This window comes from Gossypium hirsutum, chromosome A09 (genome assembly GCF_007990345.1).
Source record: "Gossypium hirsutum isolate 1008001.06 chromosome A09, Gossypium_hirsutum_v2.1, whole genome shotgun sequence".
Taxonomy (NCBI): domain Eukaryota; kingdom Viridiplantae; phylum Streptophyta; class Magnoliopsida; order Malvales; family Malvaceae; genus Gossypium; species Gossypium hirsutum.
The window spans coordinates 19999124-20071212 of NC_053432.1; positions in this window are offsets into that span (position 1 = coordinate 19999124).

Genomic DNA, 72089 nt, shown 5'->3' on the forward strand with positions numbered 1-72089 from the left:
GGGAAGTTGTACAAATGTGGCAAGTTCAATGATGGTGGAGAAACTCGGATTGGCCACCATTAAACATCCCCATCCGTATAAACTCCAATGGCTTAACGATGGTGGAGAATTGAAGGTAACGAAGCAAGTGTTGATTTCGTTTACAATTGGGAAGTATCAAGATGAAGTTATGTGTGACGTCGTACCAATGCATGCGGGGCATCTTCTTTTGGGGCGGCCTTGGCAATTCGACAAGCGAGCGATTCATGACGGATATACAAACCGATACTCTTTCAAACACATGGGACGAATGGTGACGTTAGCTCCATTATCACCGAAACAAGTGTATGAAGATCAACTCAAAATGAGGAGTTCGATTGAAAAATCAAAAGAAATCGAGAGAGAGCAAAAAAATGAAAAGAATAAAGAAAAGAGTGAAGAAAAGAAGAAAAACAAAAAGATGAGTGATAAAAAAAGAGAGAGTGATTCAAAAGAAAAAGAAATGAGTGATGAAAATGAAAAAAAGAATTTGTTGGTAAAAGAGAGAGAAGTTCGAAAATCGATGTTATTGAAACAACCATTATTGGTTCTTTTGTACAAGGAGAGCTTGCTTGGCACTAACGAATTTGATGATAAGTTGCCCTCTTCTATTTTGTCTGTGTTGCAGGAATTTCGAGACGTATTCCCGAAAGAAATCCCGAGTGGGTTACCACCTATTCGTGGAATCGAACACCAAATAGATCTTGTGCCGGGAGCCGCGATTCCAAACCGGCCTGCTTACCGGAGCAATCCTGAAGAGACGAAAGAATTACAAAAGCAAGTAAATGAACTCCTTGAAAAGGGCTATGTGCGCGAAAGCCTTAGTCCATGCGTCGTGCCTGTTTTGCTTGTCCCGAAAAAGGATGGAACGTGGAGGATGTGCATGGACTGCCGTGCTATAAACAAGATAACTATCAAGTATCGTCATCCTATACCACGATTGGATGATATGCTTGACGAGCTAAGTGGCGCAAGTCTGTTTTCAAAAATTGATCTTAAGAGTTGTTATCACCAAATACGGATGCGTGAGGGTGATGAATGGAAGACTGCGTTTAAAACGAAGCATGGGCTTTACGAATGGCTCGTTATGCCATTTGGCTTAATGAACGCCCCAAGCACGTTCATGAGGCTTATGAATCACGTTCTAAGACCTTTTATTGGTAGATTTTGCGTCGTATACTTCGATGATATATTAGTTTATAGTAAAAATTTAGATGATCATGTTTTACATTTGAAGGCTGTTTTGGAAGTATTGAGGAAAGAAACTTTGTATGCTAATTTAAAGAAATGTGAATTTTGCACTAACAAGGTTGTGTTTTTAGGTTTCGTTGTTAGTTCGGAGGGCCTTGAAGTCGATCAAGAGAAGGTCAAGGCGATCCAAGAATGGCCCCGTCCGACGAATGTCTCCCAAGTCCGAAGTTTCCATGGATTAGCAAGTTTTTACCGTCGATTCGTGCCAAACTTCAGCACCTTAGCCGCACCCTTGACTGGAGTTATTCGTAAGAATTCCAACTTCGTTTGGGGAGAGGAACAAGAAAAATCCTTTTTGAAAATTAAAGATTGTCTAACTCATGCACCTTTATTAGCTTTGCCTAATTTTGATAAAACCTTCGAGTTAGAATGTGATGCCTCAGGTTTAGGCATTGGAGCCGTGTTGATGCAAGATGGACGGCCTATTGCCTATTTTAGCGAGAAACTCAATGGTGCCGTCTTAAACTATCCGACTTATGACAAGGAGCTCTATTCGTTGATTCGAGCCTTAGAGACGTGGCAACACTATCTTTGGCCCAAAGAATTCGTCATACATACCGATCACGAATCCTTGAAGTACTTAAAGGGTCAACACAAGTTGAATAAGCGGCATGCTAAGTGGGTAGAATTTCTCGAATCTTTTCCATATGTTATTAAATATAAAAAAGGTAAGGAAAACGTAGTGGCTGATGCACTATCTCGAAGGTATGCGTTGTTAAATATTTTGGATGCTAAGTTAATGGGGTTTGTATTTCTTAAAGATTTATATGTCAACGATGCTGACTTTAGTGAATTCTTTAGGTTATGCGCAAAGGGAGCTTACGAGAAGTATTATCGACATGATGGGTACTTGTTCCGAGAAGGAAAGCTTTGTATACCCCAAGGTTCCGTACGAGAAGTGTTGATCGAAGAATCTCATAGTGGAGGATTAATGGGGCACTTCGGAGTTGCAAAGACGTTAGCCATGCTCAACGAACATTTCTTTTGGCCTAAGATGCGACGAGATGTCGAACGGTTTTGTAATCGATGCATTGCATGCAAACGGGCTAAGTCACGAATTAAGCCCCATGGTTTGTATAAGCCATTGCCTATTCCCGAAACCCCTTGGTCTGATATCTCAATGGATTTCGTGCTAGGTTTACCGAGGAGTAAAAATGGCCGAGATTCAATATTTGTGGTTGTAGATAGGTTCTCAAAAATGGCTCATTTTATAGCATGTCATAAAACTGATGATGCCGTGAATATTGCTAATTTATTTTTCAAAGAAGTGGTCAGGTTGCATGGCATGCCTAGGACGATTGTGTCCGACCGAGATGCGAAGTTTCTTAGCCATTTTTGGAGGACACTATGGGGGCGCCTTGGAACGAAGTTGCTGTTTTCAACCACTTGCCATCCGCAAACGGACGGCCAAACCGAAGTGGTCAATCGGATTTTGTTTACATTACTTCGAGCTATCATCCGGAAAAATTTGAAGGCTTGGGAAGAATGTTTACCACATGTGGAGTTTGCGTATAATCGAGCTATTCACTCAGCTACCAAATTTTCTCCTTTTGAAATCATTTATGGTTTCAATCCGTTAACACCATTTGATTTAATGCCATTGCCTTCTAACCAATTTGTGCATGTAGATGGAAAGCGTAAAGCTGATTTCGTCAAGCAATTGCACCAACGAGTTCGAGAAAACATTGAGGCAAGGACCAAGAACTATGAACAACATGCTAACAAAGGTCGTAAACGAGTTGGGTTCGAGCCGGGAGATTGGGTGTGGTTGCATATGCGCAAGGAAAGATTTCCTATGCAACGACGATCTAAACTACTTCCGAGAGGGGATGGACCGTTTCAAGTCCTTGAACGAATTAATGACAATTCTTATAAATTGGACTTGCCTGGTGAATATAATGTTAGCGCGACTTTTAACGTTTCTGATTTGTCTCCGTTTGATGCAGATTCCGATTTGAGGACAAATCGTTCTGAAGAGGAGGGGAATGATGTGAGCTTGCCTACGAACCAAATGGAGAACGAACAAGAAGCTATTAAGCTGCCCATTGGTCCAATAACGCGAGCTAGAGCTAAACGATTTAAAGTTGCTATTTTAGCATTGGTGGAACGGATTGAGGAAAATGAAAGCAAAGAGCTTAAAGACGAGCTGAATATTTTCAACTTCTTTGAAGTTGAAATTCGTTCTAGCTAATTAAATTGCTGCTGGATTTTAAACCATTTAAATAAGCATTTAATTAAGTCTTATTACAGCTTATTAATATGTTTTTATTTAATATAAGTGTTTAATATGTCTTAATTTAGTTACATTAAAGATGTCTTGATTTCGTTTAGTTTGTCTAAATTATTACATGTCTTAAATCTGTTCAACCGAATTTGTGTCATGCTTTATTAATATTTAAGTTGTTTCAATGTTAAATTAGGATGTTCACATTATGTATTTACTTAGTTCAGCTTAATTTGATTGAAATTAATTAAGTTCATGTGTGTTTTTAGGTACAGCCGAATTTGAAGATTCATTGGGCAGATTCATGCATGAAGATTCAATGGATGTGAAGATGCATGCATGTTGGGTTCAATGCACCAAATGATACATGCATGGACTATATTAAAGATGGTGTGCTGATTGTTGAAGTTCTCTAAGTGACCATTCGGCCAAAAGAGATGATTTTCCATTCTCCAAAGCTGCCATTTATTTCCTTCACATTGCTGGGTACATTGTGGCTATTCGGTTCATGATGTTCACACCTTATGGTCATTCAAAACCGTCCATTCACACTTCCAAATGACTGTTCAAGTTGCTAATTAATGATGGTAATTTTTCAGCAAGAGTTGCTTCATTATTGACCTTATTAAACTCCATTGGCCGAATGTAGCTGCTGCCAATTTTCCAAGTTCGTTGAAGCTCTTCCTTGGTCTATATTCAGCCGAACCTTGATTCAAGACCATTCATGGATCTTAGCTCAAAATTAGTTCAATGTTTACTTAGTTTTTAAGTATTGAACTTGACTATTCGGCTACTAGTCACTTAAGCTATAAATAGTTCTTGAATTTCTTGTAAAAGGACTTTTTGCCAAATTTCTGAATGAAATATAATTTTAGTGAGAAATTCACTCTCTTTATTCTCCAAAGCTCAAATTGACTTATCTTCAACGAGTGGCGTCAATCTGACTTTGTTCGAACTTATCACCCATTGGTGTGGCGTTCTTCATACCGTAGGTTCCTATTTTGCTAAATAGAGGGTCTCGGTTTTTATCCTATTTCCATTTCTTTCTTTGAAACCTTAAGCCCGGGTCCTTATTTGATAATAAGGGTTCGATCTTGTTTCATCGAATTACCCAGCAAACAACAACCCATCAAACTCCTTTATTCCTAAAGCCATCCAACTTCAAACACCAAGACTTGAATTTGATTCAATTCCGACACTACCTAATTTCGATCGGGAAAGATTACGACTCGTCTTTACATCCGAAACGAGCTCGTATCACCTGAGCTAAACTGAGCTCACTCCTAGCTCATATTCAGCTCACGAGCTAAACCTTAGCTCAGCTTCAGCTTAGGAGTTTAATCTCAGCTCAACTTTAGCTCACGAGCTAAAGCTTAGCTCATTTTAGTTTAACTCGATTTTTTCTTTAATGCATTAAATAAAATTTGCACATATTTATTTAAGCATTAAACTTGTCTTATATTAATATTTGTTATTAATATGTCATAGATATCACATAACTTAAATGTGTTCACATTGTGCTGAATTTATGTGTGTTCACATGATGTCTTATGAATTGTTTTATTTCTTGTAGGTACAATGCTCATGGACGGCGCAATGAATGCTTGAAGAAACATCTCTTTTGGACATCCCAAATGCATGAATGAACAACATTTAATTAGGTGCATGTATGACCAGATTTAAGGTGTTTACAAGTTCATGTATTTGTCAAATACATGAATGCACAAAATACATGAATGTTTGGGTTCAAATGCACATTCGGTTACATGAATGATGAAGATTCATGCATGAATGTATCTAGAAGATCCAATCCCTTTGGACGGCACACATGCATGCATGGAAGGAAATTAATGCAAGTTCATGTAGGGCTTGGTGCAATGTATGAAGAGGTGCATGTAGAATTGAGGTTCAATAGACGGCATTTAAGGGAGTACATGTACTGGAGACGTTCATGCAAGTAGGGGCTATTCAATGTTCATGTTTTTGAAGGTTCATGGACCGAATTTATGGAGGAACATACATTGGGACGTTTCATGCATGATCCATGCATTTTCAAGCTAACCATTCAAGTATTCAAGGTGCATTAAAGCTTCATTCGGCCAAGGGGGATGATGGAACATTAAAGGGCTGCACATTCATGGATATTCATGATTTTTCTTCTAGAATTATCTAGGTGTTTATGGCTGAATTTCTTAGCTTCTAAGCTTGTCCATTCAACTACTTTTATTTAGGCTATAAATATATGTTATTTCATTTGTAAGAGGTTAGACTTTTCACTTAATGAAACTTTGTTAAACTTTTATAGAATTTGTGAGATTTCTTTCTCTCATATTTCGTTGAGGACTTCGTTGGCTTATCTAGGAAGCCTAGTGGCGTCAACCCTATTCTTCACTATCCCGAACTTATCACTATCAAATAGTGTGGCGTTCACCCATATTCGAGGTTCCTACTTTGCTAAGTAGCGGGTCGAGGTTTATCACTTTCATCTTCCACCTTGAAAGCCTATAAGCATTTGGGTCGATATTTTCTAATATTGGTTCGTGCTTTCTTTTAAGAACCCTTTCTTCCATATCCATCATTAAACCATTATACATAGCTTCCATCCTATTTTTCCATCAACTTCATTTCAAAAGTGAATTGAACGATACTTTCTCGTAGACGATCGGGCAAACTCGCATATGACTCGACTCTTCCCGAGGCAATTCGTATCAAAATGGCTACGATGCTATACATGCCATACTTAAAATGAAATGACTAGCTATACCAAAATAATCCTCGTGATAGTGTGCCCGGACCTCCGACGTACTTTACGATCCCCAAGTTAGCTTGACAAAACTATAAAAAGAAGGAAAATAAAGGGGGTAAGCATTAAGCTTAGTAAGTTTGCATGCAAATAAATAACAACATTCATAAGAATTATCTTACTACTTGGCATGATACTACTTAATGCAACTTCATTAATTGTCATAGACATATTTTAAACTTCTTCACTTACTCACTTACTTAAATACTTACTTACTTAATCAAATTTATTAATACATTTTACTTACCTTTTTCCTTATCAAGCATACATGAACATTATATACTTACCTTCGCTCTTCTAGCATGAACTTGTCTTACCTTTTTAGTATAATTCATCTTACCTTACCTTACCTTGATATTCTCTTTAAATTTTCCCGTTGAACCACTTGGAATACTAAGGATACGCGGGTACCTTACCATTGCCATGACTTGTCATAGTCTTACGTGGTATCCTTTTGAAACTTACCTTTGCCATGTCTTGACAAGGTCTTACATCATATCCTTGCCTTATGAACTCACCAATGCCATGCCTTGGCATGGTCTTACATGGGACCTTTGCCTTATAGTAACTTATCAATGCCATGTCTTGACATGGTCTTACATGATTTCCTTGCCTTAGAAACCTTACCAATTGCCATGCCTTGGCATGGTCTTACATGGTATCCTTAAACCCTAATGTCATGACATTTGTATCCTACACATTCCTAAGGTTCTGATACGAGCACGCCCCGCGAACTTTATCGAGCAAGTCTTTCAAGCTGAGCAATGACATGTTGGCAAGCTGATCCCAGCTCGTTTCTAGCTCCACGAGCTCCGTCCAGCTCAAATCCAACTTATTCGAGATGAATCCTGATGTGATCCGGCCCGGATTAATTGAGTCATTTCACGTAATTGCCCGATCGTCGACGAGGAATAGTTGAGTTATCAAAAATAGGATGAAATAAGGCTAAAGATGCGGAAGCTTTCAAATGGTTTTAAAGGTTGGCTAAGGTGATGGTAAATTTATAAGGGTAGTAGGCTCGATTTAAGGATAAAAATAAGAAAAATGGAAGTTGATAAATGAAGGCTCGGTTTAGTAAAAAGATATTATAGTTGGGTAAAATTTAGGATAGTCGGTGGAATGGATAAATAAGCTTAAACACCAGAAACGATTCAACACTAAAAAGTGTCACCCCGATTTCTATTCGGTTCAAGGTGGGATTACGGAATTGTAGAAGGGTTGAACGCCACACCAAAGCAAGGTGATAAGTTCAAAAGAGAACGATAGACGCCACTAGCACGCTAGATAAGTCAGATCGAAACTCGTACGAATTTAGAGAGGAGAAAACTCACTCTTTGAACAAAGTTCATTCAAATGATCAAAAGTCAAAAGTCCTTTACAAATGAAATCAACAAACTATTTATACTAGTTTCTTATGCTAACCGAATAATCCATTCATGAACTTAATGATTAAGTAATGAACCTAAATTAAGACATGAACCTTCCAGAAAAATGACCAATGGTGTCCTTGTCCATGTTCGGCCGAATGGGAGATGAATGGGTAGCTTCATGTATGAGCAAACTTTGGAAGCCAATGGGATTGTCTAGGTTCGGCCATGGGATGCATGAAACTCCCAAAGGGTGTCTCTTGGCCGAATAGGTGCTTAGGAAACTCCAAGGGTCCTCCCACATGCATCGATTGTACATGGAACTTGGAAGGGGCCTTGAACCTAGCCATACATGCACTTGCATTGATTACCCCCCATTCATGCATGTGTGCCGTCCAAGGGAGATGCACCTTTCAATATGCATTAACCTTCCATGTACATGAATGTATGTCCTCCAAACATTGAACCGGTCCATGCATGTATCCTCCCGTTCAATTAACTTTCCCATGGACCTTGCATTAAATGCCATGAATGTATCTTCCAAATTCGGCTAACCTACAAAAGTAAATAACATAATTAAATAACACACAACTATTCATATAATTATAATTTAAAATAATAACTAAATAACTTAATATCACTAACTAAATTTGAACACAATAATTATAAGTCAACTTATAATAAATTCAGCTAGCTCAAAAAAATAGTCAAAACACTCAATGAGTTGAAATTGAGCTAGGGGTTTCGGCATGAGCTGTAGCAAACTTAATTATAAACTAAATTAAGACTTAGTTTATTGAAAGAAAGAAAGAAGGAGCTGAAAGTAAGCTCGGTTGAGCTCAAACGAGCTGAAACAAGCTCAAATGAGCTGAGTTGAGCTGGACGGTGCTCGAGGAGCTAGAAATGAGCTAGGATCAGCTTGCCAACAATGCACGGGTCCTTTGGATAGTTGCTTCAAGCTGATTTTGTGAGCTTTGGCCCTTGTTTCGAACCAAGGTTTTGCATTAGAAGCTAAAATAGCTTCTAGGAAATGTTTAGCATAAGCTTGAGTTATAGGTCCTTTAGGCAGCTCGTTTAGATCTTGGTTTGCACTCGAGGATGCCCCGGGCCTGCTCACATCAAATCCATCTTGCCTGAGCTAAACCGAGCTCACTCCTAGCTCACTTTCAACTCACGAGCTAAACCTTAGCTCAACTTCAGCTTAGGAGTTTAATTTCAGCTCAACTTTAGCTTACGAGCTAAAGCTTAGCTCATTTTAGTTTAACTCGGTTTTGTCTTTAATGCATTAAATAAAATTTGCACATATTTATTTAAGCATTAAACTTGTCTTATATTAATATTTGTTATTAATATGTCATAGTCATTACATAAATTGATTATGTTCACATAGCTGAATTAATGCATGACAATTAATGTGTTCACATCATGCCGAATTTATGAGTGTTCATGAGATATCTTAATGACTTGTTTATTTCATGTAGGTACATCCCTTTGGACGGTACAATGCATGGATGAAGAAACATCTCTTTTGGGCATTCCACACTCATGAATGAAGAAGTATTAAATGTTGGCGCATGTACGGCTAGATGCAAGGTTTCTACAAATTCATGCATGTGTCGAATGCATGTATGGACATTAAAGGCTAGTCCATGAATGGATCAAATGCATGGGATGATAGAATGCATGAATGGCTTAAGTGCATGTATGGTGGCTGTCTCCTAACTTTCCAAGGCACTTATTCGGCCAAGAAGTAGCTGTTCACACTTTGAATTGACCTATAAGCTACTACACATGCATGGATGGGTTCAAGAACGTCCAAAGGAAGGAATTAACTTAATAATTCAACACATTGATTGAATTAAGTGTATGCACAAAGGGGAGAACGAATTTACTAGGTTCATGCTGCCATTTATGAACCTACATGCTATTAAAGAGTTTAATTATGAGGATACATGTTCCATACAAGTGCATGAACGTCCCAAGGAGATGAATGCAACCTTTGGTGCACATACAAGTCACTTGAAGCCTTTCTTTATGATTAAGCATTCATGCACACACTTAGGGGGAAGAAAGTGTCCATTCAACTAGTTCATGAATCTGCCGAATTTATGAACTATTTTAATACATTAGTGTGAACGTTTTTATTATTGTGTGAACACCTAGATGCCAAATTTGAATGGTCATCTATGTGCCTATAAGTATTTTTTTCTTTCAATTGTAAGGAACTTTTTGCCAAATTTTTTATTGAATTTAATCTTGTGAGAATTTTCTTGTCTAAACTGATGTGATCCGGCTCGGTTGATTGAGTCGATTCACTTGATTGCCCGATCGTCAACGAGAAGTTCGTTCGAAATTGTTTTAAGATGAAGATTGTTTTCAGTTTAAGCGGAAGACTTTTAAAAGGGTTCAAAAGATAGGCTAAATTCAGATATTTTGTAGGTTCGGTTTAATAAAAAAATAAAGTTTATATTTAATAAATAGGATGGAGATGAAAAAAATGAACTTAAGTATTAAGAACGATTCAATACTATGTAAAGTATTGCCCCGAGTCTTATATTGCTTAAGGTGAATTTTGATGAAGGATAGAAGCGGACCTTGACCCGTTACCTATATGGAGGTAAGAACCAAAGGTATAGGAAGATGGTTGAACGCCACACCGATTCGGTGATAAGTTCAATGGAGTTCGGATTGACACCACTAGCAAGCTAGATAAGTCGCTTCGAGACTCGGACGAAAGAAGAGAGGAGGTAACCTCACAAGAACAAAAGTTCTATTAAGTTTAATTGATCAAATTCTGTAACCTTTTACAATAAACAAAATAAACTATTTATAGGCTCTCTAATGCCTATTAAAATTCAGCTACTAATGTGTTCACACAACAATTAAAAATGTTCACACTTCAAGCATTAAATCTCTGTTCATGGATAGTGTAAGTTCATGCATGGTTGAATAATCATGTTTCTTCCCAAAACCCGTTCATGCATGCTTAACCAATAAGAAAGCTTCCTTGTTCCATGAATGTGCATCTTCAATTCATATCCAACCCCTCTTGGACAAATGCTAGGTGCATGGGTCATGTATCTCTCTTAATTAAAGCTTTAATGATGGGCTGGTTCATGAATGGAAGCATGTACCTTCTAAATTCGTTCTCCCCTTTGTACATGCACATTATACATTCAATGTGATGAATTAAGGTAATATTTCCTCCCTTTGGACGTTCATGAATCCACCCATACATGTATAGGAGCTGATTGGTCAAATTGAGGTGTGAATGGCTTAGATGCTGCCTTGGGAATACGATCGGCCAAGCTTGTGCTTTAAATTGCTGGACACCTTTTGGCCAAATAGGTGCCTTGGGGAGCCAAATGGATAAGCCACCATTCATTGAAAGAGGCCTTACATGCACCGTCCCATACATTGAACCTATCATGCATGAACCTTGTTTAATTACTCTCCAAATTCAGCTCACCTACAAAAACACATGAACCAAAATTAAATCACATAAAATTCAGCTGAACAAACATTAATATAATTTAGACACACTAATTAAACATAAATTAAATTAGACAAATTTAATAAAGTCTTAACAAGACATATTAAATTTGGCCAAGACACATTTAAAACATGTAATAAGTCAAAACATAATTATGAGCTGTAGTAATTTAAACTAAATTAATAAATTACTTAATTTATTCAGACATTAAAATAAATGAGTTGAAATAAACTTAAGCCAAGCTCAAACGAGCTAAAGTAAGCTAAATTGAGCTCAAACGAGCTAAATTAAGCTCATGTGAGCTAAATCGAGCTGGGAAAAACTAAGATTGAGCTTGTTGAGTTGAGATTGAGCTTCATCTTGCACTTGGGGCCCTCGTGTTTAGGCCAATCATGATAGCAACGAGTGGTGCCACAACATGATGCGATTGAGATCACATCATACCCTCCCTCTTGAAGACGATTTGTCCTCAAATCGGGCCATTTTCTCAAAAAAAATTTTACATCGTCACCAGCCCCTTTGTCGATGGAATTGGCATAGTTGCTCCCAAAAACCTGGAAATCAGACATGCCTTGAGTAGGACACAATTTATGTTTATACCCTCCCTCTTTAGGAGGGAACCACTTCGAAGTGTCACCTACACAAAAATTAAATAGATTAGTGACACCATGGTTTATAAGTTCAAAAGGTCTTCTTAAGATCTTATGCAAAAATTGAACCAATGAACCAGTGCCGGGATCAAAAGTAAAAACCGTTCTTACCTTTTTCTCCAATGGACACAAACCTAAATCACAAGTCAGTCGAAAAGCATAATCTCGAAAATCAAAATTGCAAAATCCAAACCCTTTTAACAAGAACAAAGAATAATAATCTCCGGGGTCAAAAATAAAGCTTCCTCTTGCTTGGCTTGACGTTAACTTAGGAATGTATATCCCGGGTTTAAAAACGCGATTTTCATTGGTCGTTTCGCAACGCAACAAAAATTTCTTCTTCACCAAGACTTCACACATGTCAAGCAAATAGGAGTTAGGCATACATACATTCGAGCAATCAAATCCTTCATATTTCATTCGCACACGTAAACAAGAAAAGTTCACACCACAATTTAGATAATTCACATGATCATCACAAGCACACAGATTAGATGTCAACTTTTCATCACACAATCCCAAATTTTGTTTGGGCTTACCTGGACTTACTTCTTGATCAATCTTGACAATGATAGGCTCATGAGCAGAAAGATATTTCACATTACTATGTAAAACACATTTATCAACAATCAAATTATGATTTCCAATCAGATCAAGATGAAAAACTTTCTCACAAACTAAGTCTTTGCTAATCTCGTCATCAAGAATCAAGTAAGATTGAGAAGACTCAAATACAGTAGATCCCTTACATGGCTTACCTTTAAGCACTTGTGGACTAGGGTCATCTACGATCTTACCTTTCTCGACTAATCGAAATCGTTTCTCCTTAGAAAAGTATTGAAGTTGAAATTGATCGATGGGATTTCGAGAAACCTGAAACGTAGAAACAAAACAAGGAAAATTCATAGGATGGTTAGTAACAACACTCCTTTCTTTTTCACTTTCATCCTTTTCATTTCTTTCTTTTTCCAACTCATTTTCAAATCCTCTTTCTTTTACCATATCACTCATTTCTTTTGCACTCTCGTTTCTTCCTTTAATCTCACTCTCTTTTTTGGTTTCCTTTTCTTTTTCGCACTCGTTTTTATTCTCAATCTCATTTTCAATTTTCTTTTCTATCTCCCACTCATCTTCTTTTTCTTTCATTTCTTTTTCATGTTCATTTTCTCGCTCGCGCTCTTTTTCTTTTTGTCTTGTTCTTTCATTACAAAAAGATGATAACTTATAAGAACCATAACGACAAGCTTCTCGTTCGAAAGAGATGGCTGATTCATCATGCAAGTCACGATCATCTCTTTGTGAATAACCCTCCGTATTCGAGTACTTTGACACTCTTGAAACACGTTCACCTCTTCGTAAATAATCCTTCGTAGATGAATAAATTGAGGCACTTGTAGAGACATGTTTACCTTTTCATTTATCATCTCTGAAGGACTCAAACTCGGAGTTTGCTTCTCTTGGTCTCGAACGCCTTGTTGAATAAACGTCTTGATAAGAGTCTCTTGTCGAGTAGTGTCGTCAGGATGATCTTAACTCCGTCTCATGACTCGATGAAATTTGCTTTTGTTGGGCTCTTGTCTCTATTCGATCCAATCTATCATGCAATTTATCAAAGTTTGATTTCACCATTCTACGCATTTCTTGCATCAAATATTGGAATTCTGATTCGGAAAATTCTTCTTGAGACATTTTTTTTAATCACACAACAAAACTCACACTTCACTCACAAATAAAATTCACACAATATGGCTTTTACTTCTCTCGAATGGTCTCACCAATCACTCTTGCCTTTTTTTTTCCACTCGATTTTCGCCTCTCAAAGTTCTTCGCAAACTAAATCGACGAATCAATACCGTTTGGCGTCGGCTTACAAAATTGATTTGGCATGGTGGGTAATGATGTCGGAAATGGTAGGCTATCAAACAAAATAGGAATGGTTAAGTGTGGCTATATAGATATGGTCCTTCGGGCAACAAGCAATGCTTTTACAAACCCAAAATGAATTTCAATCACTCTTTTTTTTTTCAATTTCGATTTTTTTTTCTTTTTTTTTTAATTTCAAAATTTTTTTCTTCTTCTTTTTCTTCAATACAAAATACAAAAAGTAAAAATAAATTGAATACAAACTTTTTTTTGAATTTTTTTTTCGAATTTTTTTTTCAAGTTTTTTTTTATTTTTTTTACAATACCGTAATACCGATAACGTCGATCTTACTCCGATTCAGCTAGCTCTGATACCAAATGATATGATCCGGCCTGGGTTAATTGAGTTGACTCGCAAGACATCTTTAATTTAACTAAATCAAGACATATTAAACACTTAAATTAATTAAGACATATTTAAAAGCTGTAATGAAACTTATTTAAATGTTTATTTAAATGGTCTAAATTCCAGTCATCAAATTAATTAGCTAGAACGAAATTCAGCTTCAAAGAAGTTGAATATGTTCAGCTCGTTTTTAAACTCCTTGCTATCATTTTCCTCAACCCGTTCCACCATTGCTAAAATAGCATCTTTGAATCGTTTAGCTCTAGCTCGCGTTATTGGACCAATGGGCAGCTTAATGGCTTCTTGTTCGTTCTCCATTTGGTTCGTAGGCAAGCTCACATCATTCCCCTCCTCTTCAGAACGATTTGCCCTCAAATCGGAATCTGCATCAAACGGAGACAAATCAGAAACGTTAAAAGTCGCGCTAACATTATATTCACCAGGCAAGTCCAATTTATAGGAGTTATCGTTAATTCGCTCAAGGACTTGAAACGGTCCATCCCCTCTCGGAAGAAGTTTGGATCGCCTTTGCATAGGAAATCTCTCCTTGCGCATATGCAACCAAACCCAATCTCCCGGTTCGAACACAACTCGCCTACAACCTTTGTTAGCATGTTGCTCATAGTTCTTGGTCTTGGCCTCAATATTGTCTCGAACTCGTTGGTGCAATTGCTTGACGAAATCAGCTTTGCGCTTCCCATCTACATGAACAAGTTGATTAGAAGGCAATGGCAATAAATCAAGTGGAGTTAATGGATTGAAACCATAGACAATTTCAAAAGGAGAAAATTTGGTAGCTGAATGAACAGCTCGATTATACGCAAACTCCACATGTGGTAAGCATTCTTCCCAAGCCTTCACATTCTTCCAAATAATAGCCTGAAGCAATGTAGACAGAATCCGGTTGACCACTTCGGTTTGGCCGTCCGTTTGCGGATGGCAAGTGGTTGAAAACAGCAACTTCGTTCCAAGACCATAGTGTCCTCCAAAAATGGCTAAGGAATTTTGCGTCTCGGTCGGACACGATCGTTCTAGGCATGCCATGCAACCTGACCACCTCTTTGAAAAATAAGTTAGCAATATTAACGGCATCATCAGTTTTATGACATGCTATATAAAATGGGCCATTTTTGAGAACCTATCTACAACCACAAATATTGAATCTCGGCCATTCTTACTCCTAGGTAAACCTAGCACGAAATCCATGGAGATATCAGACCAAGGGGTTTCGGGAATAGGTAATGGTTTATACAAACCGTGGGGCTTAATTCGTGACTTAGCCCGTTTGCACGCAATGCATCTATTACAAAATCGTTCGACATCTCGTCACATCTTGGGCCAAAAGAAATGTTCGTGCAATTTAGCTAATGTCTTAGCAACACCAAAGTGCCCCATTAATCCTCCGCTATGGGCTTCTTCGATCAACACTTCTCGTACGGAACCTTGGGGTATACAAAGCTTTCCTTCTCGGAATAAGTACCCATCATGTCGATAGTACTTCTCGTAGGCTCCCTTTGCACATAATCTAAAGAATTCACCAAAGTCAGCATCGTTGACATATAAATCTTTAAGAAATACAAACCCCATTAACTTAGCATCCAAATATTTAGCAACGCATACCTTCGAGATAGTGCATCAGCCACTACGTTTTCCTTACCTTTCTTATATTTAATAACGTAGGGAAAAGATTCGAGAAATTCTACCCACTTAGCGTGTCGCTTATTCAACTTGTGTTGCCCCTTTAAATACTTCAAGGTGATGTGACCACGCCCCAAGCCCCATCAAGTCCTCGTCTTGATTCCCTCGAGCTTCCAAAGGGACCAATGACCGAGCTAGGTCCAAGCGATTTCATGAAGTTGTTTTAGCTTTGTTGTTCAAGTTTTGGAAGGAGAATCAGCTTGTTGAAGATGAGGAAGCTCGATCCAACTCCTTGAAGAAACCATGCACCTTAGTGCAAGCTAATTTCAGCTCCATTTTAGCTTTTTTAGCTCGTTTCAACTCTGACCAGCTCAATTGAGCTCATTTCAGCTCAATCGAGCTCAATTTAGCTACAATTCAGCTCATTTATTTTATTGGTTGAATAATTAAAGTATTTTATTAACTTAGTTTAAGTTATTACAGCTCATAATTATGTTTTGATTTATTTCATGTTTTTAAAGTTGTCTTAGCCGAATTTAATATGTTTAGCTTAAGACTTTATTTTTGTCTATTTTAAATTTATGTGTTAATTAATATATCTATTTTAATTAATTTGTTCATGTTTCATGTAGGTACAGCCGAATGTGGAGATTCATTCAAGCTAGGTGCATGAACGTCTACTTACAATGCATGATGTGGGAACACAATTAAAGATGATTCATGAATGGGCTGGTTCAATGAACGTAAGGATGATGCATGAATGATTTAATACAATGAATGGAAGAATGCATGAATGTTCACTTACATGCATCGGTTGCTGTCCATTGATCTCCTAAGTACCTATTCGGCCAAAAGGCATCTCTTGGAGTGTCCATTCACACCTTGGCCGAACCTAGACATGTCCATTGCTCTCCCATACATTCACCAAGCCTTCAAGTTCATTTCCTTAGCCATGAAGCTGCCCATTGAAGTACCATTCAGCTGAATTTGGACATAGCCTTTAAAGACACATTTCTAGATTAGTTTAATTCAATTAAAGCCGAATTTACTTAGTCTATTTGGCTATCTAATGTAATCTATAAATAGTTCTTTTCTCTTTGTAAAAAGGTTACAGAATTTGATTATTGAAAACTTGATTGTGAGGTTTCCTCCTATCCTATTTTGTACGAGTCTCGTTCTGACTTATCTAGCTCGCTAGTGGCGTCAACCCGACTTCTTGAACTTATCACCATCCTGGTGTGGCGTTCATCCACCTTTTTATACCTTTGGTTCCTACCTTTCTATAGGTAACGGGTCAAGGTCCATCTTCGACAATCCATTAAACCCACCTTAAGCAATATAAGTCCCGGGGCAATACTTCATATAGTATTGAATCGTTCTTCGCTTGAGTTCTATTTTTCCATTCCATTTTAACTATTAAATTATAAACAATATTTCTTTATTTCACCGAGCCTATCAAACATCTATCCAAACCATCTTTTGAACCCATTTTCTCAACTTTCGCTATAAAAAAATCATCTAACTCCATTTATCTACAAAATCGAACAAACTTCTCATCGACGATCGGGCAATCAAGTGAATCGACTCAATCAACTGAGCCGAATCACATCATTTGGTATCAGAGCTTGCAAAACGAGGAGCACCGACATTCGTAATAAGGCCGCAAGTAGGTTTGAAACGTGAAAAAAAAATGAAAATTTTTTTTGTTGTAATTTAATTTTTTTCCCTTGTATTTAGCTTACTATTGTATTGGAGTATCAAAAAAATCGAAATTCAAAAAAAATTCAAAAAAAGTGAAAAAAAATCGAGCAAAAAAAAGAAAGAAAAAAAGTGAGCAAAAAAATCAAGTTAAAAAAAGTGAAAAGTCTTGCGAGTTTTTATTTTTTATTTTCTCTCTTATTTGCTCCGATCATCAAGTTTCCCTTCCTACCATTATTTACCCATCCCAACGCCACACTTAGCCTTGATTTTATTTTGTTTAGCCTACCCTACACCCACATCATTCCTTTGTAACCTATTTTGAAACCGACCCTCAAGCAGCAAATTAAGTCTATCGAGACGAATTACGAAATTGTGAGACGAGGTCGAGAGGTAAAAGGCACGTGTGTTTTACATCAAAGAAAAAGCCTAGAAGAGTGTAAACACGAGTGCGAGTGAAAATCATTATTTCTTTGTGAGAGATTGGTGAGGATTTTGAATTGGTGAGGTTCATTTACTATTTATTCTATCTTTCGATTTTCAAACATTTTCTTGAATCATGTCTCAAGAAGAATTCTCTACCGATGAATTTTAATACTTGGTGAACGAGATGGGCCGAATATTGGAGGAAAAACTAAGCCCATTAAAAGACGTTTGGACCGAGTGGAGGAAAAGCCCGACGGAAGCAAACTCCACCGAGTCGAGAAATAGAGTTAAGTTCATCACGACGACATTATTCGAGAAGAGACACATATCAAGACTCCTATTCAACAAGGCTTTCGAGACCGCGAGAAGAAAACTTCGAGTCAAAAATCACTCGAGATGAGCGAGAAAGGACGAGCTATTCCTCGTATGCTTCAAAGAAGTCCTTCCCAAAGGATTGTTCTCGAAGAAATGGACGAGAAGCTTATGAAAATATTTTCTCTTTCTTTGAGCCAAATGATTATCTCTTTGATTCTTTCGTGTCATCCGCACATTGTAGTGAAAAAGAAAAAGAAATCAAAATAGTGAGTGAAAAAGAAAATGAAGAAAAGAAAATTGAAAAAGAAATTGAGATTGAGAAAAAATTGAAAAAGAAAAAGATGTTGAAGAAGAAACGAGAGAAAATGAAGATAGTGAGCGAGAACAAGAAAAGGAGAACGAAATTTTAACTAACCCCGTGATGTTTGTTTTTGTTCTGTTCCTTCTTTTCAGGTTCCGACAAATCTCTGTGACGAATATCAACTTCAATATCTTCCTAACGAGCGACGTTTTTGCATGACCAAAAAAGGTAAGGATGAGTTGAAATCAAACCACACGAGCTTGAAGGTAAGCGAGGTAAGGAAGTTTTAAAAACCGAGTCATGGCCATCAAGTTTGAAAGTTGTTGAAAATGACTTTGTTTTAAAAAATTCTCTTATTTTCATTCAATTAATTTCTATTCTTTGAATGTGGTTGATGTTGTTCGGTACGAACGACAAACTAAAGATTTGGTTTTGCATGATGTCGGGTTTTCACGAAAAGCGATTCAATTTTTCAAATATGATAATTTTGTGCATCCATTATTGTCATGTGACAAATCCATGAATTTGTGCAAGTTTGATTTGATGAATATAAAGAGATTTGAATGTTTGTTTCTATGAACACGAAAACCCTTTTGGTTTGACATGTTTGATTTACTAAAACACTTTGGCGTAAGTAATCAAACTCGTGTGTTCAAACCTGGAATTTATTATTTTAGGTTGATATGTGCGGAACTCAAGCATCCTAAATTTTATGTGACAAATTTATGTCTGTTTGATGTTTGGCCTCTGAAATTTAAAGACTCTGTTTATAATTTAAAATTGTTCTTTGATCACTTTATGTGGCTGTCCATGAAATTCATTTTTCATTTCGAAAAGGTAAGATCAACTCATGTTTTTGAACCTGGTATCGTTACATATGTTCAATATGTGAATAGTGTTTTAGCCTGTTCCTTTGAGTTCAACGTCTATGGAGACATTACCCTCTTTCAGCATTATGAACCCAACACTTCGAAAAGTGCAAGTTGCCTTTGTGTTTACCCTTCGTTTCAGGTTTTTCAAGGATTGTGTAATGAGCTTCGACTTCAATACCCTCTCAAGGAGAAAAGGTTCACTTTGATTGAAAAAGGTAAAATTGATTCTCAATTTTCCACTCCTAAAGGTGAATCAGGTATGAATTCTGATGTTATGCGACCATCTTCTCTTAAGTCGAATGTAACTAAAATTTTTGAAGACACCTTGATTGCTGAAAATCGTTTGAATCCTGTTGTGGTTAATTATTTGATTTTGCTTGATGATGATAAATCCATTTTGAGTAATGATAAGACGATTTTTCTCTTTAGAAAATGTGATGAATTCATTGTTGAGAACATAACCAAACGACAATTTGTGTGTTTGTGATGAAGATTTAAATTTCTTGTTCCATTACTCGCATTCCATTTACTTGAACAATGACTTGTGGAAGCAAATTGAAAGGTTTGAATGCTTAAAAACATATTTGTCTTTGTCTCGACCATTTGATGAGTTATGGATATGGAAGGAGTTTTGTCCATATGATTGTAAGAATGATGTTTTAAGTTTGCCTTTTTACATAACTCATGCTTGTCTTGTTATGACCATGCATGATCCACATAGTTATTCTGATCAGTTCTTGATGATTAATGGTTGTCTATTTTCATTGATTCATTTGCCATCTCTAATGCCGAATATTGTGAGTTCTTTTGCAAAGGCTTATGAACGACTAATTGTTCCATTCATTCAAGGAGAGTTGCAAAAGACGGATTATTTTCTAGAGAATAAACAGCTCAACTTGAGGACAAGTCATTTTGAAGAAGGGGGGAATGATGTGACCACGCCCCAAGCCCCATCAAGTCCTCGTCTTGATTCCCTCGAGCTTCCAAAAGGACCAATGACCGAGCTAGGTCCAAGCGATTTCATGAAGTTGTTTCAGCTTAATTGTTCAAGTTTTGGAAGGAGAATCAGCTTGTTGAAGATGAGGAAGCTCGATCCAACTCCTTGAAGAAACCATGCACCTTAGTGCAAGCTAATTTCAGCTCCATTTTAGCTTTTTTAGCTCGTTTCAACTCCGACCAGCTCAATTGAGCTCATTTCAGCTCAATCGAGCTCAATTTAGCTACAATTCAGCTCATTTATTTTATTGGTTGAATAATTAAAGTATTTTATTAACTTAGTTTAAGTTATTACAGCTCATAATTATGTTTTGATTTATTTCATGTTTTTAAAGTTGTCTTAGCCGAATTTAATATGTTTAGCTTAAGACTTTATTTTTGTCTATTTTAAATTTATGTGTTAATTAATATATCTATTTTAATTAATTTGTTCATGTTTCATGTAGGTACAGCCGAATGTGGAGATTCATTCAAGCTAGGTGCATGAACGTCTACTTACAATGCATGATGTGGGAACACAATTAAAGATGATTCATGAATGGGCTGGTTCAATGAACGTAAGGATGATGCATGAATGATTTAATACAATGAATGGAAGAATGCATGAATGTTCACTTACATGCATCGGTTGCTGTCCATTGATCTCCTAAGTACCTATTCGGCCAAAAGGCATCTCTTGGAGTGTCCATTCACACCTTGGCCGAACCTAGACATGTCCATTGCTCTCCCATACATTCACCAAGCCTTCAAGTTCATTTCCTTAGCCATGAAGCTGCCCATTGAAGTACCATTCAGCTGAATTTGGACATAGCCTTTAAAGACACATTTCTAGATTAGTTTAATTCAATTAAAGCCGAATTTACTTAGTCTATTTGGCTATCTAATGTAATCTATAAATAGTTCTTTTCTCTTTGTAAAAAGGTTACAGAATTTGATTATTGAAAACTTGATTGTGAGGTTTCCTCCTATCCTATTTTGTACGAGTCTCGTTCTGACTTATCTAGCTCGCTAGTGGCGTCAACCCGACTTCTTGAACTTATCACCATCCTGGTGTGGCGTTCATCCACCTTTTTATACCTTTGGTTCCTACCTTTCTATAGGTAACGGGTCAAGGTCCATCTTCGACAATCCATTAAACCCACCTTAAGCAATATAAGTCCCGGGGCAATACTTCATATAGTATTGAATCGTTCTTCGCTTGAGTTCTATTTTTCCATTCCATTTTAACTATTAAATTATAAACAATATTTCTTTATTTCATCGAGCCTATCAAACATCTATCCAAACCATCTTTTGAACCCATTTTCTCAACTTTCGCTATAAAAAATCATCTAACTCCATTTATCTACAAAATCGAACAAACTTCTCGTCGATGATCGGGCAATCAAGTGAATCGACTCAATCAACTGAGTCGGATCACATCACAAGGACTCATGATCGGTGTGTATGATGAATTCCTTGGGCCAAAGATAGTGTTGCCACGTTTCTAAGGCTCGGATCAACTAATAGAGCTCCTTGTCATATGTTGGATAGTTTAAGACAGCACCATTCAGTTTCTCGCTAAAATAGGCAATAGGACGACCATCTTGCATCAACACAGCTCCAATGCCTAAACCTGATGCATCACATTCTAACTCGAAAGTTTTATCAAAGTTAGGCAAAGCTAATAACGGTGCATGAGTTAGACAATCTTTAATTTTCAAAAAGGATTTTTCTTGTTCCTCTCCCCAAATGAAGTTGGAATTCTTACGAATAACCCCGGTTAAAGGTGCGGCTAAGGTGCTGAAATTTGGCACGAATCGACGGTAAAAACTTGCTAGTCCATGGAAACTTCAGACTTGGGAGACATTCGTCGGACGGGGCCATTCTTGGATCGCCTTGATCTTCTCTTGATCGACTTCAAGACCCTCTGAGCTAACAACAAAACCTAAAAACACAACCTTGTTAGTGCAGAAATCACATTTCTTCAAATTAGCATACAAGGTTTCTTTTCTCAATACTTCTGATACGGCCACGCCTCAGGCACACTTTTGGACCAGCTCCCTAAGCATTGTTTGCAAATCCATGCAAGCTGAATTAGTTCAATTCCTTCTCATTGAGCTCTGTTTAGCTTGTTTCCAGCTCACTCGAGCTCAAGTCAACTCATTCAAGCTCAATTCAGCTCAATCTTAACCCAATGAGCTTATTTTTAGCTTTCTTTAGCTTGCATTTATTTTGTTGAAATAAACCATTTAATTTGTCATTAGTTAAATTAGTTGTTTATCTTAAGTTAGTTAATTTGTTAAAATCTGGACAAATAATTAATTAAGTGTTTTAATTATATCTAAATTAAATACTTAATAAATTATGATGTTTTAAATATGTCTGAAATTGTTAATATGTATGGCCAAATTTAAATGTGCAAATTATTGAGTTCATATGCTGCTAATTTAATGTGTTTGAAATGCATTTAACTTGCTGATTTAATTTGCTGCAGGTTCATGAACGGATTGGTGCAATGTATGGGAGTGTGCATGCACAATTGAGGTTCAATGGATGGCATTTAAAGGAGCACATGCATTTGGGACGTTCATGCAAGAGGGAGTTGCTGAAAGTTCATGTATTTGAAGATTCATGGATCATATTTATGGGGGAAAATACATAGGACGTTTCATGCATGATTCATGCATTTTCAAGATGACCATTCAAGTATTTTAGGCACATTAATGCCTCATTCAGCCAAGGGAGATGTAGGATCATTAAAGAGCTGCACATTCATGGAATTATGGAGATTCTTCAAGGCTAAGGATGCATGAATGCATCAACTGAAGCATCATGATGGTTCGGCCAATTCATGTACCATCTTCAAGCATGAACTGGATTTTAATGCTATTTGTGTGAACATGTTAAATACCTGTGTGAACAGAATTTAAGTTAGTGTGAACAACATAGATGCCGAATATCAATAGGCATTTTAGGCTTATAAATAGATTACTTGTTTATTGTAAAAGGTTACAGAATTTGATCAATTAAACTTAATAGAACTTTTGTTCTTGTGAGGTTACCTCCTCTCTTCTTTCGTTCGAGTCTCGAAGCGACTTATCTAGCTTGCTAGTGGTGTCAATCCGAACTCCATTGAACTTATACCGAATCGGTGTGGCGTTCAACCACATTTTTATACCTTTGGTTCTTACCTCTATATAGGTATTGGGTCAAGGTTCGCTTCTATCCTTCCACAAATTTCACCTTAAGCAATATAAGACTCGGGCAATACTTTTTAGTATTGAACATTCTTGACGTTTAAGTTTTATTTTCCATCTCCATCAATTACCTTTTTCTAACCTACCTTGTTTCTATTCTAAACCGAATTTATCAACACCAAACCACTCATCTAAACCCTCTCAAAGCTTCCGCAACCCTTAGCCTAAATCACCCAATTTTGACAACTCCAACTACTCCTCGTAGACGATCGGGCAACTTTGTGAAACGACTCGATTAACCTGGGCCGGATCACATCATTTGGTATCAGAGCTACTAAAACGAGGAGCGCCGACGTTCGTAATAAGGCCGCAAGTAGGTTCGAAACGTGAAAAAAAAAATCAAAAAAAAAAATTGAGTTGTAATTTAATTTTTTTTCCCTTGTATTTAGCTTACTATTGTATTGGAGTAACAAAAAAAAATCAAAAAAAAATTCGAAAAAAAAATTGATTGAAAAAAAAATATTCAAAAAAAAGTGAAAAAAAAATTGAGCAAAAAAAAAGGTGACCAAAAAAATCAAGTTAAAAAAAAAGTGAAAAGTCTTGCGAGTTTTTATTTTTTTTTCTCTCTTATTTGCTCCGATCATCAAGTTTCCCTTCCTACCATTATTTACCCATCCCAACGCCACACTTAGCCTTGATTTTATTTTGTTTAGCCTACCATACACCCACATCATTCCTTTGTAACCTATTTTGAAATCGACCCTCAAGTAGCAAATTAAGTCTATCGAGACGAATTACGAAATTGTGAGACGAGGTCGAGAGGTAAAAGGCACGTGTGTTTTACATCAAAGAAAAAGCCTAGAAGAGTGTAAACACGAGTGCGAGTGAAAATCATTATTGCTTTGTGAGAGATTGGTGAGGATTTTGAATTGGTGAGGTTCATTTACTATTTATTCTATCTTTCGATTTTCTAACATTTTCTTGAATCATGTCTCAAGAAGAATTCTCTACCGATGAATTTCAATACTTGGTGAACGAGATGGGCCGAATATTGGAGGAAAAACTAAGCCCATTAAAAAGACGTTTGGATCGAGTGGAGAAAAGAGCCAGACGAAAACAAAATCCACCAAGTCGAGAAACGGAGTCGAGATCATCACGGCGATACGCGTCCAAAGACTACTCTCTAAGAGATTCTTATCGGGATTCCTATTCGTCAAGGAATTCAAGACGCGACAACCTAGAGCTTGCAACTTCTCGACATGACAAACGAGAGAGGACGAGTTATTCATCGTATGACTCAAAGAAGTCCTTCCCGGAGGATTGTTCCCGAAGAAATGGACGAGAAGCCTATGAAAATATTTTCTCTTCCTTTGGGGCAAATGATTATATTTTTGATTCTTTCGTGTCGACTGCACATTGTAATGAAATCAAAAAAGCGAGAGAAAAAGAAAATGAAGAGAAAAATGAAAAAGAAAGAAAAGACAATGAGTTAGAAAAACAAACGAGAGAAAAGGAGGCAAAAGAGCAAGAAAAAGTGAGGAATCTGTTTACTAAACCACATGAGAATTTGTCTTGTTTTGTTTCCTCTTTTCAGGTCTCCGGAAGGCCAAGTGACGATAATTTTCAACTCCAATACCTCTCGAAGGAGAGAAGGTTCATTTTGGCTGAAAAAGGTAATGTTCTCAACGATCCTAGTTCGCCTATGCCAAAAGGTAAGCAAGGTATGAATGTTGAAAATTTTAAAGCACCTCTGCCTTATTCGATTGTTGATGGAAACCTTGTTGATGATTTGTCCTTTAAAAATGATCTGAATTTTGATGTGGTTACTTGCCATTCTTTGATTGATAATATCATATTTGTGTGGAATGATGGCAAGAAGAATAACGTTTTTGGAAATTGTGATGCTGATGAGTTTGTTATTGAAATAATAAATATTCGGCATTTGCAAGATAAGAAAACATATAAGCCTTTCCATCTGCTTGATTTGAGTAAAAATGTGCACTCATTGATCTTTTATGAGAAACTACTTTGTCTAAACAAGAATGTACGTATGAGATTTGAGATGCATGAATGCTTGAAAACATGCATGTCTTTGATTTGTTTGTTTGATACGAGGATGACATGTAAAATGGTTAGTGCACTTAAAGTTGAAGATGGTGTCTCAAATCTGCCTTGTTGTATAAATTTTGCATGTTTGAAAAAGCCTTTGCTGTTTTTAACAAAGAATGACCAAAACCGTGTGTTTAAGCCCGGAGCAAGTTATCTTAAGTTGTTGATAAATAAAGGTGAGTACTCTAATTTTGTTTGGAATAAATATGTTGAATCTTCTCATCTTTTCCGAATTTTATCGCTATGTGTGAATAGATGTGTGAACCATTTGTGCTTGCTTGATGTTATGACTTTAAATTTGAAAACGAAGTTGTTAAACTATGACAAGTTGCAAACGCTAAATCGAAGCTTTGGCTCTACATCATTGTTCAAAGTTTTTAAGTCATGGATTTTTGTTGTCCAAAATTATAATTCCCGAATGCTTCTTGTTTTTGGTATATCTCCAACGAAGAAATTCTTAACTCATTGCGGAAAGGTAAAATCAACTTTCACTTTTGATCCCGGCATTGGTTCATTTGTTCAATTTTTGCATAAGATCTTAAGAAGACCTTTTGAACTTATAAACCATGGTGTCACTAATCTATTTAATTTTTGTGTAGGTGACACTTCGAAGTGGTTCCCTCCTAAAGAGGGAGGGTATAAACATAAATTGTTTCCTACTCAAGGCATGTCTGATTTGCAGGTTTTTGGGAGCAACTATGCCAATTCCATCGACAAAAGGGCTGGTGACGATGTAAATTTTTTTCGAGAAAATGGCCCAATTTGGGGACAAATCGCTTTAAAGAGGGAGGGGATGATACGGCCACGCCTCAGGCACACTTTTGGACCAGCTCCCTAAGCATTGTTTGCAAATCCATGCAAGCTGAATTAGTTCAATTCCTTCTCATTGAGCTCTGTTTAGCTGTTTCCAGCTCACTCGAGCTCAAGTCAACTCATTCAAGCTCAATTCAGCTCAATCTTAACCCAATGAGCTTATTTTTAGCTTTCTTTAGCTTGCATTTATTTTGTTGAAATAAACCATTTAATTTGTCATTAGTTAAATTAGTTGTTTATCTTAAGTTAGTTAATTTGTTAAAATCTGGACAAATAATTAATTAAGTGTTTTAATTATATCTAAATTAAATACTTAATAAATTATGATGTTTTAAATATGTCTGAAATTGTTAATATGTATGGCCAAATTTAAATGTGCAAATTATTGAGTTCATATGCTGCTAATTTAATGTGTTTGAAATGCATTTAACTTGCTGATTTAATTTGCTGCAGGTTCATGAACGGATTGGTGCAATGTATGGGAGTGTGCATGCACAATTGAGGTTCAATGGATGGCATTTAAAGGAGCACATGCATTTGGGACGTTCATGCAAGAGGGAGTTGCTGAAAGTTCATGTATTTGAAGATTCATGGATCATATTTATGGGGGAAAATACATAGGACGTTTCATGCATGATTCATGCATTTTCAAGATGACCATTCAAGTATTTTAGGCACATTAATGCCTCATTCAGCCAAGGGAGATGTAGGATCATTAAAGAGCTGCACATTCATGGAATTATGGAGATTCTTCAAGGCTAAGGATGCATGAATGCATCAAGTGAAGCATCATGATGGTTCGGCCAATTCATGTACCATCTTCAAGCATGAACTGGATTTTAATGCTATTTGTGTGAACATGTTAAATACCTGTGTGAACAGAATTTAAGTTAGTGTGAACAACATAGATGCCGAATATCAATAGGCATTTTAGGCTTATAAATAGATTACTTGTTTATTGTAAAAGGTTACAGAATTTGATCAATTAAACTTAATAGAACTTTTGTTCTTGTGAGGTTACCTCCTCTCTTCTTTCGTTCGAGTCTCGAAGCGACTTATCTAGCTTGCTAGTGGTGTCAATCCGAACTCCATTGAACTTATCACCGAATCGGTGTGGCGTTCAACCACATTTTTATACCTTTGGTTCTTACCTCTATATAGGTATTGGGTCAAGGTTCGCTTCTATCCTTCCACAAATTTCACCTTAAGCAATATAAGACTCGGGCAATACTTTTTAGTATTGAACATTCTTGACGTTTAAGTTTTATTTTCCATCTCCATCAATTACCTTTTTCTAACCTACCTTGTTTCTATTCTAAACCGAATTTATCAACATCAAACCACTCATCTAAACCCTCTCAAAGCTTCCGCAACCCTTAGCCTAAATCACCCAATTTTGACAACTCCAACTACTCCTCGTAGACGATCGGGCAACTTTGTGAAACGACTCGATTAACCTGGGCCGGATCACATCAACTTCCAAAACAGATTTTAAATGTAAAATATGTTCATCCAAATTTTTACTATAGATCAATATATCGTCGAAGTATACTACGCAAAATCTACCAATAAAAGGTCTTAAAACGTGATTCATAAGCCTCATGAATGTGCTTGGGGCGTTCGTTAAGCCAAATGGCATAACGAGCCATTCGTAAAGCCCATGCTTCGTTTTGAACGCAGTCTTCCACTCATCTCCCTCACGCATCCGTATTTGGTGATAACCGCTCTTAAGGTCGATTTTTTAAAAATAAACTCGCGCCACTTAGCTCGTCAAGCATATCATCCAATCGTGGTATAGGATGACGATACTTGATAGTTATTTTATTTATAGCACGGCAGTCCACGCACATCCTCCACGTTCCATCCTTCTTCGGAACTAGTAAAATAGGCACGACGCATGGACTAAGGCTTTCACGCACATAGCCCTTTTCAAGGAGTTCATTTACTTGCTTTTGTAATTCTTTCGTCTCTTCAGGATTGCTCCGGTAAACAGGTCAGTTTGGAATTGTGGCTCCCGGCACAAGATCGATTTGGTGTTCAATTCCACGAATAGGTGGTAACCCACTCGGGATTTCTTCCGGGAATACGTCTTGAAATTCCTGCAACACAGACAAAATAGAAGAAGGCAATTTGTCATCAAATTCGTTAGTGCCAAGCAAGCTCTCCTTGTACAAAAGAACCAACAATGGTTGTTTCAATAGCATCGATTTTCGAACTTCCCTCTCTTTTACAAACAAATTCTTTTTTTCAATCTCATCACTCATTTCTTTTTCTTTTGAATCACTCTCTCTTTTTTTATCACTCATCTTTTTGTTTTTCTTCTTTTCTTCACTCTTTTCTTTATTCTTTTCATTTTTTTGCTCTCTCTCGATTTCTTTTGATTTTTCAATCGAACTCCTCATTTTGAGTTGATCTTCGTACACTTGTTTCGGTGATAACGGAGCTAGAGTCACCATTCGTCCCATATGTTTGAAAGAGAATCGATTTGTGTAACCATCATGAATTGCTCGCTTGTTGAATTGCCACGGACGTCCCAAAAGAAGATGCCCCGCATGCATCGGTACAGCGTCGCACATCACTTCATCTTGATATTTTATTGGAGTTTATACGGATGGGGATGTTTGGTGGTGGCCAATCCGAGTTTCTCCACCATCAACGTACTAGCCACATTTGTACAACTTCCCCCATCGATTATCACGCAACAAATCTTACCTTGCACTTGACATCGCGTATGGAATATGTTTTCGCGTTGTTGATCATTTTTGGCACCTTGCAAAGTGAGACTTCTTTTCACAACCAAGATTTCTCCATTCTCGGCTTGTTCGATGTCTTCCTCTTCTTCGAGTTGTTCAACAGTCTCGTTCTCTTGTTCACTTTCGGATTCAATTTCTCCATCATCTCGAACAAACATCGCATTTCGGTTTGGGCATTGGCTTGCGATGTGGCCCCTTCCAAGACATTTGAAGCATTTGATGTCTCGGGATCTATTTGGTTGGGCATCCATCTTTCCTTTACTCGATTCGGCAATCGGTTTGTTGAATTTGGTAGCTCCACTTACTTCTTTATTTCGACTCGGCAAGTCTCGTTTGTTGGACCCTTGCCCCCACTTAGTCGTAGAAGAAGTATTAGGGAAAGAACGGAACGTGCCTTTTCTCTTTAATTGTTTTTCAACCTTTATGGCCATATGGACCATATCAATGACCTCGACATAATGGTGTAGCTCCACAATATTTGCAATATCTCGGTTAAGGCCGGCGAGAAATCGAGCCATGGTGGCTTCTCGATCTTCCTCCACATCGGCGCGGATCATGGCCACTTCCATTTCTTTGTAGTAATCCTCCACGCTTTGTTGGCCTTGAGTTAAGCTTTGGAGCTTTTAATACAACTCCCGGTGATAGTAAGCAGGAATGAATCGCTTTCTCATTATGGCTTTCATTTCTGCCCATGTAGACACGGGACGTTAGCCATTGCATCTTCGGCTCATCGTGAGTTGATCCCACCATATTATGGCGTATTCGGAGAATTCTATAGCAACTAACTTTACCTTCTTGCTTTTCGAGTAATTGTGGCACTCGAAAACTAACTCCACCTTCTTCTCCCATTCAAGATAGGCCTCGGGATCTGACCTCCCTTGAAAAGCAGGAATCGCCATTTTAATGTTTTTTAAATCATCATCAGTCCTCTCTTGATCTCTTGGTTCCCGTGCTCGTTGGCCTTGTCGCCTTGCACTTTGTCGCGAAGCTCGATCACTTTCAACGTCACTTGCTTCATATAGATCATTTGCATGTTGCCATGGACGTTCTCGCTCTCTTCTCGGAATAGGAGGGGTGTTCGCACGTTGGCTTCGTTCCTCCATTTGTTCCATTCGTTCATGAAGGGAATCAAATTGAGGTTGGAACAAACGAGAAATTTCTCGCACGATTGCTTGAACTTGTAGATCGGGCACTCCGCCTCCGGGAACGTTTCTCCTTGGTTGAAGATTAACTCCTCCACCAACGGCATTCGAGGCTCCTTCACTTGTTGCTCGTCGTTCCGGGCTCCTTGACATGATGATTAAAATTAAGAAAATATCCACACCAAAAAAAAAAACCTCACAATTCACTCACAAGAAAAGAATTCACTCCTCTCGTGTTTCACTCTATTTTCGGCTTTTATCTTGATGTACTCTCTTGCCTTTTACCTCTCAAATCCAACTCTCGATATTCTGAAAAGCTACTTAGATTTACCCACACTTGTGGGTCGGCTTCAAGGGGTTTGCAAGGGAAAGAAGTATGGTTTAGGGTAGGCTCGAAAGAAAGAAAGGCTTAAGATGTGGCGTATAAAATGGATTCACTAATTGGGAATTTTTTTATTTTATAGCGTGAAAATTCACTAAAATGGGTATAAAGGAGTGTAGAATGTGATTTTAGAAAAAATTTTGTTGAAGTGTCTCCAGACTCTTTTTTTTTTACGGATCTTTCACGTTCTTTTCGTCCGTACCTAGGCCGTATGCAATTTTTTTTTCTCGATTTTTTTTTTATTTTTTTTGAATCTACAATTTACGTACCTAAATTAACCAGCTCTGATACGAGCTCGTTTCGTATGAAATAACGAGTCGTAATATTTCTCAATTGAAATTAGGTAGTGTCGGCCTTGAAATAAATTCAAGTCTTGGTGTTTAAAATTAAATGGCTTTGGGAAACAAGGGAGTTTGATGGAGTGTTGTTTGCTGGATATTTCAATGAAAACAAGTCGAACCCTTATTAGCAAATAAGGACCGGGGGCTTAAGGTTTCAAAGAAAGAAAGGATTTGGGATAAAACCGAGACCCTCTATTTAGCAAAATAGGAACCTACGGTATGAAGAACGCCACACCAATGGTGATAAGTTCGAAACAAAGTCAGATTGACGCCACTTGTTGAAGATAAGTCAATTAGAGCTTTGGAGAATAAAGAGAGTGAATTGCCTCACTAAAATGATATTTCATTCAGAAATTTGTCAAAAGTCCTTTTACAAGAAATTGAGCAACTATTTATAGTCTAATGTCTAGTAGCCGAATGGACATATTCTAGACTTAATTTCTAAGCAAAAATTGAACAAAAATTCAGCTTAAATTCATGTATATGCTTGCATCAAGGTTCGACTGAATAGAGACCAAGGAAGAGTGATGTGAGCTTGCCTACGAACCAAATGGAGAACGAACAAGAAGCCATTAAGCTGCCCATTAGTCCAATAACGAGAGCTAGAGCTAGACGATTCAAAGATGCTATTTTAGCAATGGTGGAACGGGTTGAGGAAAATGACAGCAAGGAGTTTAAAAAGGAGCTGAACATATTCAACTTCTTTGAAGCTGAATTTTGTTCTAGCTAATTAATTTGCTGCTGGAATTTTAGACCATTTAAATAAGCATTTAAATAAGTTTCATTACAGCTTTTAAATATGTCTTAATTTATTACAAGTGTTTAATATGTTGATTTGGTTGAATTAAAGGTGTCTAGATGTCATTTAATTTGTTTGAATATATTACATGAATTAACTATGTTCAGCCGAATTAATGTGTCTTGTTTAGTACATATTTAATTCGGCTTAATGTTAATTAGTATGTTCATATTATGATTTAAATTAATTCAGCTGAATTGAGTTAAATTAATGAGGTTCATTTGTTTTATTTAGGTTCAGCCGAATGTGGAAGATGCATGGGAAAGGTTGGCCGAATGTGGTGTGCAAGATGCATGCATGTTGGATTCAATGCACCTAATGATACATGCATGAACTACATTAAAAATGGTGTGCTGATTATTGAAGTTCTCTAAGTGACCATTTCGGCTAAAGAGATAGTTTTTCAAGCTGCCATTATTTCCTTCACATTGCTGGATACATTTTGGCCATTCGGTTCTTGGTGTTCACATTTTAAGGCTCTTCAAAACCGTCCATTCACACCTAATGTGGCTGTTCAAGTCCCCTCTTTATTATTGATAATTTTTCAGCAAGAGTTGCCTATTGAATGATCATTTAAGCTCATCAGCTGAATGTAGCTACTACATGCATTCCCAAGATTCATTTGCTTAATATGGAAGCTTCATGTATGGTCACCATTTAGCCGAACCTACATTGGCCATTTTTGTTCAATGTTTGCTTAGAAACTAAGTCTAGAATATGTCCATTCAGCTACTAGGCATTAGGCTATAAATAGTTACTCATTTTCTTGTAAAAGGACTTTTGACAAATTTCTGAATGAAATATCATTTTAGTGAGGCAATTCACTCTCTTTATTCTCCAAAGCTCAAATTGACTTATCTTCAACAAGTGGCGTCAATCTGACTTTGTTTCGAACTTATCACCATTGGTGTGGCGTTCTTCATACCGTAGGTTCCTATTTTGCTAAATAGAGGGTCTCGGTTTTATCCCAAATCCTTTCTTTCTTTGAAACCTTAAGCCCCGGGTCCTTATTTGCTAATAAGAGTTCGACTTGTTTTCATTGAAATATCCAGCAAACAACACTCCATCAAACTCCCTTGTTTCCCAAAGCCATTTAATTTTAAACACCAAGACTTGAATTTATTTTAAGGCCGACACTACCTAATTTCGATCGGGAAATATTACGACTCGTTATTTCATACGAAACGAGCTCGTATCAATTGGTATCAGAGCTGGTTAATTTAGGTACGTAAATTGTAGATTCAAAAAAAATCGAAAAAAAAATCGAGAAAAAAAAATTGCATACGGTCTAGGTGCGGACGAAAAGAACGTGAAAGATCCGTAAAAAAAAAAGTCTGGAGACACTTCAACAAAATTTTTTCTAAAATCACATTCTACACTCCTTTATACCCATTTTAGTGAATTTTCATGCTATTAAAAAAAATTCCCAATTAGTGAATCCATTTTATACGCCACATCTTAAGCCTTTCTTTCTTTCGAGCCTACCCTAAACCCTACGACTTTCCCTTGCAAACCCCTTGAAGCCGACCCACAAGTGTGGATAAATCTAAGTAGCTTTTCAGAATATCGAAAATAGAGTGAAACACGAGAGGAGTGAATTCTTTTCTTGTGAGTGAATTGTGAGGTTTTTTTTTTGGTGAGGATATTTTCTTAATTTTAATCATCATGTCAAGGAGCCCGGAACGACGAGCAACAAGTGGAGGAGCCTCGAATGCCGCTGGTGGAGGAGTTAATCTTCAACTAAGGAGAAACGTTCCCGGAGGCGGAGTGCCCGATCTACAAGTTCAAGCAATCGTGCGAGAAATTTCTCGTTTGTTCCAACCTCAATTTGATTCCCTTTATGAATGAATGGAACAAATGGAGGAACGAAGCCAACGTGCGAACACCCCTCCTATTCCGAGAAGAGAGCGAGAACGTCCATGGCAACATGCAAATGATCTATATGAAGTAAGTGACGTTGAAAGTGATCGAGCTTCGCGACAAAGTGCAAGGCGACAAGGCCAACGAGCACGGGGACCAAGAGATTGAGAGAGGACCAATGATGATTTAAAAAACATTAAAATGGCGATTCCTGCTTTTCAAGGAAGGTCGGATCCCGAGGCCTATTATGAATGGGAGAAGAAGGTGGAGTTAGTTTTCTAGTGCCACAATTACTCGAAAAGCAAGAAGGTAAAGTTAGCTGCTATAGAATTCTCCGAATACGCCATAATATGGTGGGATCAACTCACGATGAGCCGAAGACGCAATGGCGAACGTCCCGTGTCTACATGGGCGGAAATGAAAGCCATAATGAGAAAGTGATTCATTCCTGCTTACTATCACCGGGAGTTGTATCAAAAGCTCCAAAGCTTAGCTCAAGGCCAACGAAGCGTGGAGGATTACTATAAGGAAATGGAAGTGGCCATGATCCGCGCCGATGTGGAGGAAGATCGAGAAGCCACCATGGCTCGATTTCTCACCGGCCTTAACCGAGATATTGCAAATATTGTGGAGCTACACCATTATGTCGAGGTCATTGATATGGTCTATATGGCCATAAAGGTTGAAAAACAATTAAAGAGAAAAGGTACGTTCCGTTCTTTCCCTAATACTTCTTCTACGACTAAGTGGGGGCAAGGGTCCAACAAACGAGACTTGCCGAGTCGAAATAAAGAAGTAAGTGGAGCTACCAAATTCAACAAACCGATTGCCGAATCGAGTAAAGGAAAGATGGATGCCCAACCAAATAGATTCCGAGACATCAAATGCTTCAAATGTCTTGGAAGGGGCCACATCGCAAGCCAATGTCCGAACCGAAATGCGATGTTTGTTCGAGATAATGGAGAAATTGAATCCGAAAGTGAACAAGAGAACGAGGCTGTTGAACAACTCGAAGAAGAGGAAGACATCGAACAAGCCGAGAATGGAGAAATCTTGGTTGTGAAAAGAAGTCTCACTTTGCAAGGTGCTGAAAATGATAAACAACGCGAAAACATCTTCCATACGCGATGTCAAGTGCAAGGTAAGATTTGTTGCGTGATAATCGATGGGGGAAGTTGTACAAATGTGGCTAGTACGTTGATGGTGGAGAAACTCGGATTGGCCACCACCAAACATCCCCATCCGTATAAACTCCAATGGCTTAACGATGGTGGAGAATTAAAGGTAACAAAACAAGTGCTCATTTCATTCACAATCGGAAAATATCAAGATGAAGTGATGTGCGACGTTGTACTGATGCATGCGAGGCATCTTCTTTTGGGAAGTCCGTGGCAATTCGACAAGTGAGCAATTCATGATGGTTACACAAATCGATTCTCTTTCAAACATATGGGATGAATGGTGACTCTAGCTCCGTTATCACCGAAACAAGTGTACGAAGATCAACTCAAAATGAGGAGTTCGATTGAAAAATCAAAAGAAATCGAGAGAGAGCAAAAAAATGAAAAGAATAAAGAAAAGAGTGAAGAAAAGAAGAAAAACAAAAAGATGAGTGATAAAAAAAGAAATGAGTGATGAGATTGAAAAAAAGAATTTGTTTGTAAAAGAGAGGGAAGTTCAAAAATCGATGCTATTGAAACAACCATTGTTGGTTCTTTTGTACAAGGAGAGCTTGCTTGGCACTAACGAATTTGATGACAAATTGCCTTCTTCTATTTTGTCTGTGTTGCAGGAATTTCAAGACGTATTCCCGGAAGAAATCCCGAGTGGGTTACCACCTATTCGTGGAATTGAACACCAAATCGATCTTGTGCCGGGAGCCGCAATTCCAAACCGACCTGCTTACCGGAGCAATCCTGAAGAGACGAAAGAATTACAAAAGCAAGTAAATGAACTCCTTGAAAAGGGCTATATGTGTGAAAGCCTTAGTCCATGCGCCGTGCCTGTTTTACTAGTTCCGAAGAAGGATGGAATGTGGAGGATGTGCGTGGACTGCCGTGCTATAAACAAAATAACTATCAAGTATCGTCATCCTATACCACGATTGGATGATATGCTTGACGAGCTAAGTGGCGCGAGTTTATTTTCAAAAATCGACCTTAAGAGCGGTTATCACCAAATACAGATGCGTGAGGGAGATGAGTGGAAGACTGCGTTCAAAATGAAGCATGGGCTTTACGAATGGCTCGTTATGCCATTTGGCTTAACGAACGCCCAAGCACATTCATGAGGCTTATGAATCACGTTTTAAGACTTTTATTGGTAGATTTTGCGTAGTATACTTCAACGATATATTGATCTATAGTAAAAATTTGGATGAACATATTTTACATTTAAAATCTGTTTTGGAAGTATTGAGAAAAGAAACCTTGTATGCTTATTTGAAGAAATGTGATTTCTGCACTAACAAGGTTGTGTTTTTAGGTTTTGTTGTTAGCTCGGAGGGTCTTGAAGTTGATCAAGAGAGGATCAAGGTGATCCAAGAATGGCCCCGTCCGACGAATGTCTCCCAAGTCCGAAGTTTCCATGGACTAGCAAGTTTTTACCGTCGATTCGTGCCAAATTTTAGCACCGTTATTAGCAAGTTTAACCGGGGTTATTCGTAAGAATTCCAACTTCATTTGGGGAGAGGAACAAGAAAAATCCTTTTTTAAAATTAAAGATTGTCTAACTCATGCACCGTTATTAGCTTTGCCTAACTTTGATAAAACTTTCGAGTTAGAATGTGATGCATCAGGTTTAGGCATTGGAGCTGTGTTGATGCAAGATGGTCGTCCTATTGCCTATTTTAGCGAGAAACTGAATGGTGCTGTCTTAAACTATCCAACATATGACAAGGAGCTCTATTCGTTGATCCGAGCCTTAGAAACGTGGGAACACTATCTTTGGCCCAAGGAATTCGTCATACACACCGATCATGAGTCCTTGAAGTATTTAAAGGGGCAACACAAGTTGAATAAGCGACACGCTAAGTGGGTAGAATTTCTCGAATCTTTTCCCTACGTTATTAAATATAAGAAAGGTAAGGAAAACGTAGTGGCTGATGCACTATCTCGAAGGTATGCGTTGCTAAATATTTTGGATGCTAAGTTAATGGGGTTTGTATTTCTTAAAGATTTATATGTCAACGATGCTGACTTTGGTGAATTCTTTAGATTATGTGCAAAGGGAGCCTACGAGAAGTACTATCGACATGATGGGTACTTATTCCGAGAAGGAAAGCTTTGTATACCCCAAGGTTTCGTACGAGAAGTGTTGATCGAAGAAGCCCATAGCGGAGGATTAATGGGGCACTTTGGTGTTGCTAAGACATTAGCTACATTGCACGAACATTTCTTTTGGCCCAAGATGCGACGAGATGTCGAACGATTTTGTAATAGATGCATTGCGTGCAAACGGGCTAAGTCACGAATTAAGCCCCACGGTTTGTATAAACCATTACCTATTCCCGAAACCCCTTGGTCTGATATCTCCATGGATTTCGTGCTAGGTTTACCTAGGAGTAAGAATGGCCGAGATTCAATATTTGTGGTTGTAGATAGGTTCTCAAAAATGGCCCATTTTATAGCATGTCATAATGATACGAGCTCGTTTCGGATGTAAAGACGAGTCGTAATCTTTCCCGATCGAAATTAGGTAGTGTCGGAATTGAATCAAATTCAAGTCTTGGTGTTTGAAGTTGGATGGCTTTAGGAACAAAGGAGTTTGATGGGTTGTTGTTTGTTGGGTAATTCGATGAAACAAGGTCGAACCCTTATTATCAAATAAGGACCCGGGCTTAAGGTTTCAAAGAAAGAAATGGAAATAGGATAAAAACCGAGACCCTCTATTTAGCAAAATAGGAACCTACGGTATGAAGAACGCCACACCAATGGGTGATAAGTTCGAACAAAGTCAGATTGACGCCACTCGTTGAAGATAAGTCAATTTGAGCTTTGGAGAATAAAGAGAGTGAATTTCTCACTAAAATTATATTTCATTCAGAAATTTGGCAAAAAGTCCTTTTACAAGAAATTCAAGAACTATTTATAGCTTAAGTGACTAGTAGCCGAATAGTCAAGTTCAATACTTAAAAACTAAGTAAACATTGAACTAATTTTGAGCTAAGATCCATGAATGGCCTTGAATCAATGTTCGGCTGAATATAGACCAAGGAAGAGCTTCAACGAACTTGGAAAATTGGCAGCAGCTACATTCGGCCAATGGAGTTTAATAAGGTCAATAATGAAGCAACTCTTGCTGAAAAATTACCTTCATTAATTAGCAACTTGAACAGTCATTTGGAAGTGTGAATGGACGGTTTTGAATGACCATAAGGTGTGAACATCATGAACCGAATAGCCACAATGTACCCAGCAATGTGAAGGAAATAAATGGCAGCTTTGGAGAATGGAAAATCATCTCTTTTGGCCGAATGGTCACTTAGAGAACTTCAACAATCAGCACACCATCTTTAATATAGTCCATGCATGTATCATTTGGTGCATTGAACCCAACATGCATGCATCTTCACATCCATTGAATCTTCATGCATGAATCTGCCCAATGAATCTTCAAATTCGGCTGTACCTAAAAACACACATGAACTTAATTAATTTCAATCAAATTAAGCTGAACTAAGTAAATACATAATGTGAACATCCTAATTTAACATTGAAACAACTTAAATATTAATAAAGCATGACACAAATTCGGTTGAACAGATTTAAGACATGTAATAATTTAGACAAACTAAATGAAATCAAGACATCTTTAATGTAACTAAATTAAGACATATTAAACACTTATATTAAATAAAAACATATTAATAAGCTGTAATAAGACTTAATTAAATGCTTATTTAAATGGTTTAAAATCCAGCAGCAATTTAATTAGCTAGAACGAATTTCAACTTCAAAGAAGTTGAAAATATTCAGCTCGTCTTTAAGCTCTTTGCTTTCATTTTCCTCAATCCGTTCCACCAATGCTAAAATAGCAACTTTAAATCGTTTAGCTCTAGCTCGCGTTATTGGACCAATGGGCAGCTTAATAGCTTCTTGTTCGTTCTCCATTTGGTTCGTAGGCAAGCTCACATCACATAAAACTGATGATGCCGTTAATATTGCTAACTTATTTTTCAAAGAGGTGGTCAGGTTGCATGGCATGCCTAGAACGATCGTGTCCAACCGAGACGCAAAATTCCTTAGCCATTTTTGGAGGACACTATGGGGGCGTCTTGGAACGAAGTTGCTGTTTTCAACCACTTGCCATCCGCAAACGGACGGCCAAACCGAAGTGGTCAACCGGATTCTGTCTACATTGCTTCGAGCTATTATTCAGAAGAATGTGAAGGCTTGGAAGAATGCTTACCACATGTGGAGTTTGCGTATAATCGAGCTGTTCATTCAGCTATCAAATTTTCTCCTTTTGAAATTGTCTATGGTTTCAATCCATTAACTCCACTTGATTATTGCCATTGCCTTCTAATCAACTTGTTCATGTAGATGGGAAGCGCAAAGCTGATTTCGTCAAGCAATTGCACCAACGAGTTCGAGACAATATTGAGGCCAAGACCAAGAACTATGAGCAACATGCTAACAAAGGTCGTAAGCGAGTTGTGTTCGAACCGGGAGATTGGGTTTGGTTGCATATGCGCAAGGAGAGATTTCCTATGCAAAGGCGATCCAAACTTCTTCCGAGAGGGGATGGACCGTTTCAAGTCCTTGAGCGAATTAACGATAACTCCTATAAATTGGACTTGCCTGGTGAATATAATATTAGCGCGACTTTTAACGTTTCTGATTTGTCTCCGTTTGATGTAGATTCCGATTTGAGGGCAAATCGTTCTGAAGAGGAGGGGAATGATGTGAGCTTGCCTACGAACCAAATGCAGAACGAACAAGAAGCCATTTGATGTGAGCTTGCCTACGAACCAAATGGAGAACGAACAAGAAGCTATTAAGCTGCCCATTGGTCCAATAACGCGAGCTAGAGCTAAACGATTTAAAGTTGCTATTTTAGCATTGGTGGAACGGATTGAGGAAAATGAAACCAAAGAGCTTAAAGACGAGCTGAATATTTTCAACTTCTTTGAAGTTGAAATTCGTTCTAGCTAATTAAATTGCTGCTGGATTTTAAACCATTTAAATAAGCATTTAATTAAGTCTTATTACAGCTTATTAATATGTTTTTATTTAATATAAGTGTTTAATATGTCTTAATTTAGTTACATTAAAGATGTCTTGATTTCATTTAGTTTGTCTAAATTATTACATGTCTTAAATCTGTTCAACCGAATTTGTGTCATGCTTTATTAATATTTAAGTTGTTTCAATGTTAAATTAGGATGTTCACATTATGTATTTACTTAGTTCAGCTTAATTTGATTGAAATTAATTAAGTTCATGTGTGTTTTTAGGTACAGCCGAATTTGAAGATTCATTGGGCAGATTCATGCATGAAGATTCAATGGATGTGAAGATGCATGCATGTTGGGTTCAATGCACCAAATGATACATGCATGGACTATATTAAAATGGCGATTCCTGCTTTTCAAGGAAGATCGGATCCCGAGGCCTATCTTGAATGGGAGAAGAAGGTGGAATTAGTTTTCGAGTGCCACAATTACTCGGAAAGCAAAAAGGTGAAGTTAGCTGCTATAGAATTCTCCGACTATGCCATAATATGGTGGGATCAACTCACGTTGAGCCGAAGACGCAATGGAGAACGTCCCGTGTCTACATGGGCGGAAATGAAAGCAATAATGAGAAAGCGTTTTATTCCTGCTTACTATCACCGGGAGTTGTATCAAAAGCTCCAAAGCTTAACTCAAGGCCAACGAAGCGTGGAGGATTATTACAAAGAAATGGAAGTGGCCATGATCCGCGCCGATGTGGAGGAAGATCGAGAAGCCACCATGGCTCGATTTCTCGCCGGCCTTAACCGAGATATCGCAAATATCGTCGAACTACACCACTATGTTGAGGTTATTGATATGGTCCATATGGCCATAAAGGTCGAAAAACAACTAAAAAGAAAAGGTACGTCACGAACTTTCTCTAACACTTCTTCTATGCCTAGGTGGGGGCAAGGGACCAACAAACGTGACATACCAAGCCGAAACAAAGAAGTAAGTGGTGCCACCAAGTTCAACAAACCGATTGCCGAAACGAGTAAAGGAAAGATGGAAGCCCAACCAAGTCGATCTCGAGACATAAAATGTTTCAAATGCCTTGGAAGGGGCCACATCGCGAGCCAATGTCCAAATCGGAATGTGATGTTTGTTCGAGACGATGGCGAGATTGAATCTGAAAGTGAACAAGAGAAGGAGGCCATTGAACAAACCGAAGATGAAGAAGATGTTGAACAAGCCGAAAATGGAGAAATATTGGTGGTAAGAGAAGCCTTACTTTGCAAGGTGCCGAAAACGATCAACAACGCGAAAACATTTTTCATACGCGATGTCAAGTGCAAGGTAAGATTTGTTGCGTTATAATTGATGGGGGAAGTTGTACAAATGTGGCAAGTTCAATGATGGTGGAGAAACTCGGATTGGCCACCATTAAACATCCCCATCCGTATAAACTCCAATGGCTTAACGATGGTGGAGAATTGAAGGTAACGAAGCAAGTGTTGATTTCGTTTACAATTGGGAAGTATCAAGATGAAGTTATGTGTGACGTCGTACCAATGCATGCGGGGCATCTTCTTTTGGGGCGGCCTTGGCAATTCGACAAGCGAGCGATTCATGACGGATATACAAAACGATACTCTTTCAAACACATGGGACGAATGGTGACGTTAGCTCCATTATCACCGAAACAAGTGTATGAAGATCAACTCAAAATGAGGAGTTCGATTGAAAAATCAAAAGAAATCGAGAGAGAGCAAAAAATGAAAAGAATAAAGAAAAGAGTGAAGAAAGAAGAAAAACAAAAAGATGAGTGATAAAAAAGAGAGAGTGATTTAAAAGAAAAAGAAACGAGTGATGAAAATGAAAAAAAGAATTTGTTGGTAAAAGAGAGAGAAGTTCGAAAATCGATGTTATTGAAACAACCATTATTGGTTCTTTTGTACAAGGAGAGCTTGCTTGGCACTAACGAATTTGATGATAAGTTGCCCTCTTCTATTTTGTCTGTGTTGCAGGAATTTCGAGACGTATTCCCGGAAGAAATCCCGAGTGGGTTACCACCTATTCGTGGAATCGAACACCAAATAGATCTTGTGCCGGGAGCCGCGATTCCAAACCGACCTGCTTACCGGAGCAATCCTGAAGAGACGAAAGAATTACAAAAGCAAGTAAATGAACTCCTTGAAAAGGGCTATGTGCGCGAAAGCCTTAGTCCATGCGCCGTGCCTGTTTTGCTTGTCCCGAAAAAGGATGGAACGTGGAGGATGTGCGTGGACTGCCGTGCTATAAACAAGATAACTATCAAGTATCGTCATCCTATACCACGATTGGATGATATGCTTGACGAGCTAAGTGGCGCAAGTCTGTTTTCAAAAATTGATCTTAAGAGTGGTTATCACCAAATACGGATGCGTGAGGGTGATGAATGGAAGACTGCATTTAAAACGAAGCATGGGCTTTACGAATGGCTCGTTATGCCATTTGGCTTAACGAACGCCCCAAGCACGTTCATGAGGCTTATGAATCACGTTCTAAGACCTTTCATTGGTAGATTTTGCGTCGTATACTTCGATGATATATTAGTTTATAGTAAAAATTTAGATGATCATGTTTTACATTTGAAGGCTGTCTTGGAAGTATTGAGGAAAGAAACTTTGTATGCTAATTTAAAGAAATGTGAATTTTGCACTAACAAGGTTGTGTTTTTAGGTTTCGTTGTTAGTTCGGAGGGCCTTGAAGTCGATCAAGAGAAGGTCAAGGCGATCCAAGAATGGCCCCGTCCGACGAATGTCTCCCAAGTCCGAAGTTTCCATGGATTAGCAAGTTTTTACCGTCGATTCGTGCCAAACTTCAGCACCTTAGCCGCACCCTTGACTGGAGTTATTCGTAAGAATTCCAACTTCGTTTGGGGAGAGGAACAAGAAAAATCCTTTTTGAAAATTAAAGATTGTCTAACTCATGCACCGTTATTAGCTTTGCCTAATTTTGATAAAACCTTCGAGTTAGAATGTGATGCCTCAGGTTTAGGCATTGGAGCCGTGTTGATGCAAGATGGACGGCCTATTGCCTATTTTAGCGAGAAACTCAATGGTGCCGTCTTAAACTATCCGACTTATGACAAGGAGCTCTATTCGTTGATTCGAGCCTTAGAGACGTGGCAACACTATCTTTGGCCCAAAGAATTCGTCATACATACCGATCACGAATCCTTGAAGTACTTAAAGGGTCAACACAAGTTGAATAAGCGGCATGCTAAGTGGGTAGAATTTCTCGAATCTTTTCCATATGTTATTAAATATAAAAAAGGTAAGGAAAACGTAGTGGCTGATGCACTATCTCGAAGGTATGCGTTGTTAAATATTTTGGATGCTAAGTTAATGGGGTTTGTATTTCTTAAAGATTTATATGTCAACGATGCTGACTTTAGTGAATTCTTTAGGTTATGCGCAAAGGGAGCTTACGAGAAGTACTATCGACATGATGGGTACTTGTTCCGAGAAGGAAAGCTTTGTATACCCCAAGGTTCCGTACGAGAAGTGTTGATCGAAGAATCTCATAGTGGAGGATTAATGGGGCACTTCGGAGTTGCAAAGACGTTAGCCATGCTCAACGAACATTTCTTTTGGCCTAAGATGCGACGAGATGTCGAACGGTTTTGTAATCGATGCATTGCATGCAAACGGGCTAAGTCACGAATTAAGCCCCATGGTTTGTATAAGCCATTGCCTATTCCCGAAACCCCTTGGTCTGATATCTCAATGGATTTCGTGCTAGGTTTACCGAGGAGTAAAAATGGCCGAGATTCAATATTTGTGGTTGTAGATAGGTTCTCAAAAATGGCTCATTTTATAGCATGTCATAAAACTGATGATGCCGTGAATATTGCTAATTTATTTTTCAAAGAAGTGGTCAGGTTGCATGGCATGCCTAGGACGATTGTGTCCGACCGAGACGCGAAGTTTCTTAGCCATTTTTGGAGGACACTATGGGGGCGTCTTGGAACGAAGTTGCTGTTTTCAACCACTTGCCATCCGCAAACGGACGGCCAAACCGAAGTGGTCAATCGGATTTTGTCTACATTGCTTCGAGCTATCATCCGGAAAAATTTGAAGGCTTGGGAAGAATGTTTACCACATGTGGAGTTTGCGTATAATCGAGCTATTCACTCAGCTACCAAATTTTCTCCTTTTGAAATCGTTTATGGTTTCAATCCGTTAACACCATTTGATTTAATGCCATTGCCTTCTAACCAATTTGTGCATGTAGATGGAAAGCGTAAAGCTGATTTCGTCAAGCAATTGCACCAACGAGTTCGAGAAAACATTGAGGCAAGGACCAAGAACTATGAACAACATGCTAACAAAGGTCGTAAACGAGTTGTGTTTGAGCCGGGAGATTGGGTGTGGTTGCATATGCGCAAGGAAAGATTTCCTATGCAACGACGATCTAAACTACTTCCGAGAGGGGATGGACCGTTTCAAGTCCTTGAACGAATTAATGACAATTCTTATAAATTGGACTTGCCTGGTGAATATAATGTTAGCGCGACTTTTAACGTTTCTGATTTGTCTCCGTTTGATGCAGATTCCGATTTGAGGACAAATCGTTCTGAAGAGGAGGGGAATGATGTGAGCTTGCCTACGAACCAAATGGAGAACGAACAAGAAGCTATTAAGCTGCCCATTGGTCCAATAACGCGAGCTAGAGCTAAACGATTTAAAGTTGCTATTTTAGCATTGGTGGAACGGATTGAGGAAAATGAAAGCAAAGAGCTTAAAGACGAGCTGAATATTTTCAACTTCTTTGAAGTTGAAATTCGTTCTAGCTAATTAAATTGCTGCTGGATTTTAAACCATTTAAATAAGCATTTAATTAAGTCTTATTACAGCTTATTAATATGTTTTTATTTAATATAAGTGTTTAATATGTCTTAATTTAGTTACATTAAAGATGTCTTGATTTCATTTAGTTTGTCTAAATTATTACATGTCTTAAATCTGTTCAACCGAATTTGTGTCATGCTTTATTAATATTTAAGTTGTTTCAATGTTAAATTAGGATGTTCACATTATGTATTTACTTAGTTCAGCTTAATTTGATTGAAATTAATTAAGTTCATGTGTGTTTTTAGGTACAGCCGAATTTGAAGATTCATTGGGCAGATTCATGCATGAAGATTCAATGGATGTGAAGATGCATGCATGTTGGGTTCAATGCACCAAATGATACATGCATGGACTATATTAAAGATGGTGTGCTGATTGTTGAAGTTCTCTAAGTGACCATTCGGCCAAAAGAGATGATTTTCCATTCTCCAAAGCTGCCATTTATTTCCTTCACATTGCTGGGTACATTGTGGCTATTCTGTTCATGATGTTCACACCTTATGGTCATTCAAAACCGTCCATTCACACTTCCAAATGACTGTTCAAGTTGCTAATTAATGATGGTAATTTTTCAGCAAGAGTTGCTTCATTATTGACCTTATTAAACTCCATTGGCCGAATGTAGCTGCTGCCAATTTTCCAAGTTCGTTGAAGCTCTTCCTTGGTCTATATTCAGCCGAACCTTGATTCAAGACCATTCATGGATCTTAGCTCAAAATTAGTTCAATGTTTACTTAGTTTTTAAGTATTGAACTTGACTATTCGGCTACTAGTCACTTAAGCTATAAATAGTTCTTGAATTTCTTGTAAAAGGACTTTTTGCCAAATTTCTGAATGAAATATAATTTTAGTGAGAAATTCACTCTCTTTATTCTCCAAAGCTCAAATTGACTTATCTTCAACGAGTGGCGTCAATCTGACTTTGTTCGAACTTATCACCCATTGGTGTGGCGTTCTTCATACGGTAGGTTCCTATTTTGCTAAATAGAGGGTCTCGGTTTTTATCCTATTTCCATTTCTTTCTTTGAAACCTTAAGCCCGGGTCCTTATTTGATAATAAGGGTTCGACCTTGTTTCATCGAATTACCCAGCAAACAACAACCCATCAAACTCCTTTGTTCCTAAAGCCATCCAACTTCAAACACCAAGACTTGAATTTGATTCAATTCCGACACTACCTAATTTCGATCGGGAAAGATTACGACTCGTCTTTACATCCGAAACGAGCTCGTACCACCATTAAGCTGCCCATTGGTCCAATAACACGAGCTAGAGCTAGACGATTCAAAGATGCTATTTTAGCAATGGTGGAACGGGTTGAGGAAAATGATAGCAAGGAGTTTAAAAACGAGCTGAACATATTCAACTTCTTTGAAGCTGAATTTCGTTCTAGCTAATTAATTTGCTGCTGGAATTTTAGACCATTTAAATAAGCATTTAAATAAGTTTCATTACAGCTTTTAAATATGTCTTAATTTATTACAAGTGTTTAATATGTTGATTTGGTTGAATTAAAGGTGTCTAGATGTCATTTAATTTGTTTGAATATATTACATGAATTAACTATGTTCAGCCGAATTAATGTGTCTTGTTTAGTACATATTTAATTCGGCTTAATGTTAATTAGTATGTTCATATTATGATTTAAATTAATTCAGCTGAATTGAGTTAAATTAATGAGGTTCATTTGTTTTATTTAGGTTCAGCCGAATGTGGAAGATGCATGGGAAAGGTTGGCCGAATGTGGTGTGCAAGATGCATGCATGTTGGATTCAATGCACCTAATGATACATGCATGAACTACATTAAAAATGGTGTGCTGATTATTGAAGTTCTCTAAGTGACCATTTCGGCTAAAGAGATAGTTTTTCAAGCTGCCATTATTTCCTTCACATTGCTGGATACATTTTGGCCATTCGGTTCTTGGTGTTCACATTTAAAGGCTTTTCAAAACCGTCCATTCACACCTAATGTGGCTGTTCAAGTGCCCTCTTTATTATTGATAATTTTTCAGCAAGAGTTGCCTATTGAATGATCATTTAAGCTCATCAGCTGAATGTAGCTGCTACATGCATTCCCAAGATTCATTTGCTTAATATGGAAGCTTCATGTATGGTCACCATTCAGCCGAACCTACATTGGCCATTTTTGTTCAATGTTTGCTTAGAAACTAAGTCTAGAATATGTCCATTCGGCTACTAGGCATTAGGCTATAAATAGTTACTCATTTTCTTGTAAAAGGACTTTTGACAAATTTCTGAATGAAATATCATTTTAGTGAGGCAATTCACTCTCTTTATTCTCCAAAGCTCAAATTGACTTATCTTCAACAAGTGGCGTCAATCTGACTTTGTTTCGAACTTATCACCATTGGTGTGGCGTTCTTCATACCGTAGGTTCCTATTTTGCTAAATAGAGGGTCTCGGTTTTATCCCAAATCCTTTCTTTCTTTGAAACCTTAAGCCCCGGGTCCTTATTTGCTAATAAGGGTTCGACTTGTTTTCATTGAAATATCCAGCAAACAACACTCCATCAAACTCCCTTGTTTCCCAAAGCCATTTAATTTTAAACACCAAGACTTGAATTTATTTCAAGGCCGACACTACCTAATTTCGATCGGGAAATATTACGACTCGTTATTTCATACGAAACGAGCTCGTATCAAAGAGCTTTCAATGAACTTGGAAAAAAATGGCAGCAGCTACATTCGGCCAATGGAGTTTAATGAGGTCATTCATGAAGCAACTATTGATGAAAAATTACGAGCATTAATTGGCAACTTGAACAGCTGATACGGGGTTGCGCGTGAACCAAGATCGAGTTGCCAAGTCACGAGAAACTCCTACGAAAGATCCTAGACGAACAGATCTGAAATCAAAAACAAAGAACAAGATTAAACCGAATCAGATTTGAATTTAAAATTCCCAAATTCAATTAAAAGAGCAGCAAGAAAAAGGGAAATAGAATCGATTAATCAAACGAAATTGAGAAGAAAGAAAAGATGTGAATCTGCCAAGGGATTGATTTGGCCAAGAATGCCCAATTTCCAGCAATCAATTGATTCCCAAATTGAAAGAAATCCAATCGGCCAAACCCTAGGAATTGGGGATTTTTGGGTTCGAATGGGTGCTGCCAATAGGAGAACAACTTAAACGATGAGATCTTGAGTTTAATCAATGCTGGAAAACAAACAAGAACAGCAAAATATTAGATGAGAAATCGGCACAAGTATAAGCAAAGAAAAGTAAAGAAAGAAATCGAAAACAGCAAGAATTAAAGGATAAGTCCTAAAGATCCTTGAAATCCCAAAAGATTTCACAAATCTCTTCAAACGGCTCTAATCTCCCCTCCAAAGAATATCGATGGCAAGAAGAAGGTTGAAGATGGCTCCCACAATCAAAAGATTGTTAAAACAACTCCTAAAGAAAACTCAAGAGAGAATTCTTGGAGAAAACCCCAAAGAAAATTCTGCACTCAACAAATCTGAAATTTGATAGAAAAAATAATAATAATATGTTTTTACAAAGGGAGGCTGGCCAATGCTTATATAGGCCTCCAACAAATCCTAATCTCACAAGTAACTAATAAAAAATTAAACCTAATTAATAAAATAACAAGGTAAATTCGGCCATGCACTTATATGGGCTGTTTTGGGCCGAATTTTACATGTAATGCTCCTAAAGATTAAAAAATTAAATTAAACAAGTAAGATGTTTACAAATTGGGCCCTTTGACATTTTGGCCTGATTTTCAACTAAGTATGAAGAAATTTCTTGATTGGGCTGGATTTTGGTTATTGGGCCTCGCCTTCAAGAATTTGGGCTCGTGATCCATCTCCTACCAAAATTGGGTCATTGACGCTCGTAATGGAGATCCAATGTGTTTTGGCTGCAAGATTTGGTTTCTTGGACCAAGATTTCCAAGATTTGAAATCTTGATTTTCTTGATTCTTGAAATCTCTTCGAACAGCAAAATTGGGCCAAGATTCGATTTCTTGATTTTCTTGAAAACAAGAAAGTGAATCTTGATTTTCTTGTTCTCTCGTGTATGAATCTAAGGCCTTGCTAACAAGCTCTTGAATGGTCCCATTTTGATACAGCCACGCCTCAAGTCCAACCTAGCTCGAGCAAGGAGCCTTTGGAGCTGCCTCAAGGTCCAATCACCTGATCACGAGCTAAACAATTCAAGGAGGCTGTTTCGGCCTTAGTAGATCAAGTTTGGGGCGAGACTTTGGTTGGACGCATTGATGAAGCTTGGACAAACTCGATGAGCCTTCCTTGCACTTTGTTACGAGCTTCATTAAGCTCCACTTCAGCTCATTAAATTCGAACTAGCTCAAAATTAGCTCAAAATAACTTAGTCAATCATATAGTAGCTGAAATAATTAATTGAGTTAGTTAAATTAGTTATTTACAAGCTTAATTAATTTTCGTTATTAAATTGGTCTTAAATCTGGTCAAACTTAATTATGCATGATATTTTAGTTATTATGACATGTTATTAATTTTGTCTTAATTTATACAGCTTATAAATATGTTTTTAAGCTTGTTTTTAATATGTTAACTTTATTACTTGTTTTAATTATGTCCTAAGGCTGCCGAATTTAATGTGCAGCATTTTAGTGTTAATTTAATGTGTCTAAACATGAATTTGAATTATTTGATGAATGTTGCTGCAGGTACATCATCCATGAACGTTTTTGGAGCATGTAAGGTATTAAAAGAGGGTACATGAAGGGGACGGCACATGCATGAATGGGAGAATGAAGTTGGCTGCTGTTTGAAGTCTCTTAAGTGACCATTCAGCCAAATTTATTGCTTACACACTGTTGAATACATCATGGCTGTTCGGATCAAGGTGTTCACATTCAAAGACTCTTCAAAACTTGGTTTTCACACTCAAAGTGACTACTCAACATCTTCTTAATTGCTGGTAATTTTTCAGCAATAGTTGCCAATTAAATGAGCTCCTTTAAGCACATCAACCGAATGTAGCTGCTGCCATTTACTCCCTCAAGCTCCAAGTTCAATTGTCCATCTAGAAGGTGACCATTGGAGCTCCAAGTTCAGCCGAATCTAGCTAGCCCATTTAAGTAATTCATTTGCTTAATTTTTTAAGGAATTTAAGTGACCATTCGGCTAGCCTAGTGGATTATTATAAATAGCTAAATTTTCACTTTGTAAGGGACTTTTGACATTTTAATTAGTGAATTGCTGCCAAATTTGTGAGGCATTTTCTCTCAAATTTCGTTCGAGACCCGTAAGACTTATCTAAGCTTTTTAGTGGCGTCTTTCCGAGTCTTTTCCGAACTTATCACTCCTTAAACCCGAGTGTGACGTTCACCTTTGATACCTTTGGTTCATACTTTCCTAAGTATCGGGTCAAGGTCCTTTTCAACCATTTCCAATTCATTTAGGTCCTATAAGTTTCGGGTCGACACTTTTCTTTAGTGTTGGTTCATTCTTGACCTCTTTGAACCATTACCAATTCGTACCAAATACCATACCATTTCGTACCAATTCCATACTATTTCGAACCAATTCCCAAATACCAAAACGTACCAAAACCAAATACCATTTCTTAATTATCCTAAACCGAACTCGTCCATTCTATTCATACCTTTTCGACTTAAACCAAATCCACATCCAACTTTGCACGAACTTATCTTACTTCTTTGAACACAAATATATTCTATCTCCTTATCGTCTATCCTACTTCTTCGTTTACGATCGGGAACTAAACGACTCGGACTCAACTACTAAACCGAGATCGTATCATTTGGTATCAGAGCTGGTTAAAACGAGAAGTACGACCACTCGAAGTCAATTTGAAATAGGTACATAAAAAAAGTCAAAATCAAAAAAAAAATTGAAAAGAAAAAAAATTGCATACGGTCTAGGTGCGGACGAAAAGAACGTGAAAGATCCGTAAAAAAAAAGAGTCTGGAGACACTTCAATAGAAATTTTTCCAAAATCTCATTCTACACTCTTTTATATCCCCCGTAGTGAAATTTCACGTAATTAAAAAAAATTCAATATAAAAAAAAAGTGTTTCGAGTTTGTAAGTTTGGCATTCTCTTCTATTCATCTTCTAAGCCACACTTAGCCTAAAGCCTTTCTTGTTTCTTTTAGCCTACCCATTGATACGACCATGCCTCGGGCACATTTTTCGATCAGCTCCATAAGTATTTTGATACGAGCACGCCCCGCGAACTTCATCGAGCAAGTCTGTCAAGCCGAGCATTGACATGTTGGCAAGTTGATCCCAGCTCGTTTCCAGCTCCACGAGCTCCGTCTAGCTCAAATCCAGCTTATTCAAGCTCGATCCAACTTGCCTGAGCTAAACCGAGCTCACTCCTAGCTTATATTTAGCTCACGAGCTAAACCTTAGCTCAACTTCAGCTTAGGAGTTTAGCCTCAGCTCAACTTTAGCTCACGAGCTAAAACTTAGCTCATTTTAGTTTAAACTCGGTTTTGTCTTTAATACATTAAATAAAATTTGCACATATTCATTTAAGCATTAAACTTGTCTTATATTAATATTTGTTATTAATATATCATTGTCATTATATAAATTGATTATGTTCACATAGCCGAATTAATGCATGACATTAATGTGTTCACATCATGCCGAATTTATGAGTGTTCATGAGATGTCTTAATGACTTGTTTATTTCATGTAGGTACATTCCTTTGGATGGTACAATGTATGAATGAAGAAACATCTCTTTTGGGCATTCCACACTCATGAATGAAGAAGTATTAAATGCTGGTGCATGTACGGCTAGATGCAATGTTTCTACAAATTCATGCATGTGTCGAATGCATGTATGGACATTAAAGGCTAGTCCATGAATGGATCAAATGCATGGGATGATAGAATGCATGAATGGCTTAAGTGCATGTATGGTGGCTATCTCTTAACTTTCCAAGGCACTTATTCGGCCAAGAAGTAGCTGCTAACTAATTCTATGTTGACCATAGAGCTCCTTGAGCATGTTCACACTTTGAATTGACCTATAGGCTACTACACATGCATGGATGGGTTCAAGAACGTCCAAGGGAAGGAATTAACTCAATAATTCAACACATTGATTGAATTAAGTGCATGCACAAAGGGGAGAACGAATTTACTAGGTTCATGCTACCATTTATGAACTTACATGCCATTAAAGTGTTTAATTATGAAGATACATGGTCCATACAAGTGCATGAACGTCCCAAGGAGATGAATGCAACCTTTTGGTGCACATACAAGTCACTTGAAGCCTTTCTTTATGACTAAGCATTCATGCACAAACTAAGGGGGAAGAAAGTGTCCATTCAGCTAGTGCATGAATCTGCCGAATTTATGAACTATTTTAATACATTAGTGTGAACGTTTTTATTATTGTGTGAACACCTAGATGCCGAATTTGAATGGTCATCTATGTGCTTATAAATATTTGTTTTCTTTCATTTGTAAAGGACTTTTGACTTTTGATCATTTGAATGAACTTTGTTCAAAGAGTGAGTTTTCTCCTCTCTAAATTCGTACGAGTTTCGATCTGACTTATCTAGCGTGCTAGTGGCGTCTATCGTTCTCTTTTGAACTTATCACCTTGCTTTGGTGTGGCGTTCAACCTTCTACAATTCCGCAATCCCACCTTGAACCGAATACAAATCGGGGTGACACTTTTAGTGTTGAATCGTTTCTGGTGTTTAAGCTCATTTATCCATTCCGCCGACTATCCTAGATTTTACCCAACTATAATATCTTTTTACAAAATCGAGCCTTCATTTATCAACTTCCATTTTTCTTATTTTTATATTTAAATCGAGCCTACTACCCTTATAAATTTACCATCACCTTAGCCAACCTTTAAAACCATTTGAAAGCTTCCGCATCTTTAGCCTTATTTCACCCTATTTCCGATAACTCAACTATTCCTCATCGACGATCGGGCAATCAAGTGAATCGACTCAATCAACCGAGCCGGATCACATCATTTGGTATCAGAGCTACTAAAACAAGGAATGCCGACGTTCGTACCAAGCTCGGAGTAGGTTCGTAACGAAAAAAAATCAAAAAAAAAAAATTTGAGTTGGAATTTAATTTTTTTCTTCTCTTCCTTGTATTTTGTTTACTATTGTATTGGATTTAAAAAAAAAGGAGAAGAAATTCAGAAAAAAAAATTCAAAAAAAATCGAAAAAAAGGAAAAAAAAGTGACAAAAAATCGAGTTAAAAAAAAGAAGAAAAAAACAAAAGTGAAAAGTCTTGTGAGTTTTATTTTGTTTTTTTTTTGTTGCTTCCGAGCATCCATTCATTTTACCATTCCCTCTACCCCCCAAACGCCACACATACTTTGATTTTTATTTTTCTTTGTTTAGCCTACCCTACACCCGACGTTATCCCTTGTAACCCATTTGAAGCCGACCCTCTAAGCCGCAACAAGTCTTCTTGAAACAAAATACGAATTCACGAGAGTGAGACGAGCGGAAAAAGGCACGAGTGGTGAGTACATTAGAGCGAGCAAAAGCCATTAGACAAGTGTAAACACGAGTGGAGTGTTATCCAATTTTCTTTCCGAGCGAAATTGTGAGGTTTGTGGTGAGGTACTTCATTTTTTTTATTTTGTTTTGTGATATAACATTTTCTTTTTAGCAACAAAAATCATGTCATACGAAGAGTTCACCGAATCAGAATACCAATATTTGGTTCAAGAAAAGTGAAGAATGGCGACTAAACGAGACCAAAGTGATCGAGTTTCTTCAAGTCGTAAAACGGAACCAAGAACCCCACGGAGATATACCCCCGACTACTACTTAAGAAAAAGTTCCTATCGTGATTCCTTTTCGCCATCTACTACGAGACAAAGAGATTTATACTATGACGCATATTCATCAGCGAATTCGAGAAGTGACTTCGATCGAAAGTCCTTTTCATCAAGAAATTTGAGAAGACGAGAAGCCGATTACGATTTTGATTCATTCCAAGATGGCGTTCGAAGAGAAAGACATACTCCTACTAGATCTTCAAAGAAATCTTACTCGGAGTATTCTTCACGAAGTTTTGATTGTGAATCATATGCAAATAGTTCTTCATCTTTCGAACAAGATTTGTATTCTCATCGTTCTTTTGTACATTCTTGTAAAGAGAAAATAAAGAAAAGAAAAGAAAAAGAAAAAGTAAGAGAAGAAAAAGAAAATGAAATAAAAAGAAAAGAGAGGCAAGAGGCAAGTAAGAGAGAAAATGAGTGAATCTTGAGAGAACTTGAAAAAGCCTTTGAAAAAGCCTTTGAAAAGCAAAAAGAAAATGAAAAAGGAAATGAAAAGAAATTTGAGAGTGAAAAAGAAGATGAAAAAGAAATTGAAACAAAAGAAACGAGTGATCCAGAAGAAAAAGAATCGAGTGAGAAAACAAGTGAGCAAGTGAGGATTATTTCCACTAACCCACCTGTTCGATCTTCTTGTGAGTTAACTTTTCAGGTTCCTAGAAGTTTGTGCGACCAATTCCATCTACATTACCTTCCAAACGAGAGGTGTTTTAGGTTGTTCGAAAAAGGTAAGTTCGCGAATGACTACCACCCACTTGCGATTGAAGGTAAGGAAGGTAAGGATTCTTTGTTTATCGAATCAAAGTCACTTGATTTGGATAATTTTTGTTCACTTACTGTTGTTAACGATTTTGTTTTAAAAGGTGCCATATACAGTTTTTTTTATGACGATTACTACATTGGCAAATTTGTTGACAACATTGGATTAGTTTTCCCTAAGCAAATTTTGAACATGTTTGATCAAAGTCTGTCACGTAAAAATTCTCATGTGTTTGACCCTGCAAACTTTTTGAACTCATGTGTTAAATCTTTATGTTTAAATATGCCTGCTCAATTGATTTGTGATAAATCTGCCTGTTTGAAAAGTTGCATGTTCGTTAAAAATTCTTTGTTTGGCATCCATGTTAAAAGATCTTCACATGATATGTGCAATTGTGTTCTTCATGAACAATCTTTGAGTTTTTGTGCGAAATTTCCATGTAGTGATTTGCATTCCCGATTAATACTCTTGAAGTATGAACCTTTGCATTTTGGTATGCTCGGTTTTGTCAAATCAACATGTGTGTTTAAACTAGTGAAATATAATTCGTGTGGTGAGTTGATTATATCTTCTTCTAATATGTTGCTTGTTGGAATTCCTAATCAAGTTCGTGTGTTCAAGCCTGGTATTTGCTACATGAATTCATTTTATGGAAACATTAAGCGCTTTGCATCATTTACATTGAAATTATGTTTGCTTGAAGTTCGAAATTTTGATAAGAAGGTGAAATTCAATGATTTGGGTTTCAATTTTGATTCATTTATTAATCACCTTGTTTGGCCACATTTGAAATTTTCGTTTCATTTCGAGAAGGTAAGGCCAACCTATGTTTTTGGAATTGAATCAAATTTCCATGGTAACTTTCCTTTTCCATTTAAGTCCATAGTTTTCGATAATACTAACCCGTCTTATTTTTGTGAATTCCACCCCTCGAGGAGCAAGACATGTCATGGTGCGTCACCACCTATTCAAATTTATCGAAGTAATAGGTTTGTCTTACGTTATCTATCCAAAGAGAGAAGATTTAACACATGAGTTCAAAAAGTTTGCAGGGTCAAACACATGAGAATTTTTACGTGACAGACTTTGATCAAACATGTTCAAAATTTGCTTAGGGAAAACTAATCCAATGTTGTCAACAAATTTGCCAATGTAGTAATCGTCATAAAAAAAACTGTATATGGCACCTTTTAAAACAAAATCGTTAACAACAGTAAGTGAACAAAAATTATCCAAATCAAGTGACTTTGATTCGATAAACAAAGAATCCTTACCTTCCTTACCTTCAATCGCAAGTGGGTGGTAGTCATTCGCGAACTTACCTTTTTCGAACAACCTAAAACACCTCCGTTTGGAAGGTAATGTAGATGGAATTGGTCGCACAAACTTCTAGGAACCTGAAAAGTTAACTCACAAGAAGATCGAACAGGTGGGTTAGTGGAAATAATCCTCACTTGCTCACTTGTTTTCTCACTCGATTCTTTTTCTTCTGGATCACTCGTTTCTTTTGTTTCAATTTCTTTTTCATCTTCTTTTTCACTCTCAAATTTCTTTTCATTTCCTTTTTCATTTTCTTTTTGCTTTTCAAAGGCTTTTTCAAAGGCTTTTTCAAGTTCTCTCAAGATTCACTCATTTTCTCTCTTACTTGCCTCTTGCCTCTCTTTTCTTTTTATTTCATTTTCTTTTTCTTCTCTTACTTTTTCTTTTTCTTTTCTTTTCTTTATTTTCTCTTTACAAGAATGTACAAAAGAACGATGAGAATACAAATCTTGTTCGAAAGATGAAGAACTATTTGCATATGATTCACAATCAAAACTTCGTGAAGAATACTCCGAGTAAGATTTCTTTGAAGATCTAGTAGGAGTATGTCTTTCTCTTCGAACGCCATCTTGGAATGAATCAAAATCGTAATCGGCTTCTCGTCTTCTCAAATTTCTTGATGAAAAGGACTTTCGATCGAAGTCACTTCTCGAATTCGCTGATGAATATGCGTCATAGTATAAATCTCTTTGTCTTGTAGTAGATGGCGAAAAGGAATCACGATAGGAACTTTTTCTTAAGTAGTAGTCGGGGGTATATCTCCGTGGGGTTCTTGGTTCCGTTTTACGACTTGAAGAAACTCGATCACTTTGGTCTCGTTTAGTCGCCATTCTTCACTTTTCTTGAACCAAATATTGGTATTCCGATTCGGTGAACTCTTCGTATGACATGATTTTTGTTGCTAAAAAGAAAATGTTAGATCACAAAACAAAATAAAAAAAATGAAGTACCTCACCACAAACCTCACAATTTCGCTCGGAAAGAAAATTGGATAACACTCCACTCGTGTTTACACTTGTCTAATGGCTTTTGCTCGCTCTAATGTACTCACCACTCGTGCCTTTTTTCGCTCGTCTCACTCTCGTGAATTCGTATTTTGTTTCAAGAAGACTTGTTGCGGCTTAGAGGGTCGGCTTCAAATGGGTTACAAGGGATAACGTCGGGTGTAGGGTAGGCTAAACAAAGAAAAATAAAAATCAAAGTATGTGTGGCGTTTGGGGGGTAGAGGGAATGGTAAAATGAATGGATGCTCGGAAGCAACAAAAAAAACAAAATAAAACTCACAAGACTTTTCACTTTTGTTTTTTTCTTCTTTTTTTAACTCGATTTTTTGTCACTTTTTTTTCCTTTTTTTCGATTTTTTTTTGAATTTTTTTTCTGAATTTCTTCTCCTTTTTTTTAAATCCAATACAATAGTAAACAAAATACAAGGAAGAGAAGAAAAAATTAAATTCCAACTCAAATTTTTTTTTGATTTTTTTTTACTTCCTTTTTTTTGATTTTTTTCGTTACGAACCTACTCCGAGCTTGGTACGAACGTCGGCATTCCTTGTTTTAGTAGCTCTGATACCAAATGATGTGATCCGGCTCGGTTGATTGAGTCGATTCACTTGATTGCCCGATCGTCGATGAGGAATAGTTGAGTTATCAGAAATAGGGTGAAATAAGGCTAAAGATGCGGAAGCTTTCAAATGGTTTTAAAGGTTGGCTAAGGTGATGGTAAATTTATAAGGGTAGTAGGCTCGATTTAAATATAAAAATAAGAAAAATGGAAGTTGATAAATGAAGGCTCGATTTTGTAAAAAGATATTATAGTTGGGTAAAATCTAGGATAGTCGGCGGAATGGATAAATGAGCTTAAACACCAGAAACGATTCAACACTAAAAGTGTCACCCCGATTTGTATTCGGTTCAAGGTGGGATTGCGGAATTGTAGAAGGTTGAACGCCACACCAAAGCAAGGTGATAAGTTCAAAAGAGAACGATAGACGCCACTAGCACGCTAGATAAGTCAGATCGAAACTCGTACGAATTTAGAGAGGAGAAAACTCACTCTTTGAACAAAGTTCATTCAAATGATCAAAAGTCAAAAGTCCTTTACAAATGAAAGAAAACAAATATTTATAAGCACATAGATGACCATTCAAATTCGGCATCTAGGTGTTCACACAATAATAAAAACGTTCACACTAATGTATTAAAATAGTTCATAAATTCGGCAGATTCATGCACTAGCTGAATGGACACTTTCTTCCCCCTTAGTTTGTGCATGAATGCTTAGTCATAAAGAAAGGCTTCAAGTGACTTGTATGTGCACCAAAAGGTTGCATTCATCTCCTTGGGACGTTCATGCACTTGTATGGACCATGTATCTTCATAATTAAACACTTTAATGGCATGTAAGTTCATAAATGGTAGCATGAACCTAGTAAATTCGTTCTCCCCTTTGTGCATGCACTTAATTCAATCAATGTGTTGAATTATTGAGTTAATTCCTTCCCTTGGACGTTCTTGAACCCATCCATGCATGTGTAGTAGCCTATAGGTCAATTCAAAGTGTGAACATGCTCAAGGAGCTCTATGGTCAACATAGAATTAGTTAGCAGCTACTTCTTGGCCGAATAAGTGCCTTGGAAAGTTAAGAGATAGCCACCATACATGCACTTAAGCCATTCATGCATTCTATCATCCCATGCATTTGATCCATTCATGGACTAGCCTTTAATGTCCATACATGCATTCGACACATGCATGAATTTGTAGAAACATTGCATCTAGCCGTACATGCACCAGCATTTAATACTTCTTCATTCATGAGTGTGGAATGCCCAAAAGAGATGTTTCTTCATTCATACATTGTACCATCCAAAGGAATGTACCTACATGAAATAAACAAGTCATTAAGACATCTCATGAACACTCATAAATTCGGCATGATGTGAACACATTAATGTCATGCATTAATTCGGCTATGTGAACATAATCAATTTATATAATGACAATGATATATTAATAACAAATATTAATATAAGACAAGTTTAATGCTTAAATGAATATGTGTAAATTTTATTTAATGTATTAAAGACAAAACCGAGTTTAAACTAAAATGAGCTAAGTTTTAGCTCGTGAGCTAAAGTTGAGCTGAGGCTAAACTCCTAAGCTGAAGTTGAGCTAAGGTTTAGCTCGTGAGCTAAATATAAGCTAGGAGTGAGCTCGGTTTAGCTCAGGCAAGTTGGATCGAGCTTGAATAAGCTGGATTTGAGCTAGACGGAGCTCGTGGAGTTGGAAACGAGCTGGGATCAACTTGCCAACATGTCAATGCTCGGCTTGACAGACTTGCTCGATGAAGTTCGCGGGGCGTGCTCGTATCATTCCCCCCCTCTTTTAGGCGACTTGTCCTCAAGTCGAGCCGTTTGTCCATGGGAGAACTTTGACTCATGCATGGTTTTCCTCGGTCAAATGGGATGGAAGATGTCACACAAACCTGAAAAATTCTTACCACAGCCAATAAAAAGAAACTCAAAGAAGTCAAATTCAAATGTGTTCGATAGTTCATAAAATATTCATTCAATCGAACATATGCCAAAAATCTCAATTGGACAAAGCAAGCATACATAAATTTATCAAAGAGTTTCGTTAGACCATCGTTACAAACATGAAAACTAAGTTGGATCAAGGGATAATTGGTTAAAAACGATGGTAGGCACTTAAACACATTATTCCTCATCCAAAACATTTTAATTTCTTTAATCGAATATAGTAACTCATTTGGTCCTTTGTCTTGCTCATGCAAGGTATGCCATGGCCAAAGGTATGCTAATTCTTCCTTTCGTTTTTGAACAACATGAGGGGAGTCTCCAAATTCCAACGTAATAATCACATCATCACAATTCCAAAAGGAAAAATCCATCACATCAAAGTATAAATAATTTCCAAACAACCAATCAATGGAATTTTCAACTTCAATCGAAGTGAGCAAAGATATTTGAAAATTTTCAGATGACTTACCTTGACGAATATGAAGAGAAGAAAATTGAGGATTGGGTTTACCTTTCTCAGTCAAAATGAATCTTCTCTCTTTGGATAGATAACGTAAGACAAACCTATTACTTCGATAAATTTGAATAGGTGGTGACGCACCATGACATGTCTTGCTCCTCGAGGGGTGGAATTCACAAAATAAGACGGGTTAGTATTATCGAAAACTATGGACTTAAATGGAAAAGGAAAGTTACCATGGAAATTTGATTCAATTCCAAAAACATAGGTTGGCCTTACCTTCTCGAAATGAAACGAAAATTTCAAATGTGGCCAAACAAGGTGATTAATAAATGAATCAAAATTGAAACCCAAATCATTGAATTTCACCTTCTTATCAAAATTTCGAACTTCAAGCAAACATAATTTCAATGTAAATGATGCAAAGCGCTTAATGCTTCCATAAAATGAATTCATGTAGCAAATACCAGGCTTGAACACACGAACTTGATTAGGAATTCCAACAAGCAACATATTAGAAGAAGATATAATCAACTCACCACACGAATTATATTTCACTAGTTTAAACACACATGTTGATTTGACAAAACTGAGCATACCAAAATGCAAAGGTTCATACTTCAAGAGTATTAATCGGGAATGCAAATCACTACATGGAAATTTCGCACAAAAACTCAAAGATTGTTCATGAAGAACACAATTGCACATATCATGTGAAGATCTTTTAACATGGATGCCAAACAAAGAATTTTTAACGAACATGCAACTTTTCAAACAGGCAGATTTATCACAAATCAATTGAGCAGGCATATTTAAACATAAAGATTTAACACATGAGTTCAAAAAGTTTGCAGGGTCAAACACATGAGAATTTTTACGTGACAGACTTTGATCAAACATGTTCAAAATTTGCTTAGGGAAAACTAATCCAATGTTGTCAACAAATTTGCCAATGTAGTAATCGTCATAAAAAAAACTGTATATGGCACCTTTTAAAACAAAATCGTTAACAACAGTAAGTGAACAAAAATTATCCAAATCAAGTGACTTTGATTCGATAAACAAAGAATCCTTACCTTCCTTACCTTCAATCGCAAGTGGGTGGTAGTCATTCGCGAACTTACCTTTTTCGAACAACCTAAAACACCTCTCGTTTGGAAGGTAATGTAGATGGAATTGGTCGCACAAACTTCTAGGAACCTGAAAAGTTAACTCACAAGAAGATCGAACAGGTGGGTTAGTGGAAATAATTCACTCGTTTCTTTTGTTTCAATTTCTTTTTCATCTTCTTTTTCACTCTCAAATTTCTTTTCATTTCCTTTTTCATTTTCTTTTTGCTTTTCAAAGGCTTTTTCAAGTTCTCTCAAGATTCGCTCATTTTCTCTCTTACTTGCCTCTTGCCTCTCTTTTCTTTTTATTTCATTTTCTTTTTCTTCTCTTACTTTTTCTTTTTCTTTTCTTTTCTTTATTTTCTCTTTACAAGAATGTACAAAAGAACGATGAGAATACAAATCTTGTTCGAAAGATGAAGAACTATTTGCATATGATTCACAATCAAAACTTCGTGAAGAATACTCCGAGTAAGATTTCTTTGAAGATCTAGTAGGAGTATGTCTTTCTCTTCGAACGCCATCTTGGAATGAATCAAAATCGTAATCGGCTTCTCGTCTTCTCAAATTTCTTGATGAAAAGGACTTTCGATCGAAGTCACTTCTCGAATTCGCTGATGAATATGCGTCATAGTATAAATCTCTTTGTCTCGTAGTAGATGGCGAAAAGGAATCACGATAGGAACTTTTTCTTAAGTAGTAGTCGGGGGTATATCTCTGTGGGGTTCTTGGTTCCGTTTTACGACTTGAAGAAACTCGATCACTTTGGTCTCGTTTAGTCGCCATTCTTCACTTTTCTTGAACCAAATATTGGTATTCCGATTCGGTGAACTCTTCGTATGACATGATTTTTGTTGCTAAAAAGAAAATGTTAGATCACAAAACAAAATAAAAAAAATGAAGTACCTCACCACAAACCTCACAATTTCGCTCGGAAAGAAAATTGGATAACACTCCACTCGTGTTTACACTTGTCTAATGGCTTTTGCTCGTTCTAATGTACTCACCACTCGTGCCTTTTTCCGCTCGTCTCACTCTCGTGAATTCGTATTTTGTTTCAAGAAGACTTGTTGCGGCTTAGAGGGTCGGCTTCAAATGGGTTACAAGGGATAACGTCGGGTGTAGGGTAGGCTAAACAAAGAAAAATAAAAATCAAAGTATGTGTGGCGTTTGGGGGGTAGAGGGAATGGTAAAATGAATGGATGCTCGGAAGCAACAAAAAAAAAACAAAATCAAACTCACAAGACTTTTCACTTTTATTTTTTTTCTTCTTTTTTTTAACTCGATTTTTTGTCACTTTTTTTTTCCTTTTTTTCGATTTTTTTTGAATTTTTTTTTCTGAATTTCTTCTCCTTTTTTTTAAATCCAATACAATAGTAAACAAAATACAAGGAAGAGAAGAAAAAAATCAAATTCCAACTCAAATTTTTTTTTGATTTTTTTTTACTTCCTTTTTTTTATTTTTTTTCGGTACGAACCTACTCCGAGCTTGGTACGAACGTCGACATTCCTTGTTTTAGTAGCTCTGATACCAAATGATGTGATTCGGCTCGGTTGATTGAGTCGATTCACTTGATTGCCCGATCGTCGACGAGGAATAGTTGAGTTATCGGAAATAGGGTGAAATAAGGCTAAAGATGCGGAAGCTTTCAAATGGTTTTAAAGGTTGGCTAAGGTGATGGTAAATTTATAAGGGTAGTAGGCTCGATTTAAATATAAAAATAAGAAAAATGGAAGTTGATAAATGAAGGCTCGATTTTGTAAAAAGATATTATAGTTGGGTAAAATCTAGGATAGTCGGCGGAATGGATAAATGAGCTTAAACACCAGAAACGATTCAACACTAAAAGTGTCACCCCGATTTGTATTCGGTTCAAGGTGGGATTGCGGAATTGTAGAAGGTTGAACGCCACACCAAAGCAAGGTGATAAGTTCAAAAGAGAACGATAGACGCCACTAGCACGCTAGATAAGTCAGATCGAAACTCGTACAAATTTAGAGAGGAGAAAACTCACTCTTTGAACAAAGTTCATTCAAATGATCAAAAGTCAAAAGTCCTTTACAAATGAAAGAAAACAAATATTTATAAGCACATAGATGACCATTCAAATTCGGCATCTAGGTGTTCACACAATAATAAAAACGTTCACACTAATGTATTAAAATAGTTCATAAATTCGGCAGATTCATGCACTAGCTGAATGGACACTTTCTTCCCCTTTAGTTTGTGCATGAATGCTTAGTCATAAAGAAAGGCTTCAAGTGACTTGTATGTGCACCAAAAGGTTGCATTCATCTCCTTGGGACGTTCATGCACTTGTATGGACCATGTATCTTCATAATTAAATACTTTAATGGCATGTAAGTTCATAAATGGTAGCATGAACCTAGTAAATTCGTTCTCCCCTTTGTGCATGCACTCAATTCAATCAATGTGTTGAATTATTGAGTTAATTCCTTCCCTTGGACGTTCTTGAACCCATCCATGCATGTGTAGTAGCCTATAGGTCAATTCAAAGTGTGAACATGCTCAAGGAGCTCTATGGTCAACATAGAATTAGTTAGCAGCTACTTCTTGGCCGAATAAGTGCCTTGGAAAGTTAAGAGATAGCCACCATACATGCACTTAAGCCATTCATGCATTCTATCATCCCATGCATTTGATCCATTCATGGACTAGCCTTTAATGTCCATACATGCATTCGACACATGCATGAATTTGTAGAAACATTGCATCTAGCCGTACATGCACCAGCATTTAATACTTCTTCATTCATGAGTGTGGAATGCCCAAAAGAGATGTTTCTTCATTCATACATTGTACCATCCAAAGGAATGTACCTACATGAAATAAACAAGTCATTAAGACATCTCATGAACACTCATAAATTCGGCATGATGTGAACACATTAATGTCATGCATTAATTTGGCTATGTGAACATAATCAATTTATATAATGACAATGATATATTAATAACAAATATTAATATAAGACAAGTTTAATGCTTAAATGAATATGTGCAAATTTTATTTAATGTATTAAAGACAAAACCGAGTTTAAACTAAAATGAGCTAAGTTTTAGCTCGTGAGCTAAAGTTGAGCTAAGGCTAAACTCCTAAGCTGAAGTTGAGCTAAGGTTTAGCTCGTGAGCTAAATATAAGCTAGGAGTGAGCTCGGTTTAGCTCAGGCAAGTTGGATCGAGCTTGAATAAGCTGGATTTGAGCTAGACGGAGCTCGTGGAGCTGGAAACGAGCTGGGATCAACTTGCCAACATGTCAATGCTCGGCTTGACAGACTTGCTCGATGAAGTTCGCGGGGCGTGCTCGTATCATATTTCTTGCACACCTATGCGAGCTAAATTAGCTCAATTGCATCTCGCTGAGCTTCGTTTAGCTTGTTTCCAGCTCAATGGGATCATTTTGCTCAATTTGAGTTTATTTTAATTCTTAAATTTTCATTTGCTAAAATAAATTGAATAAGTTAGTTTATTTATTTATTCCAGCACAACTAAGTGTTAGTATTAAATTTATTAAAATTGGACATTTTAATTAGGTGTTTTAAATATGTTTTATATTTATGTTTTTTTAATGTGTCCTATTTTCATACATAGCATAAATATGTCTAGGCTATTACATCTATTTATTATGACGAATTTAATGCTGCCACTGCATGTTATAAATATGTCTGGACGAAATTAATGCTGCTGCTACATGTTTGGACGAATTTAATGTATGTTTTTAAGGTGTCCAGCTGAATTTAATTGTCATTACATCATTTAATTTGTTTTGCTACAACCGAATTTAATGATGTCTTAAATGGTGTCCAGTTGAAGTTAATTGTGGCTGCCGAATTAAATATGTCTAGTTAACCATTTAATGTTGTCTTAACATGAATTAATGGTTGTTGCATGCAGGTACATGGACAGCATTAAAAGAAGTGGTTGTTGCCGAAATTAAAATTGCTGGAATTAATGTGCAGCAAAAGCAATTATGGACGGCCATTCAATGGATGCTGGAAGCATTTAAGGAGCTGCTTGTGCTATTTCATGTGGCCATTTAATGGACGAAATTAAAGAAGCTGCTTGCTGATTTATTGTACAGCAAAGCCATGAATTAATGTGATGTTCCACATGCAAGGAACGTCCACTTAATGAGCTGCTGATTTATTTTTTTCGTGCACAGCAAGGGATCCATGAAGAGTTGCTGATTCCTCTTTTCCATGAGCCATTTTCGTTCTTCTCAAATGCCATAAATGTGCCGTCTATGTGAGGGAATGTGCCTCTTCGTGGAGATTAAAAAGCTATGACTCCTCACATTTATTTGGCAGCCCATTTCTCTTCCCCAAGTTGGCCTTTGAGCTCCCCAAGCATCCATAAGAGCTTTCACACAAGTTGGACAAATTTAGGCCAATCTAAACAATTCTATTCAGCCATTTCAGCTCAACCATCACCTCATTAATTCAAGGCTATTAGAAGACATCAAATGGCTGTCCATTGACGTCTCCAAAGCTGGGAATCTTCAAGAAAGCTTCAAGGGACGTTCTAGGAAGCTACATGAAATTTTCAATTCATTTGCTTTGAAATAAGCTGACTTTTTAGCTGCTCAAGTGTCCATTCGGCTAGCCTAGAAATTTAGCTATAAATAGTTTGCTTTGTAATTGTTTTGGGGTTAGACAATATACTTTTAAACTTTATATGAAATCTGATTATTTTGTGAGTTTGTTTTCAACTCTCATTGTTCTCCAAAGACTCGTCTGACTTATCAAGTAACCCTTGTGGCGTCAACCCGTCTTTCTATCCGAACTTATCACTTTGATCCCAAAAGTGTGGCGTTCGATTCGTACTGAGGTTCCTATCATCATTGATAGCGGGTCGAAGTTTCTATCCACTTAACAAACCTTCCATCAACACCCTACCAACCTAAGCATTCTCCTAAGTTACGGGTTAACACACTCCTATTGTGTTAGTTCGGCTTTGAATACTTAGCCCAAACTTCATTCATTGATTTATGTTTCATTTCCTAAACCAGTAAAACTCTTTTGAGATTCCTTTTCTTCTAGCCTATTTTGTAAAGCTTTCAAATTACTCCAATTCACGATCGGGCAATCAAGTGAATCGACTCTCCTTCCCGAGCCGGATCACATCATTTGGTATCAGAGCTAGTTGAATCAGAGTAAGATCGACGTTATCGGTATTACGGTATTGTAAAAAAAATATAAAAAAAATTTGAAAAAAAAATTCAAAAAAAAAGTTTGTATTCAATTTATTTGTACTTTTTGTATTTAGTATTGAAGGAAAAAAAAGAAGAAAAAAATTCGGAATTAAAAAAAAAGAAAAAAAATCAAAATTGAAAAAAAAAAAGAGTGATTGAAATTCATTTTGGGTTTGTAAAAGCATTGCTTGTTGCCCGAAGGACCATATCTATATAGCCACACTTAACCAATTCTATTTTGTTTGATAGCCTACCATTTCCGACATCATTACCTACCAAGCCAAATCAATTTTGTAAGCCGACGCCAAACGGTATTGATTCGTCGACTTAGTTTGCGAAGAACTTCGAGAGGCGAAAAATCGAGTGGAAAAAGGCAAGAGTGATTGGTGAGACCATTTGAGAGAAGTAAAAGCCAAGTTGTGTGAATTTTCTTTGCGAGTGAAACGTGAGATTTTTGTGGTGAGCAATTAAATCATGTCTCAAGAAGAATTTTTCGAATCAGAATTCCAATATTTGATGCAAGAAATGCGTAGAATGGTAAAATTAAAATTTGATAAATTGCATTATCGTTTGGACCGAGTGGAGGAAAAGGCCCGACGGAAACAAAATCTACCAAGTCGAGAAACGGAGTTAAGATCATCCCGACGACACTACTCGACAAGAGACTCTTATCAAGACTTCTATTCAACAAGGTGTTCGAGACCAAAAGAAGCAAACTCCGAGTTTGAGTCTTTCCGAGATGATAAACGAAAAGGTAAACGTGTCTCTACAAGTGCCTCAATTTATTCATCTACAAAGGATTATTTACGAAGAGATGCACGTGTTTCAAGAGTGTCAAAGTACTCGACTACGGAAGATTTATTACAAAGAGATGATTGTCATTTGTATGAAGAATCCTTTTCTTATTCTCAACAAAAGGTTTCTCATTTTGATGATTTCTACTTTTGTAATGGAATTGAAATAGCATGTGAAAAAGAAAAAGAGCACGAGCGAGAAAATGAAAATGAAAAAGAAATGATAGAAAAAGAAGATGAGTGTAAGATAGAAAAGAAAATTGAAAATGAGATTGAGATTGAGAATAAAAAACGAGTGCGAAAAAGAAAAGAAAACCGAAAAAGAGAGTGAGATTGAAGGAAGAAACGAGAGTGCAAAAGAAATGAGTGATATGGTAAAAGAAAGAGGATTTGAAAATGAGTTGGAAAAAGAAAGAAATTAAAAGGATGAAAGTGAAAAAGAAAGGAGTGTTGTTACTAACCATCCTATGAATTTTCCTTGTTTTGTTTCTACTTTTCAGGTTTCTCGAAATCCCATCGATCAATTTCAACTGCAATACTTTTCTAAGGAGAAACGATTTCGATTAGTCGAGAAAGGCAAGATCGTAGATGACCCTAGTCCACAAGTGCTTAAAGGTAAGCCATGTAAGGGATCTACTGTATTTGAGTCTTCTCAATCTTACTTGATTCTTGATGACGAGATTAGCAAAGACTTAGTTTGTGAGAAAGTTTTTCATCTTGATCTGATTGGAAATCATAATTTGATTGTTGATAAATGTGTTTTACATAGTAATGTGAAATATCTTTCTGCTCATGAGCCTATCATTGTCAAGATTGATCAAGAAGTAAGTCCAGGTAAGCCCAAACAAAATTTGGGATTGTGTGATGAAAAGTTGACATCTAATCTGTGTGCTTGTGATGATCATGCGAATTATCTAAATTGTGGTGTGAACTTTTCTTGTTTACGTGTGCGAATGAAATATGAAGGGTTTGATTGCTCGAATGTATGTATGCCTAACTCCTATTTGCTTGACATGTGTGAAGTCTTGGTGAAGAAGAAATTTTTGTTGCGTTGCGAAACGACCAATGAAAATCGCGTTTTTAAACCCGGGATATACATTCCTAAGTTAACGTCAAGCCAAGCAAGAGGAAGCTTCGTTTTTGACCCCGGAGATTATTATTCTTTGTTCTTGTTAAAAGGGTTTGGATTTTGCAATTTTGACTTTCGAGATTATGTCTTTCGAGATTATGTCTTTCGACTGTTTTGTGGTTCGGATTTGTTTCTATCCATGAACTTTTTGATTCATTTTGGAAAGGTAAGACCGAATTTCATTTTTTGATCTTGGCATTGGGTTAAGCATCCCAATTTTGAATAAGCATCTAAAAATATCATTTGTGTTTATAATTTTTAGTGTCTCTAATCCCTTTCATTCTTGTGTAGGTGACACTCTAAATTGTTTCCCTCTTAAAGAGGGAGGGCGTGGAAATAATTCAATTTCTTATCGAACCATTTGTGATTTTCAAAGTTTAGGAAATGATTCTATTCGGATCATGAACAAAAGGGTTCGAGATCTTAAAAAAATTTTTCTCGAGCAAATGGCCCGATTTGAGGACAAATCGCCTTAAAGAGGGAGGGGATGATACAACCACGCCTCGGGCACATTTTTCGATCAGCTCCATAAGTATTTCTTGCACACCCATGCGAGCTAAATTAGCTCAATTGCATCTCGCTGAGCTTCGTTTAGCTTGTTTCCAGCTCAATGGGATCATTTTGCTCAATTTGAGTTTATTTTAATTCTTAAATTTTCATTTGCTAAAATAAATTGAATAAGTTAGTTTATTTATTTATTCCAGCACAACTAAGTGTTAGTATTAAATTTATTAAAATTGGACATTTTAATTAGGTGTTTTAAATGTGTTTTATATTTATGTTTTTTTAATGTGTCCTATTTTCATACATAGCATAAATATGTCTAGGCTATTACATCTATTTATTATGACGAATTTAATGCTGCCAGTGCATGTTATAAATATGTCTGGACGAAATTAATGCTGCTGCTACATGTTTGGACGAATTTAATGTATGTTTTTAAGGTGTCCAGCTGAATTTAATTGTCATTACATCATTTAATTTGTTTTGCTACAACCGAATTTAATGATGTCTTAAATGGTGTCCAGTTGAAGTTAATTGTGGCTGCCGAATTAAATATGTCTAGTTAACCATTTAATGTTGTCTTAACATGAATTAATGGTTGTTGCATGCAGGTACATGGACAGCATTAAAAGAAGTGGTTGTTGCCGAAATTAAAATTGCTGGAATTAATGTGTAGCAAAAGCAATTATGGACGGCCATTCAATGGATGCTGGAAGCATTTAAGGAGCTGCTTGTGCTTTTTCATGTGGCCATTTAATGGACGAAATTAAAGAAGCTGCTTGCTGATTTATTGTGCAGCAAAGCCATGAATTAAATGCGATGTTCCACATGCAAGGAACGTCCACTTAATGAGCTGCTGATTTATTTTTTTCGTGCACAACAAGGGATCCATGAAGAGTTGCTGATTCCTCTTTTCCATGAGCCATTTTCGTTCTTCCCAAATGCCATAAATGTGCCGTCCATGTGAGGGAATGTGCCTCTTCGTGGAGATTAAAAAGCTATGACTCCTCACATTTATTTGGCAGCCCATTTCTCTTCCCCAAGTTGGCCTTTGAGCTCCCCAAGCATCCATAAGAGCTTTCACACAAGTTGGACAAATTTAGGCCAATCTAAACAATTCTATTCAGCCATTTCAGCTCAACCATCACCTGATTAATTCAGGGCTATTAGAAGACATCAAATGGCTATCCATTGACGTCTCCAAAGCTGGGAATCTTCAAGAAAGCTTCAAGGGACGTTCTAGGAAGCTACATGAAATTTTCAATTCATTTGCTTTGAAAATAAGCTGACTTTTTAGCTGCTCAAGTGTCCATTCGGCTAGCCTAGAAATTTAGCTATAAATAGTTTGCTTTCTAATTGTTTTGGGGTTAGACAATATACTTTTAAACTTTATATGAAATCTGATTACTTTGTGAGTTTGTTTTCAACTCTCATTGTTCTCCGAAGACTCGTCTGACTTATCAAGTAACCCTTGTGGCGTCAACCCGTCTTTCTATCCGAACTTATCACTTTAATCCCAAAAGTGTGGCGTTCGATTCGTACTGAGGTTCCTATCATCATTGATAGCGGGTCGAAGTTTCTATCCACTTAACAAACCTTCCATCAACACCCTACCAACCTAAGCATTCTCCTAAGTTACGGGTTAACACACTCCTATTGTGTTAGTTCGGCTTTGAATACTTAGCCCAAACTTCATTCATTGATTTATGTTTCATTTCCTAAACCAGTAAAACTCTTTTGAGCCTAAATAATTCCTTTTCTTCTAGCCTATTTTGTAAAGCTTTCAAATTACTCCAATTCACGATCGTGCAATCAAGTGAATCGACTCTCCTTCCCGAGCCGGATCACATCACCCATAACCTAACATCGATCCTTTGTTGAACCTTTTGAAGCCGACCCACTAAACTAAGACTAAGTCACTACGGGTTGCTTACGAAATCACGAGAGGAAAGTGAGTGGTAAAAGGCACGAGAGTTACATCAAGTTAAAAGTCGAAATTGAGTGAAACACGAGTGGAGTGTTTATTCTTTCTGTGAGAGATTTTGTGAGGTTTTTGCTGTGAGGTTTTTATTTACATGTCTCAAAGTCCTGAACGAAATATGGCGGAAGGAGGTGAAAGGCAACCAATCCGAAACATTGCACCTGGAGGAGGTGGAGTGCCGGATTTGGCTCAACAAGCCTTGTTACGAGAAATCCAACGCATGATCCGAGGTGAGTTAGAATCTATTAACGAACGGTTGGATCGAGTTGAATTGGGAAATCAATGAGAGCGTACACCCCAAGGGCCGCAAAGAGGGCGAGACCAATTGGAAATCAATCAAGACGACCTATATGATCCGAATGAAGCTGAAAGTGATCAAGGATCAAACATAAGTGAAGGACGAAGAGGTCAAAGGAACCGAGGTAATCGGAATCAAAGACGTATGGATGACGACTTAAGGAACATTAAACTATCCATTCCATCCTTTCAAGGAAAGTCTGATCCGGAAGCTTACTTGGAGTGGGAAAAGAAGATTGAATTGGTCTTCGATTGTCACAACTATTCCGAGATCAAAAAGGTGAAGTTGGCGGCCATAGAATTCTCCGATTACGCTATGATATGGTGGGATCAACTCACTACGAGCCGAAGAAGGAATGGGGAACGACCAATATCCACTTGGGCCGAGATGAAGGCCGTGATGCGACGTCGTTTCATTCCCTCCTACTATCATCGGGAACTCTATCAAAAGCTTCAAAATCTCACTCAAGGTTCAAAGAGTGTTGAGGATTATTTCAAAGAGATGGAGATCGCAATGATCCGAGCCGATGTCCAAGAAGATCATGAAGCAACAATGGCGCGATTCCTTGCTGGTCTCAACCGAGATATCGCTAACATTGTGGAACTCCAACATTATGTTGAGATAGTGGACATGGTACACATGGCCATTAAGGTGGAGAAGCAACTCAAGCGAAAGAGTACCACTCAAAGTTTTCCTACCCCAAGCACAACTAGATGGGGGCAAAGTTCGAGTAAAACTAATCCACCAAGCCGTGCCAAAGAGCCAATGGTGCCTACCAAAGCAAACAAACCTATGGGCGATACGAGCAAAGGTAAGGCAACCGATTCATTTGCTAATCGTTCAAGAGATATTAAGTGTTTTAAGTGCCTTGGAAGGGGCCATATTGCGAGTCAATGTCCTAACCGCAATGTCATGGTGGTTCGAGCAAATGGAGAAATCGAATCGGAGGAGGAAGAACTTGAAGACGAGCCCGAAATCGTTTCTGAAAACGATGAAGAAGTTGAACACGCTCTTGATGGAGAACTCCTCGTTGTTAAAAGAAGTCTAAGCATCCAAAGAATCGACGATGAACAACAACGAGAGAACATCTTCCATACTCGTTGTCAAGTACAAGGAAAGCTATGTAGTGTCATCATCGATGGAGGAAGTTGTACGAACGTAGCGAGCACTCTCATGGTGGAAAAATTAAATCTACCAACCACCAAGCATCCAACTCCGTACAAACTTCAATGGCTCAACGATGGAGGAGAGTTAAAGGTGACAAAGCAAGTTCTAGTCTCCTTTTCCATTGGAAAATATTCCGATGAAGTGCTTGCGATGTTGTTCCGATGCACACGGGTCACTTGTTATTGGGCCATCCATGGCAATTCGATCGTTGAGTTATGCACGATGGTTACTCAAATTGATATTCT